Source organism: Dipodomys spectabilis, unplaced genomic scaffold (assembly GCF_019054845.1).
Source record: "Dipodomys spectabilis isolate Male_0828 unplaced genomic scaffold, ASM1905484v1 ptg000144l, whole genome shotgun sequence".
NCBI lineage: Eukaryota > Metazoa > Chordata > Mammalia > Rodentia > Heteromyidae > Dipodomys > Dipodomys spectabilis.
In genome coordinates, this window is record NW_024870821.1 from 2,660,255 (window position 1) to 2,732,343 (window position 72,089).

The following is a 72,089-nucleotide window of genomic DNA, read 5'->3' on the forward strand; positions in this document are numbered from 1 at the left end:
TTCTTTTCTTTTTTTGATAAGATTTGCTAAGATTTGTCAATTTTGTTAATTTTTTCGAAGAACCAACTCTTTCTGTTGTTCATTCTTTCTATAGATTTTTTTGGATTCTAATTCATTTAATTTTAATTATTTCTTTCCTTCTACTGGATTGGGGTTTTCTTGCTGCTCTTTTTCAAGTAGGTTCAGATGGCTCATTAAATTGTTGATTTCCGATCTCTCCAATTTGTTAATGTAGGAGCTCAGAGCTATAAACATGACTCTGAGTACTACCTTTTCAGTTTCCCTGAGGAGCTGGTAATTTATGTGCTCATTTATGTTGAATAGCATGAACATTTGAATTTCCTTTCTAATCTCTTCCTTGACCCACTCATGATTCAGCAGTGTGCTGTTCAGCCTCCATGTTTTATCAGACTTTCTTTGGTGGATTTTGGTTTTGAGTTCTAATTTTATTCCCTTGTGCTCCACGAGAATGCAGGGTATAACCTCAATGTTTCTGAATTTGGACAAGTTTGCTTTGTTTCCTGAAATGTGGTCTATTTTAGAAAATGTTACATGAGGTGCTGAGAAAAACATGTATTCTGATGCTGCTGGGTGAAATATTCGGTAGATGTCTGTTATATCTAGTTGATCTATGCAGTTGTATAGAACAGCGGTTTCTCTGTTGAGTTTTTGCCGAGTTGATCTATCTAGTGCGGAGATCGGTGTGTTAAAATCCCCAACAATTATTGTCTTTGGATCTATGTGTGATTTGTGGGAAAATAGTGTTTCTTGGATAAATTTGGGTGCTCCGTTGTTTGGCGAATATATATTTAGAATTGTAATATCCGCCTGAAGGAGAGATCCCTTAATTAGTATTTAGCCACCTTCTTTATCTCTTCTCACAAATTTTAATTTGAAGTTTATTTTATCTGATACTAGTATTGCAACTCCCGTCTGTTTATGGCTGCTGTTTACTTGGTAGATTTTGTTCCAGCCTTTAACATTGAAAATATGTTTGGTTTTTATGGGCAAGATGTGACTCCTGAAGGCAGCAGATAGAAGGACCTTGTTTTTTAATCCAACTAGACAGTCTATGTCGCTTAATTGGAGAGTTAAGTCCGATAATGTTAAGATACAGGACTGAGAGGCATTTGGTAGTTCCTGCCATGTTATCCACTTTCTTGGGGGTTGCGAAAACTGGGTGCTTCCTATGGTTCTTGGATTCTCAGTTTGGGTGCAATTTCTTGATCTTTATTGTGTTCTTGTTGGTCTTCTATGTGTAGGACGTCTTTAAGAATCTTTTATAGGGCTGTTTTGGTGGAGATGTATTGTTTCAATTTTTCTTTGCTATGGAAGGCTTTTATTTGGCCTTCAGTTATGAAGTAGAGTTTAGCTGGGTACAGAATTCTTGGTTGATAGTTGTTTGTTTTCAAGGCATGGCATACATCATTCCAGGCTCTTCTTGCGTTGATTGTCTCTACTGAGAAATCTGAGGTGATTCTAATTGGTTTCCCTTTATAGGTGATTAATCTTTTATCCTTGACAGCTTTAAGGATCTTTTCCTTGGTCTGAGTTCATCCTGTGTGGATTATAATGTGAGGGTGGTATGTCCTATTCTGGTCTGGTCTATTTGGGGTTCTAAAAGCTTCTTGTACTTGAAAAGGCCTATCTTTTTGCATTTTTGGGAAGTTCTCTGCTAGGATCCTGTTAAACAAATTTCCTAGACCATTAACTTCTGTTTCTAGGTGCTCCTCTACACCCATTATCCTTAGATTAGGCTTTCTGATGGTGTCTTCCAAGTGTTGGATAGATCTCTCATATTTCTTGGATTTCTCTTGGATGGTTGTAAGTTCTTTCTCTACAATGTCTAGGCTGTCTTCAGTACCCGAGATTCGATCTTCTGCCTGGTTTAACCTGCTGTTGAGAATTTCTACTTTGTTTTTTATTTCTTTTCCTTCTAATTGGTCAGCTTTGATGGCTTCAAGTTCTTTGTTGAAGCTTTGCTTTAGATCTTGTTATGAACTTCTTTACTTCCTTAATTTGGTGTTCAGTGTTTATTCTCAGATTGTTTATGGTTTCCTTGGACTCCCATTCCTTCTGTTGGGTTCCATTCAGCATTCCCTTTGTGGTCTCCCTGACTTTCTTCAGCTCTTTGTTAATGGATCCCATGAATGCCTTTAGTGATCTTTGTGTATTCTCATCCTGCTCTCTCAATTCCTATATTACTCTTTGATTAACTTCCTCCCTTTCATGCCATTCTTGTAGTTCTCTTTGAGTGTTCTCAGCTTGCTCACATCATTCCTCCCTTTCTCTTTGAGTATTCTTAAGCTGCTCATGCAAATCCTGTATCAGTTTTTGAGTAGCTTCCTCACACTTATGATATTCCTGTATAGACTTTAGGATTGCCTCCTCTCCTTCCCTATCACGCTCATACAGAGTCCTTTGTATGTTTTCAATCTTTTCATTTATCATGTTTGGCAGCAGTGTTTGTAGAGCTATTTGGGAAATCTCCTCTGGATTATTCATTATCTCTTCTGTCCCCTGATTATCATGAGTGTGAGTTGAGGTACCCGTACTTGCCATTTTTCTTGTGTTTCTCTGGCTTACTCTGCCCATTTGGGATGAAATTAACACCAGTTTTGTGCTAGAACACTCTCTTTAGGCAAGCATTAACCAAAGTCTGTATTTGCACAGTCAATAGTCTGCAGGTACATTCTAGTTCAACAGATACATCTATTCCACATCAAACAACTATATATTAATGGGCTACAAACTGCAAAGAAGAATTTGGTAAACTAGAAATTATTAGGTTTAGGAAGAGATGTGCGTAAAAAATAGGCGTAGAGTGATGTGGGAAGGCACAGGGAGAGTTAACTAAGTCCTAATCTCAAAGCAGGAAATAGGTTGGATAGGATGTAAGTAGAGAGAGAGAAAGAAAAGAAAAGAAAAGGAACAAAAAGAGACCAGAAAAAATAGTAAGGTAAAAATTAGATATATTTTACAGAATTGAAAACAAACTATTCAGAGAACAACATGAATATAATGAGAGAAGGGGAGGGATATAAAGGACATGTGAAAAACTTAAAAACAAAATACTTAAAATATTATAAAGCTATAAAGATGTCGTACTGCTATTAAGGAATTTAAGTCTAAGAGGTTTTGAATTGAGTAATAAATTTGTGGATTAAGTGTGTATACAATTGGGGATAAGGTCTAATAATCGAATACGGGTTTATCTGAGGATGTGCAGAGCAGCAATTAACTCACATAAAGAAGAACGAAAGAGAAGAAAAGGTGAAAAGGATAAAAATGTAAGAAAAAAAATCAGAAGGTCAGTAGAGCTAAACAAAAAACAAAACAAAACAAAAACAGAAACATAAAAAAGAAAGAAAAACGCACACACACTTACACCCCTAAAATAAAATTTTAAGAGGAAAAAAAATTACTAGAAAACAATTTTTTTCTAAAAAGGTAAAAATTAAAGATTAAAAAATTTTTTTAGAAAACAAAATTATAAAAGGTACAAAAAAAAGTTCTTTGATTTTTTTGGGAGCGGTGGGAAAAATCCTGTGTCTCCCTTGTGTCCATAACCAGCCTCTTGTTGTAGTCTCTGGTCTGCTTGTGTTCCTGTGGCTTGGTTGGTTACTTAAGTCAGTTTCTTTGAACAGGCAGAAAAATGCTCTGTGATCCTCCTCCCAGGTTAGTTCAATGGGAGGGAGATCTGCTTTGAGTATCACAAAAGAGGAAGATGGCTTTTTTCTGGAGTTTGGAGATGCTGCGATGAGGCTAGGATCTGGGTAGAGTTGAGGCTTTTCAGCAAACAGTAGCTTTTCCTGGGGGCTGGTTTGTGAGAAACTCACGGATCCCAGCCTGGAGCCACTTTCACGGTTTCTGTTTGCTGAATTTCAATTGATTGTCGATGCTGCTAAAGGGAGGGGCAGCCTCTGGCTCTGATTACCCAGTGAAGAAAGCCGCTCCTGGGGCTGGCGCCCGAGCTGGGTGACTTTTCCCTGGATAGAGCTGAGTCTGGTAGGCCAAGTTAGGCTCTTGTGACCTGCTAGATGACTCTAGATTTATTCCAAGGCCTGAGTTGGAGCTAGCAGTTCTGCCGAGCTTTGTCAGTATCCAAGATGGAGATCTCCATTACTGGGGGTGGTAGAGGGCTGGCCTTCCCTCCTCTGCTCCCTGAGAAGGAGTGAGGACGTTAGGCTTATACTCACGCTGAGTCTTGGTTCCTGGGTCGTCTCTGGTCTGCGAACTGCAGGATGAAGATTTCTTCTTGTTGGTTCTTGCTGATGTTGAGTAGAATCTGCTCACCTGCCGGTTCTGGCTCCTTCGTCCCGGACTCTCTGTGATTCAGGTATGGTGGCTGCAGTTTCTGCCGCCACCCTTGGGATTTCTTTAGATGATGTACGTCAGATGCCTTTTCTTGAGGATACGAAAGTGAGGGATACAATTGTAAGTGTGGGGTTAGAAATGCAGCTAAGTGATAAAGAGCTCGCTCAGCATGCATGAATACCAGGGTTTTAAACCTCAGTGACACATACTCAGAAAAAGCAGAAGCTGTGGTGTGGGTCAAGTGCCTAGCCTTGTGAATAAGAAGCTCAGAGACAGTACCAAGGCCCTAAGATCAAGCCCCAGGACTGTCAAAAACAATAGGCCAGATGCCAGTGCTCACACCTGGAATGCTAGCTTCTCAGGAGGCTGAGAGCTGAAGACCACTGTTCAAAGACAGCCTAGGCAAGGAAAGCCTATTAGACTCTTATATCCAGTGAACCACCAAAAAACCCATGTAGCGCTGTGGCTCAAGTGGTATAGTGTTCACCTTGAGCTGATGGGTTCAGGGACAGTGCCACACTTGAGTTCGAGACACACAATTGGAAAAAAGTGAGGTTTAATCAAAGAAATTTTCCTATTTGCTAATTACGAGAACATTCTTTGGAAAATGAACACTGATGGACACCAGAATAGAACGAGAGCTGCAGGCTCAAGTGTAGCAGATCCATATGCCCAGCCCTTCAGACTCTAGCATTGTAACCTTGTGTCCTACTGGGTTCTGAAAGGTCCGATGTTGAAAGGCTTAATATGTTCCTCAAACCCTTTGTGATAAGCAGTTGACTTGTATTGTCAATGTCATTGCAATTCTGAACCAAGCCGAAAACCAGTAGCTCAGTCCCGTCACCCTAGCTCAGGAGACTGAGGTGCCAGGATCACAGGGTGAAGCCAGCGAGGGCAGAAAAGTCTATGACACTAACATTCCCACTTATGAAAGGTCAGATGTTCAAGAGCTTCCTTAGTTTCCTTTGGTGATGAGAAATACTTGTACTCTAAATGTTCTTAGAGTTCTTGAGCTATAGAAGCAGGAAAGAAACATTATTGACCTATCCTGGGTTTAAATGAAGTTCTCAGGACCTAAACACTAGCCATGTTTGCAGGAAGAACTGCAGTGTAACACTGTAATTGAAGGCAGAAAACAGTTTCAAAGCCAAGCTAGATGCAGAGAGTAGGCCTACAGGATTAGGAGGCAGAATGTACACACTCATCAGGGAAGGGAGCTGCAAAATCACTTCATTCATTCCAGGAACAGCCACCAATGGGGGGAAACCTGAAACAATTGTTAGAGTTAAACTAGAGTAAGGCTTTTCTCTGCCTCTTCAAACAATGACTAATTAACCTTCCTCCCTCAGGTGAAGGGAACCTCAGCCTACCTTTAATTTACCAATAGAGAGCCAGTTTAGTGGGTACGAGGGGAGGAACAGAGTAGAAAAACGCTGCTCTCTGGTCTTAAGGAGTGGGTTTTTCACTCTCCATCTGTCAGATTTGAAGGCCATTCTTCTATCTCTGCCAGTCCTTTCTCCTTCCTTCATTCTCCACGTCATTAATTCAAATCTCCAATCCCTGAGTTAGAACCTAGGTCTGCCTGTTTGACTCTGGGGCCGTTGGCTGCCTGAGAAGTGGAAAAGAGACAGTCTTCCTGCCCTGTGGTCATGTGAAGGCGATGCTGGTGTCCTGGCACACTGCAGAAGGCCTCATGACTGGGAATTGTTCCCTTCTTTCCTCCTGACATCCAAGACCAGATTCATCTATCATCTTTCTATCTATCTATTGAATCTATCTATGGATCTATGTATTTGTGTATGTATTTATGTATGTATGTATGTATGTATGTATGTACCTATGTCTATCTATCTACCCACCTATCTAGATATCTCTTTGCCAGTTCTTGGGTTGAAATAAAAGCCAGGACATTAGTCTCTAGCACTCTACTACTTGAGCCACAGCACCTATTCTGACTTTTTTTGTGTATGTGCTCCCAAGGAATCGTACCCAAGGCTTCTTGCATGCTAGGCAAGCACTCTCTCAGTAATCCACATTCCCAGCGTCCTCATCTTTTCCTTAATGGTAGTTTTACATAAGTATGCTCCCATTTTACGTCCCCAAGTTTAATTTTCTGAATACTGGTTACTTCTATGAAACCTGATCTTCTCTTCCCCTGTCTGATTTGTGACTATTCTTGCATTGGTCCCATAATAAAATGTAAATAAATGCTGCTGAGAGCTTCAGGATGCATCATATAAGGACACATGCCTGGAACCCTGGAAGAGAAAAGCTATGGGCCTGAAATGAAGACAATGATGCGGTATGTGCAAGGAGTATATCTGAAAAATAATACAGTAAATAAAAGGAGAAGAATTGCATATGGTCTGTTTGCACTCAGGGAGGTAATATACACACATAACTGCATCGGGCAGTGATACATAAACTTGGCCTTCTCTTTTTGAAAATTTTTTGTGGCCATCCCAGGGCTTGAAATCAGGGCCCAATGCATTCCAGAGCTGTTTTTCACAAGGCTGAGGCTTTACCACCACCACAGATACACTTCCACGCATCTGGTCATTAATTGGACATAAGCGCCTCCCAGGCTTTCCTGCCTGATCTAGCCTCTGTCTCCTGCTCAGCTTTCTCTCTCAAAGCTGGAGCTCTACCCTCTGGGCCATTGTTCCACTTCTGGTTTTCTGGTGGTTTATTGGAGTTAAGAGTCTCAGAGACTTCCTGCTCAGGCTGACTTTGAACGGCGATCTCCCAAGAGGCTTCAAGGTGCTTTCCTTAGGGATTCACCGAGTAGCCCCTCCACACAAGCCCTTAATCTAAATTTTAAGAGGCACTAGAGAAAAAGAGATACATGAAGATGCTTCTAGTGTGTTCTAGATTCTTAAGGTTAGAGACACACAACACTCATAGTTATTAGATCATTTTATAGGCAAAAGGTGCAATGTAGACAGTATGAGGATTGCTCCAGCTATCGGTCCTCTCATCCTGAGACAGTAAATTCACTGCAGCTCAATGCTAAGTGACAGGGCTATTATGTCCTGTGGACATTTGCTGCCAAATCCTGTGATACTCACTTCTCAATTTTGGCTTCAAACCTGTGACCAGAGAAGGTGAGGAGAGAAAATCCTTCTCAGTGAAAGCAGCTATAAAGAATAATGGGTAGTTTATTTATAAATTCAAGCCATTGGAATGACCCTGTTAAGAAGTCAGATTGTCTAGATTAAAAAATGAAGAAGAAAAGAAAGAAGGTGCCAGCGGGCCGGGCGCCGGTGGCTCACGCCTGTAATCCTAGCTACTCAGGAGGCTGAGATCTGAGGATCGCGGGTCAAAGCCAGCCCGGGCAGGAGAGACCGTGAGACTCCGCTCTCCAATAAACCACCAGAAAACTGGAAGTGGCGCTGTAGCTCAAGTGGTAGAGCACTCCCCTTGAGCTGAAGAGCTGAGGGACAGCGCCCAGGCCCGAGTTCAAGCCCCACGGCCGAAAAAAAAAAAAAAAAAGAAGGTGCCAGCGGCTTCTCACTTTAATACCAGCTCTTCAGCGGCTGAGATGTAGAGAATCTGAGTTTGAATCCAGCCAGCATAGGAAAGTCCATGACACTGTTATTTCTAAGATATCACAGAAAAACCCAGAGGTGGGGCTGTAATTCAAGGTTAATGCACTACCCTTGAGCCAAAGGAGCTCAGGGACAATGCTCGGCTCATAGTTCAATCTCGGACATGCCACCTCAAAAAGAGCCTGTACTTCCATGTGTTTGGGTATGTATGGATGTATTCCTATAGGTGAATTTCCAGAGTAGCTATGATGAACATCACCAAGCTAGGAAATTTTTATTCAAAAAATGATTTCATAACAGAGACTGCTTTCATGTAAGTGCATGTTCCAGGGCTCCCTTCACTGTTCTCAGTGTAGCCTGAGGATTTCTCTGCATCCCAGGCCTGTTGAAAGAAGTCTCTCTCATTGTCTGGACAGGCAGACAAAAGCCTCACTCCTGTACAGCTGTGTAACAAACATCTCTATCCAGGTCAGATAGTGAGAATGATTTTGGGCGGGCTCTAAAAGTCAGGAGAAAAAGGTCTCTTTGTACCCAAAACTATCTCTCTCCCCAGTGCTCTGGTTTGACAGGAAGTCTTCATTTGTGGCAGGCCAAGTTCTGTGCACTTATCCTGCCTTTGGAGACTATATTCCAGTATTTAGATACAGTGCTCAATATAATTCAGGATACGTTCTGGCAGACGACCAGGGCACTGAACCTCACGAAATGTTTCATTGAGGGCGATGATGGGCATATGATGCCTCTCTTAGGTTTCTAGAAGCTTGGAAAATCTAAGCACGTATCTGATATCACAAAGCTTCCTGTCATTTAGGGCTGGTGAATCTCATCAGGTTTTGAAACTTTTGACCTCTCCCAGTTGGTCCTGGGTGGCTAGGTTTGAGGGATGAACACAGGGCTGGGGTGCTGACCATGAGCTCAGTGAAGAAACCCACTGCTTTACCATTTGGTGTAACAGCATCACTTCTAGTCTGTGTGTGTGTGTGTGTGCTTGCACATGTGCTCTGGTTCAAATACCATTCCTGGAAGTTTAATTCAGAACCTGAGCTCTGTACCTGAGCACTGTAACTAGTTTCTCTTGTACAAGGATAGCCCTCTTCCACCCCTCTTCCACTTGAGCCAGAGCCACTTCAGGCTTTTTTTTTTTTTTTTTTTAGTGATGTGGTCCTGAGAAATCAAACCCAGAGTTTTATATATGAAAAGAACTCTACTCCAAAGGCATATTCCCAGCCCTCTACTTCAGGTTTGTTAGTTTGTTTCTGTCTTTTTGTTGTTGTTGTAGGAGTTGAAGTCTGGGCCTGGGTGCTGTCTCTGAGCTCTTCAGCTCAAGTCTTATGCTGTACCATTTGAGCCAAAGCACCATTTCAGTTTTTCTGGTGGTCCATCGTTGCTTAGTGTCTCAAGGACTTTCCTGCTCAGGCTAGCTTTGAACCATGATCCTCAGATCTCATCCTCCTGAGTAGCTAGTATGACATCCATGAGCGACAAGCACCCAGCTTCAACTTCAGGTTACTTAGTGGTGAATTGGAGATGATAGTCTCATGGGACCTTTTGTGTCTGAGATAGTTTGGAACCCAGATCCTCAGATCTCAGCTTCCTGAGCAGGCAGGATGACAACCTCAGCTATCGACCCCTAGGTGGCACTCTGCTGCAAGAGGGTCCTTGGCTCCACGTGGTGGAGTGCTAGCCCAAGTGGTAAGGGGCAGCACTCAGGCCCCTAGTTCAAGGTTCATGACTGAGAAAAAACAAAACAAAAAAATTGAAGAGACAACTCATTACTTTTCAGTAATACATAATTTTTTCTCTGACATGGGGACATATCTGAGCCTCAATATTATTGTCTGCATAATCATCTCAGTTGTGGAGCTCTTACAAGGACCTGATGAAAGAATGCACCCTGTGAAGAACACAGCACATGGCACTCTTTGCATGACTCAGCACACAGCATCCTGTGAAAGACTCAGCACCCAGCACCCAATGCAGGACTCAGCACACTGCACTTTGTGAAGGACTCAGCACACAGCACCATGTGTAGGACTCAGCACAGAGCACCTTATGAAGGACTCAGCACATAGCTCTATTCAACAAGCTGCCATTAAAATTAGGGTGCTCTCATCAGTATCACCATTCTTTGAGGAACATTTCACAAACCACACAAGTTCACATCTAATGGTTGTTGGGGTGTTGTTTTTCTTGTTGGGGGGGTTAGCCATGGCGCTTGAACTCCAAGCATAGGGTACTGTTCTAATACCATTTGCTCAAGGTTAGAACTCTACCACTTCAAGCCATATTTCAAAGAGTCTAGCAGACTTCCTGCCAAGTTTTAAACCCACCGAGTAGCCGGGATGTTGGTGGTAAGCCAGGCTAAACCAGGATGACAGGGCTAACCCATGGAGCTGGGTTGCAACAGTTTACATCTGGCCAAGTCAGGTTAGGTGGCAGCTGTCAGCACCAGACTACTAGCTTTCTCTGTGATGAGGTCCTGTCTTTCTCTAGTTGCAGTTGAACATTCTACCTTTTTGTGGCGTCAGTCCTGGGGCTTGAGTAAGGGCTTTGACACTGTCCCTAAGCATTTGTGCTCCAGGCTAGCACTCAATTGATTGAAAGATATCAGAATGCCACTGACTGGCTCTTTCGGGAAGACGGAGGACACCTAGTGGAGATAACTGGAACAGTTGGGGAGATGGCAAACAGACAACTCACACACAAGAGGAGTGAATGCTGAGTGCGATTTATTGCAGAGGATAACAAGCTTTTATAGATAAAGGTCTCCATGAGAAAGGGCAAAAGGTTACATAATCTTGCTGCAAGGCTTTGTTCTTGGGTGGTTACCTGATCTTGTTTTTTGTATGACAAGCTATGATGATAGGCTTTTCCTCTATTTTTAAGAAATACAATTGGTTTTGAGATGTTTCTCACCTATTAACCATTAACCAGAGCATATGGGCACGGTGCTGGACAGAAAGGCATGAACTCTAGTACTTTATTGTTACTTTTGTTGAGTTTTGTACTTTATGCATTTCAAATCTTTTCTAAGCAATTGTGCTTCTTTGCCATTCTTTTAGAGGGTCCCCAATTTGTGGCCAAAACTCATGATATTCAGTATACTTAGTTAAATCTGGCCATATATCAAATTCAAGCTCATAGTGTCTTCTCTGTAACCCTTTCACATAATCGTTTACTCTTCTCCATAGAGGCCTTAACTGTCTCATAAGATCTTTTTTATTTCTTCTTTGATAGTAAGCACCAAGGAGGCCTAGATCTACCAAGTCTCTCAGTAAATGGAAGAGAGTAATAGGAAGTTTTTTTTCTTAAGTAGTTTACCCAACGGTTGCCATCCTTATCATACACACCTGTAAAAGGCTATGGATCTGGGGGAAGTCTTTAGGGTCCTCTAGATAATGGAGGATCCTACCATTTTCCTCTGAAAAGCCATTTCCACCTTCCATCTACCAACCTTTTAGGAATCTTATTTAGCTTTTGGTCTAAATATCCCTCTACATCGTTCTTATCTACAGGATATCTATATGGGTCTATTGTATATGCTTCAGGATTAAAGGGAAGTCTCCAATAGCCATATACACTTTCTGCTCTAGCCGTGCCTACAGCTTCTTGTAAATCTCTTACAAACAATTCCTTCTGCTGAAGTGACGTCATGAAACCCCCAATACTTTTATATTTACTTATGACTTGTCTAATAGCCTCCATAAGAGGGGCTTTCAGGGTAGCACTTAACTCTGGTGAGTTAGTCATATTCTCAGGACACTCATTGGATGGTGGGGTCGTCATCACTTCCAAGAAAGAGCCCTGAATAAGGGAACGTTGAACATGAGAAAGTAGAACAAGCAGCAGGAAGAGTAAAAGATTAATAGGCACTCCTATACAGCGAAGAAAAGAAAAACAGGACCAGGAACATATCTTTCCCAGGGGCTTGCAAGCCTTTCCAGGAGGTAGGCCTCTTTAAAGCCCCATTCTCTGAGGTAGAATTCTATGAAGTCCCATTCTCAGAGGTAAGCTTCTGTGAGGCCCCATTCTCAGATTTGATAGCAGGTGTTCCATGCTAAGCAGACTCCACTGGAGTAGGCGTGGCAGCAGAACTTCTGAGTTTTCTGTTTATATCACACTGAGGTATCAAACCCAGGGCTTCGTGCTTACTAGGCGAGCACTCAACCACCAGGCCCCAAGAGTGAATGAGGCATAGATAGAGATTGGTGTATATAAATATTATATACATAAAAAGATGTCTGTCTATTACTAATTTATGTATTAATTTATATATTAATTACTACCAATTATTAGGTATTAAATTATGTCTCCATTTAATGATGTGTCCCAGTAAACAATTAATAAAACATTAATTAAAATTACTCAATATCTTATTATTGTTTATCACATATGTACATACATCCATACATATAATCACATATTTTATAGAATGAGACAGATGTCTATATTAGCTGTTATTACTAATAATTAGGTATTTATGTTTCCATGCAATTTTTATTCTGTTAATGCTTAATAAAATATTAAACTTAATGCATATCCTCTAATTATTGTGTCTATTTTATCCTAGAATGATTCACTACTAATTCAATATTTTTTTCATTTATTGTAGTGACAATTCTTCCACTTATGACATTTTTTTCATTTATGACATCCTATTACATAGCTTATAAATTTGCATCTGAATTATACATCCTACATATAACCAAGTACTTTCAAAGAAAAAGAAAACATGTGTCACGCTTGGCTTCTCACTCCACAATTACATTTTTGGCAGTGCTGGGATCTAAACTCAGGGCCTAGAAGGTTCAATTCATGGATGAGTGACTGTCAACACAGCAGCCTCTAGCCAATTCAGCTGCCAGGCCTTTCCTAGACCCTGAGATCGAGCTCCAGATGTTGACTCCATGTGGAGCTTAGTATAGTTATTCATTTTATTTTTGTTTTATTCATTTATTTACCATTTATTTTATTGACTGTTATTACACATGAAATATTTATTACATTTATTACATAGGATATAGATTTGCCTATATATGAAACTTCACACCTGACACTCAGGAGTTTCACAGAAAAGGAAAAAAAATAAGTCACCATGGGCTTCTTAATCCACGATTCAATTTTCGTGGGTGCTGGCAACTGAATTCACAGCCTTCAAGACCCAATTCATGAATGGGTGAGTGTCAACACACCAGCCTGGGGCATATGGAGCTGACAAGCATTTCCATCACCTGAGATCGAGCCCTAGGCATTGACAAAATAAGAACAGATTGATATGAAGATGGTAGTACACAAATAAATACAGATATTTATAGAGTGCCAGAGATGTCTATACATTCTTCAGTTACATAGACCACATTTCTACCAATTCTTGGGTATTTATTATGCCTCCATGTAATTAATATTATTGTTTTCATCCTTAATGAAATATTAATTAATTCAACCACGGTTTGGAAACTATTGCGTCCATGTAATTAATAGTATTCTTTGAATGTGTCAAAAAATACTCATTAAAATCCATTGGCCTCATAAAATCACTCTGTCTAATTGTACGGTAGTATTCAGAATCAACCAAATCCACCTTGCCATTCATAGTCTTCCATCAATATTCCTATGAATAAGAACGAGACTCTTAGGATTTCCCTCCATTTGTAGGGGACAGGAAGGGGCTTCTAACACAGGACCTATGTTGACCTGTTGGCCTATGGCTTTCCAGGTAGCCCGCCAGCCTTCAGCAATGCCAGGTTATCAACATTTTTCTGCCGTGTCATTCAGACACAGGATGGTCATCTTGCAAACCAAACAAATGTAAAACTGGCAGCCATCTGCAAGTTGCCAGTTGGTTTTTTTTTTTTTTTTTCTGTGTCGCATTAATTTATTTTTTCCTGTCAACATTTGGGGCTCAGGAACCCAGGTTCAGCTGTGGGTCCAGGGGCTTCACCCAAGCCTAGAGTGATCAAAGCTGAGGCAGAATTACCATGACCTGAGTTAAAGCCCTGTGCTTGACAAAATAAATAGAAATAAATAAGTACATACATTGATACATTAAAAATATTTAAAATATTATGAGGCTCCTTGTCTTGGAATTCATGCCCATTTATCTGCCAGCCCTAGGATTTGAACTCAGGCTCTGGGTAAATATGCAGCACTGTGGGGGATGGGGAAGTTCACCGTGCTGGAAGACAAAAGGCAGGCCTGTTCCTAGGGCCTGAATTCAAGTCCTAACACTCTAAAGAATAATATGTGTATACATTTTAAATACATGATTTATATTTACATACAAGTTTACTGCATAATGTGATTAGTGTAGTTATTCATATTATTTGTGTGAGAGGGATCTTCTCTGTTCTGCAGGCTGCTGCCCTTGTCAAGCTCTGCCTACCAGCTGGTGTGTGTTCAGAAAGCACAAAGGGGAAAGGTCTGGCTTTTACCACCCAATTTCTGAAGGCTCTGATACACTACCCAGAGACCGGTGCTGTATCACACTTTGGAAGAGAGCACTCAAGGCTCAAGCAGTCTGGGGGCAACACATGGGACCATTTCTTTATGTGGGCTTGAACTGAGGATCTGGGACCTGTCTCTGAATTTTTGTGCTCAATGCTGGTGCTCTATCACTTGAACCACAGCTCCACTTCTAAATTTTTGGTGGTTCCATGGACAGTAGAGCCTCACTGGCTTTCCAGCTTACGGCTGGCTTAGAACTTTGATCCTCAGATCTCTGCCTCCCAAGTAGCCAGGATGTCAGGCACAAGCCTGAGCCAGAGGTGACAGGCACCAGAGCTTTTCTTTTGAGCTTCTGTTTATCTCATGTCAACTAGCAAGCCCTAGTTAAAATAGTCATTTACAGGGGATCAAGTTCCTCTCCTAGGTCAGTTAATCCAAGGAGATAAAGTGTTTTTGGAAAAGGCTACTCTGACTTGGCCTAGGTGAGTGTGTGTGTGAGAGTAAGAGTTTCGGGGATACTTACCCTCATGTCTGCAGTGCCTCACCCTCCCAGTGGTGAGTAAATCCAGGATCCCCATCCCCAGGAGGAAAAGTAGGTGATGGTACTTAAGGTCATATCAAGAGGGATGATCTAAATACTATCCTGCAGCTCAAGCCGGGAGAGATAATAGACAGAAGGAGATGTTTAGAGGAACATCAAGGGAAGCCCCTTACTTTTGGATTAAAGTACCAGAGAGAAGATTGAATCCATACTTTTTGGTAGTAACATAACAGGTGCCCACCATTCATTTATTTTATTTTTTTGTGAGTCCTAGGGCTTGGGTTCAGGGCCTCGGTGTCATCCCTGAGCTTCTTTTACTCAAGGCTGAGGCTCTACCACTTGAGCCACAGCACCACATCTGGCTTTTTTTTTCTGGTGGGGGGAGGTGATTTATGGGAGATAAGAATATCACAGACTCTCCTGCCTGGGCTGGCTCTGAGTCATGACCATCAGACCTCAGCCACCAGCACCTGTTCACCACCATCCATTTATAATCCCCTGGGGCCAGTCCCAAGGCACCCACACTGCACCCTGCATGTTTTGAGAAAGCAGACATAGGCGGGTTTGATACTTCAACAGCCTACCTACCTTTGAGCATTTTTCTGGGTCAGTCTGATAGCGGCTTCTTTCTTATCCACAGCAATGACTTGGCTCTGTCACAAGAACAAATGTCCCCCAGGAGGTGTCAGGCCTGGGGTCTTTCCTCTGCACACTGCCCCCTCTCCCCAAAATGACACAAAGTGAAAGTAGACATAGAGTGAATTCATTTTCTTATCATCAGGGTCTGGCCCAATATGTGGTGGTGAGGATCAGAGGCCCGGGATCGTGCTTTGCAGTTGGAAAACGCGATCCCTCTTCATCCACTTTGGTTAGCGGAGAATAGTGGAGAAGGACTCAGCAGACAGACTGACAATGAATAGCCATCATGGTCTAGCCTGGGCACAGAGGGGCATACTTCAGGGAGCTAGTTCAACAGGCTGAGCAAGGCAGCTCCTGACCCACAGCCCACCTCCTGTGAGAGAGAGAGAGACAGACAGAGAAAGGGAGACAAAGAGAGAGACAGAGACAGAGACAGAGAGAGGAAGTTAAAAGTACACTTAAGCCATGTGCTGGTGGCACAGGCCTATAATGGTAACTACAGAGGAGGCTGAGATATGAGGATCATGGTTCATAGCCAGCACAGGCAGGAACATCTTTGAGACTCTTATCTCCAAAGAACCACCAGAAAACCTGGAGTAGTGCTGTGGTACAAGTGGTAGAATGCTAGACTTGATCTTAGGGGTTCAGGGACAGCACCCAGGCCCAGATTTCAAGCCCCTGACTGACAAGAAGTGTACTTCCTACCACAAGAATTGGACTGATTAGCACCCATAGTCTTAGGGAGCATGGCAGAGAAGTCAGGCCGAGCTTCCTGTAAGCTGGGGGAAATGAGTAGGCCATCCACCTTCTCCGTGCCTCGTTTTCCCCAGCTGCAAAACTGAACACAGTGAAGGATCCCTTTCCTCATGGGGATAGAGTAAGGATGAAAGACAGCCATGTTTAGTTTCATAATCCCATACCTGTTGCACGATAAATAACAGGCCCCTTCTGAGCCCTTTCCAGCTATCTTCTTGTCATATGCTCACAGAATTGCCAAGAACTGAGCATGGCGCAGCATGTCTACCATCCCAACTGCAGATGACCACGCATGGTGGCCCATGCCTGTCACAGGAGAACCGTGATCCAGCCTAGCCTGAGCATATATTGAGTCACTGTCTTGGAAATGATCAAGAAAGAAAAATTTAGCTCCCATGGTAGAAGACCTCACTGGAAAACCTAGGCCTTTAGTTCAAACTCTAATATACCAAAAAGAATCAGAGGCCTGGTGCCAGAGGCTCATGCCTATAATCCTTTCTACTCAGGAGACTGAGATCTGGAAATCACAGGTCAAGATTTAAAATAGGGTTGGCTCTCCCCTCAGACGTCATGATCAGAAGACCCAGAGTCTTACCGATGTCAATACACTCCATACTAACAGGACTCACATCCTTACTAAATGCTGGTCACACTCTCTGTCCCCCTGGGGACCCACCCCCTGTGAGCCCCACCCCCAGGTCCTCCCAAGCTCCCTCTGCCACCACCAGGCCCAAGTGAGTAGACAGTTCCAGGGCACAAAGATCCCTTGGTCTTATAATTTAATGGTGTTGAGTCCCATACAAGCGTCTCACCCTTCCAGGCCCCCAGACTTCAGCCACAAAGCCCATGCACCCCCCAAAGATTGTGTTTAGAAGTTACAAAAGGGCCCAGTGCTCCTTGTTGCAACCCACTTCCACACACACTCACTCACACACAAACATACAAACAAACACACACACACACACAAGGCCAGCACAGGTGGCTCCTGTCTGTCATCCTAGTTACTCAGGAAGGTGAGGTCTGAGCATCACTTTTAAAAGTCAGCCCTTGCAGGAAAGTCTTATCTACAGTGAACTACCAAATAGCCACAGAGGGAGCTGTGGCTACAGTGTCAGAGCACTAGCTTTGACGACAAAAGGTCAGGAAAACCACCTAGGCCTTGAGTTCAAGGCCCAGTTCTTGTACCTTTAAACACACACAGACACAGATACAGACAGACAGACAGACAGACAGACAGACACACACACACACACACACACACACACACACACACAGATAGCCCAAGGGTTCAGCAGTCCCTGAAAACAGAACCATGAACTCATTCAATTAGGATCATATCCCAACCCGAAGAAGGTGGCACTACCGACCTCAGACCCACTGAAGACAAAACATTGAGCCTCTCATATATCTGGAATGTCTCATAGACAAGCATGGCATTTCATACCGTACACACTGCTATGCAGAAAACTTAGCCACCTCTTTTTCTGTTGTTGGTCATGGGGTTTGAACTCTGGGACAGATCACTGTCCCTCAGCTTTTCAGCTGAAGGTGAGCACTCTCCCACTTAAGCCACAGCACCACTTCCTCTTATCTGGTGATCCATTGGACGTCAAGTCTCACAGACTTTTCTGCCCAACCTGGCTCTGAACCATGGTCTTCACATCTCAGCCTTCTGAGTAGCTAGGATGACAGCTGTGAGCCACTGGCGACTTCCGGTTTCAGCCACCTTCACATTCCCAGAGGAAAACCATCTTATAAGGCCACAAACTTCTTGCAACCCTTCACTTCAGATTTTGTCACCAAGCATCCAAATCCATCTTTATTGGAGAGAATACAGACACAGCAATCCCACCTCTGCACCCATTCTCCCACTCCCTGCCTGCCACAAGCCATGTCCTCTTGAAGCTGTGGCTTCAAGCTGGGGTAAACTTGGGGAGTTCTTAGAAATGTCTGTACAGTGGAGCGAGCACCTGGTCTCCCAACCACAGCACCCCCCTCTTCTTCCCTCCCACACCTGAACCATCCTTTGCAGGCCAACATGTTTTACTTTGTTTCTTTTTTCAGTTGTGGGGCTTGAACCCTAGGCCTGGGTGCTGTCCCTGAGCATTTCAGCTCAAGGCAAGCACTCTACTACTTAAGCCATAACACAACACCACTTCTGCTTTTCTGGTGGTTCATTGGAGATAAGAGCTTCAGGGTTTTTCCTGCCCAGGCTGGCTTTGACCCTGATCCTCAGATCTCACCTCTTGAGTACCTAGGATGACAGTCATGAGCTAGTGCCACCCGGCCAAAGATACTTTTCCATGCTTCTCATCCTATCCACTCAGGAGACTGAGATCTGATGACCAGAGTTGGATCCCACCCTTGGCAACAAAGTCCATGAGAACTCTTTATCTCGAATTATAAACACCCAAACCAGTTGGAAGTGGAGCTGTGGCTCAAATGGTAGAGTGCTAGATTAGAGTATAAATGACAAGGGATAGGACCCAGTCCCTAGTTTCAATAAATGACAAGGGATAGGACCCAGTCCCTAGTTTCAAGCTTTGCTAGCAAAGACCCACCCAAGAAAGGGAAGCAGGTGGGCATATGGGAGCTGAAAGCTCACACATAATACTCAAGACTCCCAGAACAGACCCCATCCTGCTCTGATTCTCTAGATTATATGTCCTACATCATGGTAATCTTAGATGGAACTTACCATGCACCAAGTTAGGATATTCAAATACAACCGCATATTCAGGATCCCCTGACCTTATCAAAGACGCAAGATCTCTCACTGTCCTGCCTCTTCACTGGGTAGGGAGGTGAGGTCTAGTTATCCAACCACAGGATGTGGGAATGAAAGGATTTCTTGGCCAAGGCATGCAGATTCAAGGGCTCCAGGTCCCTCCCTCTCAGGAAGGAGAAAAGGGCTGATCTATCCCCGGAATGTTCCTGGGTTGTGAGTATCCTCAAAGAAACAACCCTGCTCAGAGACCAGTGCCTCTGGTTTTCCCACCAGCCTCTATCCAAACCTACCCCACCTTCAGTCTGCCCTCTCTGAATCTCAGATCTGCCACCTAGACTAAAGGCTGAGCCACCAAAGAGACCCATCTCTGCCTCTGAGAAAGGCAATCACGGGGTCCTAGCGCCCCATAGAGCAAGTCTGGGGCAACAAGGGTCCTTACTCCCACCCTCATTCCCTGGCTGTCTTGTGCTAGTGGCCAGCTTACTTCTGTCTCTGGAGGAGGAAAGAACAAGGTGGGTTGTCAACTTCAGATTGAGCCCTGGAAAGTCCCAGTCCCCAAGGATGTACTGCACAGGCATCCTGCAGTGGACGATAGCCAGGTGGTCAATGGAGAACCCAATGTGCCAGGACTCTTAATAGCAGTGTGGCTGGGTCAAAGGCCCTATCACTTTTAGTCTAGGTTGTCAGGCTCCAATGCCCTGACATTCCTGACCTGTGATCGTCTCCCTCTTCATCTTCCTGCTTATCCTGCCCCCCCCCCCAACACTCCCTCACACCAATACCTCCCTAGCCCTTGGACAGCTTGTTCTTATGTGACCAGAAAATAAACTCATTGGCGCCAGGGATGATTGAAACCTGGTGACCCATCCTGAGTCCTAGTGTCCTCCCGAGGCTGCTTCCTTCTGCAGTCGGCTACCACACAGCTCCTGGATGTCAGAAAGTTGCTGAGGTGTCAGTAGCTTGGTCCTACATACTGGCTTTAGGCTCTTAAATTGTCCCCACATAGGTTGTGAATGGTTTGCTCCCTTGATCCAGGGACTCCAAACCAAGGCTCACATGTTCTCCCTTCTTCCTTCCTTTCCTCATTTTCTCCATCCAGCCTTCCCTCCTCTTTCTCTCTTTCCTTCCTTTCTCTCATTCCTGGGCCTTGAACTCAGAGCCTAAGTGCTGTCCCTGAGCCTTTTTACTCAAGGCCAACAGACTACGGCTTGAGCCACACATCCACTTCTGGTTTTACTTTTTGCTAGTTAGTTAGAGATAAGAGTCTTACAGGCTTTCCTGCCTGGGCCTCAAGCATCAATCCTCCCATCACAGCCTCCTATGTAGCTAGGATGACAGGCATGAAGCACCGGCATCCAGCTCAAACCAAGGTTTCTTCATGTGCTGTGGAACCAGCACTGGAAACTCTCATTGTCTATGACCCCTCCAGAGCCTGGCGCACACTGTAATTCTTTGTTGGATAAATAAATGACCATCTGTCTACAAAAATACTACAGAAAAGTCCCATCCCATTCGTGAAAGCATCCTGGTGAATGAGGCAAAGCTTGATGTAGCTCTCCCACAGTTCTCCCTCCTCCCTCTTCCCACTATCCTGGTGCCACCAAACTTAACTGTTTTGGCTCTGAAGACATGATCCAGGGTGTACTCGCTGGATTCCGGAGCCTCTGGGATGCCTATCTTCTCAAAGATCTCTGGCCAGCGGCTGACCAGCTCTGTGGCACTCAATTCCCCACTCAGGTGTGAATGAGGTTGCCATGAGCTGAAGGCCAGCCTCAAGGGGCCTACTCTTCAACCGCTGGGGCCAGTCAGGATGGCCAACCATATCTGAACCCCCAAGTTTCATGTTACAGAGGAAGGATCCTCGAGGCATCTTGGGTTTCTAAATCTCCCAGAGTCCAGTGCAGGTGCTGAGAATCCTGTCTACTCCCAGCTGGCAGGCTAGGGATGGTGAGGTCACAATCTCTGCTCCCCATGACATCCTCAGTGTTATGTCTAGGTCACAGGACCCCCACCAAGAAGACCACCGAGAGTCAGACTCTACTCTGTTTTATTTAAACGGGCTGCAGCTCAGGCCTTGTCCTACACTATGACAGAGCGGAGCCCAGGAGGACAGCCCCAAGCTAAGTATTTACAGGTCTTATGAAGGCACACAACTAGGTGCTTTAGCACCACGTGTTGCTCTGCTCTGAAACAAGGAACAAATGGTCACTGCCTCAAGTATTTTAACCTTCACTCAACTCTGGGGGTCACACTAGAGAGAGTTAGAGGAGAATCAACAGGAGCTGAATAAAAGCATTCAAGGCACGACGTTCATAGCAGGAGACCATCTGGCTTGGGAACTCTGCTTGTGATGCTTTGAATGTCATTGATTGTTGGCTGAAACGGTCTGTCTAATTTGACCCATAATCCCAGGCGTTAGTGGAAATTGCCAGCTTCAAGAAAAAACCCTGGAAAAGGTGACATTTCAGTTGCCCCAATCAAACTTAAAGGGTTCCAAGGTTAGTGGTCCCTTTTCTTTCCAGACAGCCCACAGCAGTTTACAGAAACGCATTCAGCAAGCCCTAGCTAACTGCCATGTCCTGATACCAAGCAGGCTCCAGCAGGGGGAAATGAACTTGCCTACCACTGCCCAGCTGGAAACAGCACAGGCAGGACACAGATTAGAGTCTGCAGGACTCCAGGGAGGACTTCCTACCAGTGCACTCCCCCGGGAGGGAATCCACACCACCAGTGGGGTCCCAGAGCCCCCTGCCCAGATGCCCATGGTCACCGTCAATGCCCTGGGTAAGGTTGTCCTCTCATCCTCGGTAGTAGTGAACCATCTGCAATGTCACACCGTTCACCATTTCCCAGACCCTCCTAGCTTCACAGCCCCTGCCCTACTCCCCCCCTCCATTTCATTCCCTAATTACATTTGGCAGACACATTCCCAACCCTTGAATTAGCTCCAACTATACAAACGAGAGCAGACTGTCTGGCTGGAAGAGTGCGGCTGTGGTCACACTCATCTCACAAGCCTTCAGGCTTAAGGCAGAAGGTGTCCACTTTGGTCTGAGGGTCACACAGGCCTCCTAGGGAAGACCCACGCAGGCCCAGCAGCTACTGTGGGCTATAGAAAAGGGGGAAGAGAGAGGTGGAAAGGAACATCTACTGAAATCTTCCGCAAAGGAGCCATGAAACAGTGAAGGTGAAAACAAAAATTATGGCTGGTCTCACACTTGGCATTGAAAAAAGAACAACAAATACACACACAAATCCAGAACAGTGACTGTAGACTCATCCATGAAGCACCTGCAATTTGCCAACTGATCACTCACCTAAGCACAGTCAGGCTCTCTCTCTCTCTCTCTCTCTCTCTCTCTCTCTCTCTCTCTCTCTCTCTCTCTCTCTCTCCCCCCCCCCTCTCTCTCTCTCTCTCTCATGCACACACACACATATACATAGACTCAGAGTAGTGCCCCTCCTGAGTTTGTTGGTTTCTCATCTGGGACAATGTACAAGCTGGAGCACGGGAGTTTCCTTGTCAGAACCAGGGACTTAACCCAAGGAAGCACCGCTCTAATAATGCTGAACCATCCTCCCTCTCCCTATATCCAGGGCCAGACACTTTCCCTTGGGAATAGCCAGCCTTGACTCCCCATTCACCAGAACCCTAGGCCAGGACTCTAGGTAAAGGAGTCCTAAGACAGGAGGCTCTTCAGAGCCTGGACTGAAAATAAGCAGGAGGTCATGGTGCCCCCAGAGAAGTGTCTGAACCGGGGTAGGGGCAGTGTTGGGGAAATGGATGGGGTCCTAAAGGCTACATACATGGATGAACTTTCTACTTCTAGCTAGATCTTCTGGGTGACTTGGTGGATTCTTGGGGAGGATGAGGAAACCAGATGGACCTGGAGCACCAGCAGATGATGGCAGAGCTGGGAAATGTGATCACCCTGTGAAAGATGTTGACAGCTGGAGTGGAGGGGGACAGGCAGGGTGTATGTGTGTTTGAGGGGCGTGTTCTTCCCAGACATTCACCTTCTATCTGACCCCTAGTGCCCCCACCTCCCTAGTGTGCTCTTCTGGGACTCTCCTCAGGGGAAAGTGTGACCGAGCACAAAAGACAAGGAGTCACACAGAAGGGGGGGCTATCTTCTGCATCCAACACTCCCCACCCCCAGAAAAAAGGAAAAATCTCAAGAAGGCAGGTGTGGAGGTGCTGCTCCCCACCTCTGACTAAAGCCACCAGGTTCCCCCAAAGGAGAGGAAAGGTGCAGATGCATAGCTCTGTGGCTCCCACTGCTCTAGGCAAGGGGCTAAGTGGCGCCTCCTCTTCCCTCATCCCTGCATCGGCCCTTTTCCTGGGACACTGGCCACTAGGGATTGGGGTAGGATCCCAGGATCAACATCCACTCCCCTACCCCCCCACACTCCTGGGGCGCATTTGTGGCAAAGTCAGGGCTGGCCTGCCTGGTGCTGGGGAGGGGCGTTTGGGACACAAGAAGGGAGGCAGGAGTCAGGGGTCTGAGTCCGTGGGGGGTGGGGACTAGGGGGAGGTCGAAAGTTGCAGACCCGCGGGGCTTCAACTGGGGACCGAGACCCGGTCAGGGCAGCAAGGAGGCCAGGGGTGCACCATTGCTGGATGGCAACAAGAGGCGCTATGGGTCCAAGCTGGCAGCAACCTGTTTCAAACGCAGTGTCATAGGTAGGTCAGGAGAAGGGGCCGGGGCAGGGGCAGGCAGGTGGCAGGGCTGAGCTCGCCCCCTCCACAGCTGAGCTCCTGGTGCAGGGGCCTTGGACTCAGGGCCTACCTGGCCTCTGAGCCTCCCTGGGGCTGTGAGAGGTATGTGCCTGCTGTGCTGGCTTTGTGTCCTCTGTGCTCCAGTCCCAGACCTGTGCTCCTACAGCAGTGGAGACCAGTCATGATGCTGCCACCCCTGGTGCATGTACCTGCTCTTCTCTGTTCTCTCTCTGCCCCCACTTCTCACCCAGGCTGCCCAGCCCCTGCTGCGCAAGTATGCCAGCTCCCGTGTGCCACTGGCTGCAGCAACTATGTGCCCCTTCAGCCACGCCCTGTCCTACCCTCAGTCACACCCCTCCCCACCTCGGCCATGCCCCCGCCCTGGCTTTGTGCTTGCTCTGACTCTGCCCTAAGGCTACCAGGCTATGGCAGAAGCAGCCTCACCTCAGATCAGGGTTTCCCCCCATCCTCAGCAGCTGCCTGGGGGAACTGAAGATTCCCCTCAGCCAAACCACTGGGGGAGACTCTTCTCCATCCACCCCACACACCAAGCAGGTGCAAGGTAACGTTCCTTTTGTGTGTGTGTGTGTGTGTGTGTGTGTGTGTGTGTGTGTGCGTGTGTGTGTGTGTGTGTGTGTGTGTGTGATTGTCCTCTCAAGGACTCAGAGCATTTAATCTTTTGGGATGACAGCACACAGCACACTTTTTAAAAATGCACAAGGGACCCTGTGTAATGGATTCAGCACAATGTGCCTTTTGAAGGAGTCAGCACATAGCAACTTTTGGGATCCTCATGGTAATTTAATTACCAATAAGATGACAGGCCATTTTGACATCACTAAACTTAAATATCATAATATTATGACATTATATGTCATAGTGACATTATAGACATATTGCGAATTCCTATTTTGTGATTTCATTCTATTACAAGCTAGCAATATTGGTGGATATCAGAAATCCATTGTGACCTCAAAGTCATTGTGACATGAAAATCCCTTTGTGACATCACAGTGCCATTGTGATATCATTAACCTGTTCTGACATCACAAACCTGACCTGTCCATTGTGACCTCATCACCAATGTGCCATCACAAAGCCATTGTGATATCACATTGCTATTGTGACATTACAATCAGCTTATTGCCTCCCAAACCCATTATGACATCTTTAGCACCTTTGGAAAAACACATGGCCTTTGTGACATCACAGTCCCTTTGTGTATCCATATCCTCATTGTGAAATATCAATTGAGATCAGATAAGCCATTGTGACATCACAAAGCATTTACAATATAATCATTGATGTGATATCACATTGTCATTATGACAACATCAGGTCATTGTGACATCAAAAATCTGTAATGACATCATACCACTATGACATCACATTGTCATTGTGACAACATTTATACATTATGAAGGCCTATTACGTGATTTCGATGTATTTCAAATGTGGGTTCATATCAAAAATACATTTTGACTTCATAACCATTGTGACTTGACAATTCTTTTGTGATATAATATTGCCATTGTGATATCTCTAAACAACTGTGACAACTCAAACATGTCCTATCCTAAGTTTTGTGACATGTTGCCACTGTGTTAGACCCATTGAGAGCTCAATCTATTTTCGACCTCATATTATTTCAGGTATGACATTAAATATTATATATTGTGAAATTATGAATATTGTGACATCAAACTGCTAGATGTAATGACCATTGTGTCACATTGTCACATCACAAATCTGTTCTGACTTCATCACATTTGTGCCAACAAATGACTTTGGAATCCTCAAAATCCCATTCTAAACTCATGTACTCATTATGAGTTAATGACAATTGAGGCCTGGAATGCCATTTTCACATCACCAAACTACTGCGACATCACAAAACTATTTTGAACTCATCACTATTATGACATCACCAACTAATTGTGATATAACAACACTCTTATGACATTATAATTTGACACATATTGCAATTGTGATATTACTGAACCCTCATGCTTTCTTTTTTTTTTTTTTTTGGGTCCGGTCGTGGGGCCTGAACTCTGGGCCTGGGCGCTGTCCCTCAGCTCTTCAGTTCAAGGCTAACACTCTACCACTTGAGCTACAGCGCCACTTCCAGCTTTTTTCTTTTTGCTTATGTGGTGCTGAGGAATCGAACCCAGGGCCTCGAGCGTGCAAGGCACTCTACCACTGAGCCACCTTCCCAGCCCAACCCTCATGCTTTCACGAACCTATTATGATCTCATCACATCTTAGAAAATTATGGCCTTTGAGACATCAAGCTCCTTCCGTGAACTTGTATCATTGTGAACTTGTAGCAATTGAAAATTGAAATAAGATGTGATATTGCAAACTAGTTTTGACATCACTAACCCATTTTTATATCATGAACACTTTGACAACCAGTACCTGTTAGGAAACTTAGCACTTTTGACAAAAAAACATGACCTTTGTTTCATCACAGTTCATTTGTTTATGTCATGGTGACTTCATCCTCATATCCTCACTATAAACTAATGGCAATTAAGATCTGACATGCCATTGTGACATTGTGATATCATAACCAGTGTGACATCAGACTGTCATTATGACACCATCAGCTCATTGTGACATCACCAAGCTATAGTGACATCATAGCATTTTGACATCGCATTGCCATTTTGCTGACATAAACACATTGTGAACGTATATCTGGTGATTTCATTCTATTTCAAATGTGGCATATCAGTTGATATCAGAAACACATTGTGACCTCATAACCATTGTAAGATAATAAACCCTGTGTGACATAATAACCAGTTTGACATTATATTGTTGTTATGACACTTTTAGCTTATGGTGGCATCACAAAATAATGACAGTATAGCATTTGGCATTGTCATTGTGAAATCATTGTCAGATTATGAATGGCAAATCTGTGATTTCATTGTATTTGAAATGTGGTATGTGGGTTGATATGAGAAACTCATGGTGATGTCATAACCATTGTCACATCAAAATCCCTTTTTGACATAAATTTGGCAATGTGACATCACACTGGCATTGTGATGCTAGTAAGGCATCGTGATATCACAATGGTCATGAACTCACAATGGATTTCTGGTATCAACCGACATGCCACATTAGAAATAGAATCAAATAACATAATAGGCAAACACAACGTGTCTATGACATCAGAATGACGATGTGATGTTACAATGCTATGATGTCATTGTAGTTTTACATGCCAAAATGAGCTGATAGTGTCATAATGGCAACATGATGCCACAATTATGATTATGTCAGAAAGGATTTGTTATGTTTCAATGGTATATCTGATGTCAATTTTCATTAGTTCCCCATGAGGATATGGATACAAAAAGGTTCTTTGATGTCTCAGAGGCCATGTGTGTTTTCAAAGGTGGTAAGAGATCATAATAGGTTTGGGATGGCACAATGTGATCCATAATGTCACAATGGAAATGAGATATGCCATTGGGTTTTTGATGTCACAGTGGTGATGAGGTCACAATGGTTTTGCGATGTCACAGTTTGTTTGTAATATCAGAATGATATATCAAATTTCAATGACATAATTCAATATGAGGATACCAGGTGATAGAAGAAGCTCCATAGTATGAGGTCATACTATGTGAAAACCCAATGGGACAGTGATTTCACAATGACAATGTGATATCTCACCATCATGTTATAAGAATGTTTTGATGTCACAATTGGTGATGCAATATTGATGAGGAGATCGCAATAGATTTGAGATGTCCCAAGGGGTTGGTGATGGCACAATAGCATGTGGGATCTCAATTGTCCTTAACACACCATGAGTATATGAGTTTGGGAAAGGATTATGATGTCAGCAAAGCATATGTAGTCAAAAAGCTGAAGAACTAACAGGTCTGAGATGTCACAAAGTGACACAATGGTTATGATGTCCAGCGGTGTGATATCATGATGTTACACTGGATTTTAGATATCTCATGTCATATCTGAAATACGAGGTCGAACTCACTAATATATCACAATGGCATGTCACAAAATTATGAGAACAGGAGAGGTATTTGATGTCACAGTGGGTTAGTGATATAACAAAGGCAATGTGCTGTGACAAAGAGATTTAGATGTTACAAAGGTTATGAGTTCACAATGGTTTCCTGATAACGCAGATGGCACATTTGAGATAGAATGAAATCAAAGAATAGGCATTCAAAATGGGTCTATGACATGAAAATGACAATGTGATGTCAAGGAAGCAATGTTTGACAGTATATGTACTCATTACCTTGCTCATGTAACTGTAATCCTTCTGTACACTGCATTTACAATAAAAAAAAACTCACAGAAGAAAAAAATAAAAATATGGTATGTGTCATTGGGGTTTGGTGATGTCACAATGAATGGTGGTGTCATGATGACAATGTGATTTCACGGTGATAATTATTGCAAAAAGTATTTGTGATGATACAATGCTACGAGTGATAAGAATTTTCATTACTTCACTATGAAGATATGAGTACACAAAGGGTCTATGATGCCACAGAGGTCATGTTTTCTTTTTTCTTTTTTTCATGTTTTTTTTTTATTGTGAAAAATACTGTACAGAGGGGTTAAAATTACATGGGCAAGATAATGAGTATATTTCTTATCAAGCATTGTAGCTTCCTCCTTTGTTTCACTTTCCCATCCTCCCATTGCCCCCCCCCACCCAATCCTCCCCACTCCCCCCTCCCCCCTCACACGAAAGTTGAAAAGTTCGTTTTCGACATAACGACTTGTACATCTCAAGAGTTCACAATAGCTTTGTGATATTACAATGTGATTGTGAAGGCACAACAGCAATGTGATATCACAATGGTTTTGTGATGTCCCAGTGGTGATAAGGTCACAATGAGTTTGTGATGTCACTATGACTTTGTAATATCACAATGACATGTCCAATTTGAATTTCTACTAGTTCACAATGAGGATACAATTTCAAAGAAAGAATCTTAAGCTCCAAAGACCATGAGTTTTTAGTTATAACTTGTGCGATATGCTGCCATTAGGATATTTTAGGTCTTTAGTAAGCTTATAATCTGTTTTCAAACTCATAATAATCCAGGCATGAAATATGATCTCAGAAAATAACTCTGACATGAACATTGTGACGTCACATTGATAGACATCAAGACCATGGTGTTACATTGTGAACTCACAAATTTGTTAGGGCTTCATCACATTTGTGCCAACACATGACTTTGGAGACAACACAGTCCCTTTGTGAACTCATATCTTCATTGTGAATTAATGACATTTGAGATCCTGCATGCCATTGTGACATTTCCAACCAATTGTGACAGCACAAACCTATTATAGTAGAAACACATTGTAATATCATAGCCATTGTGGTAGCACAATCCCTTCATGACCGCACATTTCCATAGTGATATCACTAACCCAATGTGAAATTGCAATCCTCTCATACCCAATCCAGGTATGAAATGTGATAACCGAATCCAGTGTGACATCTTGATCATGGTGACATCACACTGATAGGTGTTATTAGCATTTGGTCACATTCTGACAACACACACCTGTTAGGACTTCATCACTTTTGTGACAATGCATGCCTCTGGAGACATCAGAGTCCCTTTGTGAGCTTATATACTCATTGTGGTTAATGACAATTGAAATCACATGTGTCATTTTGATATCACCAACCCATGGTGACATCACACACCTAATGTAAACTCATCACGTGTGGCATCACCAATTGTGATATCAAGACATTATTAAGTCATCATATTGCAACATCATATTGCCATTGTGATGTCACTGTTCCACTGTGTTTTCAAAAACCTACTGTGTCTTCATAGCTTTTTAGAAAATTCATAGCCTTTTATACTTCAGTCTTCTTCTGTGAACTCATATCCTCATTGTGAAATAGTAGCAACTGAAATTGGACATGTGATTATGAGATGTGACTTCACAAAATTATTTAACTTCATCACCAATGTGACATCACAAACCCATTGTGAGCTTTCATTGCCATTTGACATTACTATAACATTGTGACATCGCAAAACTATTAGGAACTCTTAGCACCTTTGAAGAAACACATGGCCTTTGTGACATCACAGTCCCTTTGTGTAACTATCCCCTCTTTATGAACTGACAATTGATATCAAGCATGCCATTGTAACATCACGAACCCTTTGTGACATCATCAGTGTGGCATAGTATTGTCATTATGGCAGCATCAACTACTTTTGACATCACAAATCTACAATAACAAAATAGCATTATGAGATCACATTGCCATTGTGATGTTATAAAAATATTATGAATGCCTGTTTTTAATCTTTTATTTTTTCGGTCGTGGGGCTTGAACTCTGGGCTTGGGTGCTGTCCCTGTTCTTCAGCTCAAGGAGAGCACTCTATAACTTGAGCCACAGAACAACTTCTGGTTTTCTACTGGTTTTCATTGGAGATAAGAGTCTCATAGACTTTCCTTCCTGAGCTGGCTTTGAACTGCGATCCTCAGATCTTAGACTCCTGAGTAGCTAGGTTTACAGGCATGAGCCACCGGCACCTGGCTTTTTCATTCTATTTCAAATTTGACATGTGTGTTGATATCAGAAAAATAATGTGACCTCATAACCATTGTAACATCATAAATCAAAAGTGACATCAAATTGTCATTATGACACCATCAGGTCATTGTGACATCACCAAACAACAATGGCATCATAGAATTATAAATCACAGTGACATTGTTATGACTTAACAGTGTGAAGGCCTATTCTGTGAATTCACTCTGTTTCAGAAACCCCTTTTGACCATATAACCATTGTGATATCACAATCCTTTGTGACATCACATTGCCATTGTGATATCATTAACCTGCTGTGCTGTCACAACCAGTCCTGTCCTTGTAAGTTTTGTGACATGCTGCCATCATCATAAAGTAGGGCTTTGTGAGCTCATAATCTGTTTTCAATCTCATATTTCTGGTATGACATGTGATATCAGAAATCCTTTATGACATCATACTGCCAGATGTCATGACCATTGTGTCATATTGTGACATCACAAAGCTGTTAGACGGCATCACATTTGTGACAACACATGCCTTTGAGACATTACAGTCTCTTTTGAAATCATATATTCATTGTCAATTAATACAACTGAGATATCCCATGCCACTCTGACATCATGAACATATTGTGACATCACAAACTTATTGTGACCTCATCACGAGAATGGTATTAACAACTAATTGTGGTATCAAAGCATTATTTTGACATGATATTGTGGTATGGGCATTGTTATTTCACTGTCCCATTGTGTTTTTACAAACCTATTATATCCACATCATATCTTAAAAGATTCACGGCCTTTGAGACTTCAAGCTCTTTCTGTGAACTCATGTACTTATTACCTCTAAGGCAAGGAGACAAACCATTGAGTCACATTTAATATAATAAACCAATTTACACTAGAAAGGAGAGTGTGATTTCCTTATCCTGGACTGGATAACTAGGTCCAAGAGCAGCCTTGACCATCAAACCTCAGACCTCCAATGGGCAGCCCCGCCCTATCTTAATTGGTCTGCAAACCACCAGCCAAAAATTTATGATCTTCAAAGCTCCAAACCTCAATGGGCAAGGCTTTTAACTTTTCCATTACTCCCTCCTTCACTACAGACCTGTCATTCCTTTCTGGTCTTTCTCTTTTTCCCTTCCACCACTTTCTTCTTCTCTTCAGGCCTCTCCAGTCTCCATAGGCCTGCACTACTCTGCCCTAATGACCACTTTTCTGCTTCCTCTCTTCTCAGGTTTTTCCCTTCGTGCTGTATTACCACTTTCTTCCATCCGGTTAGCTCTCATTTTTATCTCCTCTTCCAGTGCTCTGAAAATGCAACTTATATATAGGTTGTACCCCTCCTCACTCCAACGGGTCTTCTGCCTAACAGTTTTCAACCATCACTTTCCAAACTGCCCAATATTCAATCACTTCTTTTTTTTTTTTGGATTTGGTCATGAGGCCTGAACTCTGGGCCTGGGCGCTGTCCCTCAGCTCTTCAGCTCAAGGCTAGCGCTCTACCACTTGAGCCACAGAGCCACTTCCGGCTTTTTGCTTTTTGCTTATGTGGTGCTGAGGAATCGAACCAAGGGCCTCTGGCTTGCAAGGCAAGCACTCTACCACTGAGCCACCTTCCCAGCCCTTCAATCACTTCTTGACAGCTCACCATGTGAGGCTTGACATCTCCACCTTTGGTGGATTTCCCCACACTCTCTGGTCGGCCAGGCCAAGAATTTAGAAAGATTAATGGCTCCCACAGATAATTCTGGCTCCACTGGTTATTACAGTATCCTCATAGTGAATTAGAAGAAATTGAAATTGTATATGTCGTTGTTATATTACAAACTTGATGAGACATCACTAACCCATTGTGACCTCATCAGTGCGGTGACATCACAAACTCATTGTGATATCACATTGCCATTGTGCCAATATGATAACATTGTAACAACCCAAACCTATTATAACCTCAGAAGCTTTGATAGAAAGCATGGCCTTTGTGACATCACAGGCCATTTGTGTACCCATACCCTCATTTTGAGGTAATGACAATTAAGGTCATACATGCCATTTTAACATCGCAAAAACTTTGTGACATCATTACCAGTGTAACATCACATTGTCATTATGACAACATCAGCCAATTGTGACATCATAAAACAATGACATCATAGCATTATGGCATCACATGGTCATTGTGATGTTACAGACACATTGGAATGCCTATTCTGTGATTCCATTCTATTTCGAATGTGGCAGGTAGGTTGATATCAGAAATATATTGTGACCACATAATTATTATGACATCACAATACCTTGATGACACCACATTGCCATTATGATATCACTAACCCACTGTTACATCACAAAACTGTCCTATTCTCATGAATTTTTTGACATGCTGCCAGTGTGATCTCTTTGGCATCACTGAGTTCATAAATTGTTTAACTCATACTTCAGGTACGACATGTGATATTAGAAATCCACTGTGACATCACACTGCCAGATGTCATGACCACTGAGTCACATTGTGAATCACAAACCTGTTAAGACCCGTTACACTTGTGCGAACATATGCCTTTGGATACATCATTATCCCTTATGAACTTACATATTCATTGTCAATTAGAGATCTGGCATGAGATTGTGAGATCACCATCCCATTGTGAAATCACAAACCTATGTGACCGCATCACCTGTATGGATCACCATTTCTGACTTCAAAACAATACTATCTCATTTAATGGTAACATCACATTGCCAATGGGATATCTCTGTCCCATTGCATTTTCACCAACCTATTATGTCCTCATAATATTTTTCAAAATTTATGGCCTTTCTGACTTCTAGCTCCTTATGTTAATTTGTATCTTCATTGTGATCTAGTAGAATAAAATTGGACTTATAGTGGTGATATTACAATTTCATTGTGACATCACTATCCAAGTGTGACCTTATCACCACTGTGACATCACAAACCCATTGTGACATCATATTGCCACAGTGATATCACGATCACCTTGTGATATCCCAAACCTGTTGTGATCTCCCAAACCTGTTGTGATCTCTTAGCACCTTTGAAAAAGCACATGGTGTTTGTAACAACACAGTCCCTTTGGGTAACCATATTCTCATTGTGAACAAAAGACAACTGACATCAGACATGCCATTGTACCATTACAAACGCTTTGTGACATCATCTACAGAGTGAGATCACATTGTTGTTAGGATACCATCAGCCCATTGTGACATCCCAAAATGACAATGACATCATAGCATTATGACATCACATTTACATTGTGAGGTCATAGAGACAATGTGATTGCCTATTCTGTGATTTCATTCTATCTCAAATGTGGCATATAGGTTGATTTCAGAAACCCATTGTGACGACATCACCATTGCGACATTGCAATCCCTTTGTGACCTCATATTGATATTGTGATATCATTAATGCAATGTAACATCACAAACCTGTCTTGTCTTCATAAATTTCGCAACAAGCGACTACCTTGACATGGGCTGGAGCCCCAGAGTTAATTGCAGCCTCAACTATGAACCCTCATACCTCTAAAGAGCAGCCCAGCCATTTGTTAACTGGTCTTCAAACAACCAACCCCCAAAATAATAATCTCCAAAGCTCCACACTTCAAAGGACAAGGCTTTTTCCTTTCTTTTCATCCTCCTTCTCTACAGACCTGTCCTACCTTTCAGGTCTTTTCATTTTTTCCTTCCACCATTCCCTTCTTCTCTTCAGGTTGCTGTACTCTTGACAGGCCTTCCCTGCCCTGTCCAGGTGGCCAGTTGCCATCCTTCACCTCCTGCTCTTCCTCAATTTCCTCTCCTCCCAGGTCTTTATCTTCCTGCAGTCTCATCACTTCTTTCCTTCCAGGCCTTTCCCCTTTTTCTTCCCCCTTCTGCTGCTCTGAACATGCAACCTACATATAGGCTGTACCCTGCCCCCACTAAAATATGTTTCCTGCATTACAGTTTTCAATCATCACTTCCCAAATGTCCATGCCCAATAACTTCTTGGCAGCTAACCATGTGGGGCTTCACATCCTATCTCTTCAGCAGCATGTCCTGCCCACTCCAGCAGCATGCACCCCCCTCTCTGGTGGTCCAGACCAGGAGTTCATGATGATTATCTGTTCACGTGGATTATAGGGGTACTGCTGGTTATAACAGTGTCCTCATGGGGAACTAATAGCGACTAAAATTGGACAAATAATTGTGATATTAGAAACACATGACCTACCTAACCCATTGTGACCTCAAAACCACTGTGACATCATGAACCCATTGTGACATCACATTGTTGTTTAGACACCAGGATCACATTGTGACATCTCAAATCTATTATGACCTCTTATAACCTTTGAAAAAATACATATCTTTGTGACATAACAGTGCCTTTGTGTACCCAAACCCCACTGTGAAATATTGATAATTGAGAATCAGACATGACATTTTAACATCAAAAAGTTTGTGAGGTCATCACAACTGTGACATCACATTGTCGTTGTGATACCATCTGCTCATTGTGAAATCACAAAACTAAAATATGATAAAATTATAATTTCACACTGTCATTGTGATATCATCGACACATTATGAATGCCTTTTCTGTGATTTCATTCGACTTCAAATGTGGCATATAGGTGGATATCATAAACAAATCATGAACTCATAAGCATTATGACATCAAAACCCCTTTGCACATCACATTGCCATTGTGATATCACTAACAGACCATGACATCACAAACCTATCCTGTCATCATAAATTTTGTGACATGCCTTTTTTTCCCCTCATAATCTTTTGGTGACCTCATTAGATTTCACATATGACATTTGATATCACAAATTCCCAGTGACATCATGATCATGGTGACACCACACTGCCAGATGTCATAACCATTGTATCAAATTCTGACATCACAAACCTTTTAGGATTTCAATATGTGACAACACAAACTTTTGGAGAAACCACAGTCCCTTTGTGAACTCATATACTCATTGTAAGTTAAAGACAATTGAGAACCATCATGTCATTGTGACATGGCCAGCACATTGTGACACCACCAATCTTTTGTGACTTCATCACCCATGTGGCATCATCAACTATTTGTGACACCAAAACAATATTCTGACATGATGTATGAGTTGACATTGCCATGGTGATATCACTGTCCCACTGTGTTTTCAAAAACCTAATATGACCTCACAACATTTAAAAAGATTCATGTCACTTAGGACTTCACGCTCCTTCTGTGAACTTGTATGCACATTGTGAAATAGTAGCAATTCAAATTGGACATGTGTTTGAGATATTACAAAATCATTATAGCATCAAAAACCCATTGTGACCTCATCACAACTGTGAATCATAAAGCTATCATGACCCCTAAGTACATTTGAAAACACATAAGGCATTTGTGACATCACAGTCCCTTTGTGTACCCATATCCTCAATTTGAACACATGACAATTGAATTCATATATGCCACTGTAACTGTGACCCCATCAGAAGTGTGACAACACATATTCATTATGACAGCATCACCTCCTTGCAACATCACCCATTTACAATGACCTCATAGCATTATGACATTATACTGTCATTGTGATGTTATAGACACATTGTAAATGCCTATTCTCTTATTTCATTCTATTTTAAATGTGGCATGTGGGTTGATATCAGAAAATCATTGTGATCTCATAGATATATGGCATCACAATCACTTTGTGACATCACAGTGCCATGGTGATATCACTAACACACTGTGACATCATAAACATGCCCTGTCCTCATTAGTCTTGTGACGTGCTACAACTGTGATGTCTTAGGCTCTTTATGAGCTCGTAATCTGTTTTCAAACATAATATTTCAGTTATGATATGTAATATCAGACATCCACTGTGACATCATGACCATTGTGACATCATACTGACAGATATCATGACCATTGTGTCACACTATGACATCACAATCCTCCTAGGACTTCATCACATTTGTGACAACCATGCCTTTGGAGATACCACAGTCCATTTGTGAACTCATACTCTCTGTGATTTCATGACAATTGAGAAACTTTATGCCATTTGGATATCACCAACCAATTGTGACATCATAGACCTACTGTGACCCCTTACCTGTATGGCATCACCAAATAATTGTAACATCAAAACTTTTTGTGAAGTCACAATGTGACACGATGTTCATGACATCTGTCAGTTTGATGTCACAATGGTGATGATGTCACAGTGGATTTCTGGTATCTCATGTCACACATGAAATATGAGGGTGGAAACAAATTATGAGGGCAAAAAGTTCTAAGATATCACAATGTCAGCATTTCACAGAAGTTATGAGGATAGGAGAGGTTTGTGATGTTACATGGTATTATTTATATCACAATGGCACTGTGATGTCACAACGTGATTATGATGTCAAAATGGTTATGTAGGCACAAAAATGTGTTTCTGATATCAACTCTCATGCCACATTTGAAATACAACGAAATCACAGAATAGGCATTCACAATGTGTTTATGAGGTCACAATGACAATTGTTGTTATAATGCGATTATGTCATTGAGTTTGGTGATGTCACAATGAGCTGATGCTCTCATAATGAAAATGTGATGTCACACTGTTGAGGATGTCACAAACAATTTTTGATGTTATAATGGCATGTCTGATCTCAGTTGTCATTACTTAACAACAAGGATATGGGGACACAAAGGGACTGTAATGTTGAAAAGGCCATGTGAGTTTTCAAAGGATCTAAGAGGTCATAATAGATTTGAGATATCACAATGAAATCATGATGTCACAATAACAATATTGTCACAATGGGTTTTTGATGTCATGCTAATGATGATGTCAAAATGGGTTTGGGTTGTCACAATGAGTTTGTAATATCACAATCAAATTTCCAATTTCAATTGCTACTAGTTCACAAGGAGGATACTGTAATAATCAGCAGGGCCCCAGTAATCTAGAGGGTCTGATAATCAGTGTGGTCCCAACTCCTGGCCAGCTTGAAAAGACAGGGTATTCTGGGGGAAGGGCTGATACATTAATCACCAAGTGTTGAGCAGTTAAGAAGTGATTGGGCTGTGGGGAGTTTGGGATGTGACAGTTGAAAACTGTTAGCAGTTGGAGTGGAGAAAGGGTACAGACTTTATATATGCTGCTTGTTCAGAGCAATGGAAGGGGAGTTAAAAATTGAAAAGTCCTGGAAGGAAGGAAGTGGTGTGATAGCAGAAGGGGAAAGACCTGGGAGGAGAGGAAGTTGAGGGAGAGCAGGAGGTGAAGGATGGCAACTGACGACCCAGGCAAAGCAGTTCAGGCCTGTGGAGAGTAGAGAGGCCTGAACAGAAGAAGGAATTGGTAGAAGAGAAAATGGGAAAGACTTCAAAGGAAGTATAGGTCTGTAGCGAAGAACAGACAAAGGCAAAGGGAAAATAGGCTTGCCCTTTGATGTTTGGAGCTTTGGATATCATAATTTTGGGGGTTGGTGGTTTGGAGAACATTTATTATATTAAATGTATCCCGATGGATTCTCTTGAACAATAGAGGTCCGAATTTTTGGAGACCCCATGGAGATTAATCCGTTTGGGTGGCATCAGGCCTTGGCCCCAGGGGAAAATTCCCATAGTTGAGAGTGTCAGCTTTCAGGGCCTTGAGTGATTGTCTCCAGAGGACCAACATGGACAAAAGTCATATAGGTACCTCTAGGGGTGCGTCTGGGCAAGCTTGCCAGCCTGTTTTTGGGACCCCCTCTAGAGGTCATTTGTGGCTTTCTTGGAAAGCCATCTGGAACCTCCTTGAGAGGTTATGTAGAGCTTCCTTGGGAAGCCATCTGGAACTTCATCAAGAGTGCATCTGCAACTTCCTTGAGAAGCTATCTGAGACCTATCCTGGAGGTCATCTTGGGACTTCTCCAGTGGCCATCTTGGACTTTCTTCAGAGGTCATCTGGGGCTTCCTCAGGAGGCCACCTGAGACCTATTCAAAAGTATTCATTGGGGATTCCTTAAGCGGCAATTTAGGACGACCTCCTGAGGTCATGTGGAGCTTCTGTGGGAGGTCATCTCGGGTTACCTTGATGAAAAATATGACTGTCTTCGGATGTCATCTGGGACTTCCCAGAGAAGCTATATGGGACCTTCTCTGGAGGTCATCTGTTGCGCTCTCAAGAGGGTTATCTGGTACCTCCTCTGGAGTCCATATGTGGCCTCCTTGAGTGGCCATCTGGGAGCTACTCAAGAGGTAATCTCATCCTCATTGAAAAGACATCTGGAAACTCCTTTGGAGGTCAACTGACACTTCCTTGGGAAGCCATTTGGAACCTCCATGAGAGGTCATCTAGGGCCTTCTAGAGAGGATATATGAGACATCCTCCAGAGGTCATCTGCAGCATCCTCAAGAGGCAATCTGGGATGTTCTCTCTGTCAACTGGGATCTCTGTAGAGGTCAAAATTGAGTGGTGTGGGACATGTGTGTTAAGTGTCTGTGGTTCTTGGTCTGTGTGTGTATGCTGATAGTTCCATCTGTGTCCTGTATGCACCTCTGTTTACTCCTTTTCTCAGGATGGCAGAACAAGCCTAAAGTTGTCATATCCAAACACTATTCTCCCCCAGGGTTACAGAATCCTTCAGAGGAAGATGCACTGATGTACTCTCTCCTATTCTTTGCCATCAATACCTCTAATCTAAAGTCCTCCCATAACAAAAGTGGTTACTTGTACCAGCCTGAGGTGGTACAATGTGGTATGTTACCCTTATTACCTTTGAGACAGGAACATGGAGGAGATGGTGGGCAGGCCTCCTTTCTAATATATTTTCCCTTTACAACTAGTATCCTGTATAACTGGAAACATCAAAACCCATCCTTTTCAGAAAAAATAAAACCAGGGGCTCATTACCTCATTAGAGACAGCAATTTTCACACACAAGCACATCTGGGATGAGTGCCTCCAAATTTTACAGGTGTGTTTCACCTGGTAGAAAAGGGAGTGAATCCTGCTCAGTGACTCAAAGCTGGTCCTTGGACCACACAGTAGCCCCACTACTGAACCAGACTATTTGGATTTTTCTTTTTGGTAGTTAGTTGGAGATATGAGCCTTAAAGTCTTTCCTGCCTTGGCCTTAAGCCTCTATCTTTTTAACTCAGCCTCCTTAATAGCTAGGATGACAAGAGTGATGCTCCAGCATCCAGCTCAAGCCAAGGTTTCTTCATGTGCTGTGGAACCAGCACTGGAACCTTTCATCGTCTATAACCTCCCCACACACTGGAACTTGGCACACTGTAACTCCTGGTTGGATAAATAAATGAGCATCTGCCTATGACAATACTACAGAAATGTCCCATCCCATACAGGTAAGCATCCTGGGTCGGGGGGAACCTGATGTACCTCTCCCAGTTCTCCTTCTTCCCTCTTTCCACCCTCCTGGTGCCACCGCACTTAACTGTTTTGGCTCCAAGGATGTGAGCCACGATGTACTCGCTGGATTCTGGGGCCTCTGGGATGCCTGTCTTCTCAAAGATCTCTGGCCAATGGCTGACGAGCTCTGTGGCACTCAATTCCCTACTCAAGTGTGAACAAGGTTGCCATGAGGTGAAGGCCTGGCTCAAGGGGCCTCCTCTTCTCCCCCCAGGGCCAGCCAGGATGTTCTACCACATCCAGCCCCCAAGTTTCATGTTGAAGAGAAAGCATCCTTGAGGTGTCCCGGGTTTCTGAATCTCCCAGAGTCCAGTGCAGATGCTGGGAATCATCTCTATTCACAACTGGCAGGCTAGGGATGGCGAGGTCACAATCTCTGCTCCCCACGGCATCCTCGACTGTGGTGGTCACCCTAGAGAGAGCCAGAGGAGAATCAACAGCTGCTGCATAAAGGCCGTCAAAGCACGAAATTCATAGCAGGAGACCATCTGGCTGGGGAACTCTGCCTGTGCTGCTTTGAATGTCCTTGTTTGGTGGCTGAAGTGGTCTATCTAATTTGACCCATAATCCCAGGTGTTAGTGGAAATTGCCAGCTTCAAGAAAAAACCCTGGAAAAGGTGGCATTTCAGTTGTCCCAATCAAACATAAAGGGTTCCAAAGTCAGTGGTCCCCTTTTCCTTCCAGACAGCCTACAGCAAGTTATAGAAACTGGCACTCAGAGAGCCTTAGCTAACTGCCACGGCCTGATACCTAGCAAGCTCCAGGAGGGGAAACACACTTGCTTACCACTGCCCAGCTGGAAACGGCCTTAAAGGGATGCAGATTGGAGTGTGAAGGACTCCAGGGAGGACTGCCCACCGGTGCACCTCCCCAGGAGGGAACACGCCACCACTGGGGGCCTGAAGCACCCTGCCCAGATGCCCATGAACACCGTCAATGCCCTGGGTAAGGTTGCCCCCTCATCCTTGGTCATGGTGAACCGTCTAATATGTAACAACGTTCACCACTCCCCAGTCCCTCCTAGCTTCACAGCCCCTGCCCTACTCCCCCACATCTCAGTCCCTAATTATGTTTTGTAGACACATTTTCAATCCTTGAATTAGCTCCAACTATACACACGAGAGCCAACGGTCTGGCTGGAAGAGTGCAGCTGTCGTCACACTGGTCTCACAAGCATTCAGGCTGAAGACAGAAGCACAGGTGTCCACTCTGGTCTGCGGTTCACATAGGCCTCTTAGGGTAGACCCAGCAGCTACTGTGGGATACAGGACAGAGGGAGGAGATAGGTGGAAAGGAACATCTACTGAAATCTTCCCCCAAAGGAGCCATGAAACGGTGAAGGAGAAAAAAAATTATGGCTAGACTCATACTTGGCATTGATGAAAAAAGAACAACAAACACACACACACAAATAAAAGGCTTTTGCTCCTTTTAGACATGATGACTTAAATATATTTTCATTTTTTCTCATCTCCCTGCTCTCCCAACACACACACATACAGACTGTGACAGAAGACTAATCCATGCAGTACCTGCAATTTGCCAACTGATCACTCACCTGAGCACAGTCTACTTGTATAAGGGAAAGATGATCTCTCTCTCTCTCTCTCCTCTCTCTCTCTCTCTCTCTCTTGCACACTCACATGCACAAACACACACACAAACAGACTCAGAGCAGTGCCTCTCCTGAGATTGCTTGTTCCTCCTCTGGGACAAGGTGCAAGCTGGAGCACGGGGGTTCCATTGTCAGAACAAGGGGCTTGACCCAAGGAAGCACCACTCTAATAATGTTGAACCACCCTGCCTCTCCCTTTCTCCAGGGCCAGACCCTTTCCCTTGGGAACAACCAGCTTTGACTCCCCATTCACCAAAACCTTAGGTCAGGATGCTGGGTGTTGTCCTGAGATTGGTGGCTCCTCAGAGCCAGGACTGAAAACAAGCAGGGGGTCATAGTGCCCCAGAGGTGTGTCTGACCTGGGGTGGGGGCAGTGTTGGGGAAATGGATGGGATCCTAAAGGCTACATACATGGATGGACTCCCTATTTCCAGCCTAGATGAGTCTGGGTGACTTGGTGGATTCTTGGGGAGGACTAGGAGACCAGATGGACCTGGAGAACCAGCAGATTCTGGCAGAGCTAGGAAATGTGATCACCCTGTGAGGACTGTTGACAGCTGGGACGGGGGGAACAGGCCGAGTGTATGTGTGTCGGAAGGGGTGTGTTCCTCCCAGATATTCACCTTCTATCTGACTCCCAATGCCCTCACCTCCCTAGTGGGCTCTTCTGGGACCCTCCTCAAGTGAAAGGGTGACCGAGCACAAAAGACAAGGGCTCACACAGCAAGGAGGGCCTATATTCTCCATCCAACATCCACCACCCTCAGCAAAAAGGAAAAGAACCAGGAAGGCAGGTGAGGTGCTGCTCCCTACCTCTGACTAAAGCCACCAGGTTCCCACAAGGGAGAAGAAGGGTGCAGATGCACAGCTGTGTTTCTCCCACTGCTCCAGGCCAGGGGCTCTATGGCGCCCCCTTCTCACTCTTTCCTGCATCTTCCCATTTCCTGGGACACTGGCCACTAGGGACGGGGGTGGGATCCCTGGGTCGACACCCACCCCCACCCTCCACCCCTTGGGCACATATGTGGCAGGGCCATGGCGGACTGTGGGGTACGTCGCAGGCGAGAGAAGGATGGGAGAGGGGAGGCAAGAGGCATGGGTCCATGTCAGCGGGGGAAGAAGTTGGGCGGGAGTGTTCACAGGTTGTGGGCCCTTGGCAGCCACTCAACTTTGCTGCTGGGAGAAGCTGTAGGCAGTGGCTTTGTGTGCATGTGGGCCTGGAGTCCAAGGACTGAGAGCTGGGACCGGGTTGGGGCTGAAAACCGGCCAGGGGTGTGCCATGTCTGTTGGGCGACTGTGAGAGACAATGCTGGTCCAAGATGAAAGTGCTATGTTTGACATGCCATGCTGCTGGGAGGAGGCAGGTGTATCTGTGGAAACATAGAGGGGCTGCACGAGGCCTCTGCTCGTCCTCCTCTTCCAAGGCCGACCCTGCCACCATCACCTCCATGCTCACTACACCGGGACCTCAGTCTCAGGGCTGCCATGGCCACCGCGCTTCCTCGTGGCTGCCCGTGGCAGTGTGCCTGCTGTGCCAGCTCCATATGCTCTGTGCTCCCCATCAGGACCTGTGCAATGTTTGGGGAGGCTGCCAGATGATGAAACTGCTTGCCCTTATGCATGTGCTTGCTCTTTCTCTCCACTCTCTCTCTGCCCCCACTCTTCTCCTGGGCCACCTTGTGCCTGCCCCTCCCCCAGTGCTTTCCCCCATGCCCCTGTGCACTGCTGCCATCTCAGTGAGCCCTGGCCCCTGCCCCCTCCTTCCCTTGGCCATATCCACTCTTCTGCTAGGACCCTCCCCCCCACCCTTGGCTACAAGCCCAGCCCTGATTGGGCCCTAAGGCTTCCAGGCCATGGCAATTGCAGCCTCACCACAGCTCAGCACTCCCCCACAACCCCAGTCCCTTCCCACGAAATTGATTCTCCCCTAGCCCCGCTGGTGGAGGAGACTCTCCTCCATCTCCCTCCACTCCACACAGCAACCAGGTACACAGTGACCCTCGTGTATGTGTGTGTGATTGTGATTGTGTGTGTGTGTGTGTGTGTGTGTGTGTGTGAGACTGTTGGGGATAACAACCTCTCAAGGACTCAGAACATAGCACCCTTTGAGATGACTCAGCACACAGCACACTTCAAAAAACAGCATAAAGCACCCTGTGTAAAAGATTCAGCACATACAGGTGGACCTGTTGCAACAATGAGATATACAAGTTGTCACGTATAAAACGAGCTTTACAACGTCGGTGCGCGGGGGGGGGGGGGGGGGGGTTGGGGGCGGGGGAGGGGAAGTATAGGGATTGGGGCGGGAGGGAGGAGGCTGGGAAGGGATGTGAAAGGTAAACAAAGGAGGAGGCTGCAATGCTTGGCAAGAAATGTATGCATTATCCTGCCCATGTAATTGTAACCCATCTGTACAGTATGTTCACAAATAAAATAAAATAAAATTTAAAAAAAAGGATTCAGTATACAGCTCCCTTTGAAGGACTCAGCATATAGTATCTTGTGTAGAGTACTCAGCACACAGCACAGCACATAGCACAATTTTGAAGTACTCAGCACATACCACCCTGTGGAAGGACTCGGCACATACCACACTGACAAAGGATTCACCACACAGCACCATTTGAAGGACAGTACAGAGCACCCTGTGTAAAGGACTTGGCACACAGTACTTGAAAATTTCACCTCATCCCTCTCTTCTCAAGGGCACAGCACATAGCAGCAGCCTTTGGGATGAATTAGCACACCACACCTTTTGAAGGACTCAGCATATAGTACGTTATGTAATGGACTCAGCACATAGCACCCTTTGGGATGACTCAGCAAACAGAACCTTTTTGAGGACTCAGCACAAAACCCCAATGTGGAAAAGCCCCAGCAAACAGCACCCTGTGAACGACTCAGCACATAGCTGTATGTCACAAGTTCAGCTGTCATTAGAATTAGGGTGCTTTCTTCAGCATCACCATTCTTCAGAAACACTTCAAAAATCCTACTAGTTTACGTTAGCCAACCTGTGTTTTATGGGGGAGAGTCAACTGGGGTCTTGAATGCAAAGCTTGGGGTCCCTTTCCCTGAGCTTTTTGGTTCAATGCTAGAGCTCTTCCACTTGGAGCCATAGCTTCAATTTTGTTTTTTTGGGTTGTTCTTTGACAGGTCTTATGGTGATCAGGAAGGGAAGGCCAAGTTGGGGTGTCTGTGGGCAAAGACTCTTAGCTCGGCCTGGAACTGACCTCTCCTTTCCTTGTACCCCTGGGTGCTGGGCCTCCTGGAGCTCTTATGGCCTAGGGGGAACAGACCTGCTCTGGCATCAGCACTCAGGGTGAATTAAATTCAGCTTGGCCCTGGTCTCTTCCCAAAATTGAAGTCTAGAGAACAATGGCATGCGGATGCATATCCTGCATCTGGCCACCAGGGGGCAGGGGTTGCCCACCAGAGTTGTGTTTTCTCTTCCTTCCCTGGGGCCCCCACCAAAGTCCTTGAGACTCTTACTTACAATTAACCATCAAAAGGCAAGTGGGGCTGTAGCTCAGGTCGCAGAACATTAGCCTTGAGCAAGAAAACTCAGGGACACAATAACCTCCCAAAAAATAAAATATTTAGGAATTAACTTAACCAAAGATGTAAAAGAACTATTTAATGAAAACTATAAAAAGTTAAAGAAAGAAATTGCAGAAGACACTAGGAAATGGAAAGGCCTCCCATGCTCTTGGATAGGCCGACTTAATATAGTAAAGATGGTAATACTTCCAAAACTAATATACAAATTCAATGCAATTCTTATTAAAATACCAATGACGTACATCACTGAAAAACAGAAAACAGTCCAAAAATTCATATGGAACAACAAAAGACCTAGAAAAAAGAACCTCGGGGAAGGTAGGGAGAGAAGGGATGGTAGGGGGAAAACAATGGAGGGGGTAACAATGTTCAAGAGGAAATGTACTCATTACCTCACTCATGTAACTGTAACCCTCTGTATAGCATCTTTACAATAAAAAAATAAATAAATAAAAGTAAAATGACATACATTGAAAAAAAATAGAAAACTCAGGGATAGAGCCTAGGTATCGCGTTGAATTTGTAGATAGCCTTGGGAAGTATTGCCATTTTCACGATGTTAATCTTTCCAATCCAGGAGCATGGGAGGTTTTGCCATTTTCTAAGTTCTGTTTTGATTTCATTTTTCAATATTTTAAAGTTTTCATCATAGAGGTCCTTCACTTCTATAGTTAAGTTAATTCCTAGGTATTTTATTTTTTGGGGGGAGATTACAAATGGAGTTGCTTTCCTAATTTCAGCCACACTTTTCTCATTGTTGGCATACAGAAAAGCCATTGATTTTGGGGGGTTAATTTTATACCCTGATACTTTGTCAAAGTTTTGAATCAGCTTGAGTAATTTGGGAGTGGAGTCTATGTGATTCTTTAAATACAAGTCATGTCATCTGCAAAGAGGGAGAGTTTTATTTCTTCTTTCCTTATTTGGATCCCCTTTATTTTTGCATCTTGTCTTATTGCTGTAGCTAGGCATTCTAATACTAGATTGAAGAGAAGTGGAGAGAGTGGATATCTTTGTCTTGTTCCTGTGCTAAGAGGAAATGGCTTTAGTTTTTTACATTTAAGTATAATGCTGGCTGTAGGTTTGTCATATACAGCCTTTATTGTATTGAGGAATGTTCCATGGATTCCTAATTTTTCCAAAACCTTCATCATAAAGCGGTGTTGGATCTTGTCGAATGCTTTTTCTGGATCTATTGAGATAACCATGTGGTTCTTATTCTTGCTCCTGTTGATGTGATGAATAATATTAATTGATTTGCGTATATTGAACCAGCTTTGCGTCCCTGAAATGAATCCTGTTTGATCTCACACCCTGGCCTTGGCCATGGTTTGGGTTAGCATGGCTCTGGCTTGATGGGAGGGCTCCAAGGAGGAAGATCCCAGAGCAATCACCCTGCCTCCTTCCACCCTTCTCACCCTGCTGCTTCTGCTCTTTGCCATAGACCTTCTTCCTGGAATCCATCCATGGGTCATCACTGCCAACATTGTGATGAGTGGTGGGTCCAGCCTAACTCTGGGAAGTCAGTCTGGGATTAGGAGCTTCTACCCTGTGTGTGGGCTGAAGTCATGGCTGGCCTTTATTTCATCCTGAGCCTTGAAGTGGTGGAGAGATAGTGTAGACTCCAAATTGAATCAGGTAAGTTCAGAATCTAGAGGACCACTTGTGTGAGGTAGGCTGTGGGGCTCACAGGGCCACTGCTCATGGTACTCCTCTCTCAGGACTCACCTCTCCCTCTCTCATCCCTAAATGTTAGAATAGAAAGTTCAACTAAGTGGATCAAAGAGGGGGCAGAGGAGTATTTCTGTGTGAACAATACTTGTGCTTCATATTCGTCCTAGCCCCTACTTCCTATTTACCTGAGGAATGGCCATATGTGTTGGGGGGGGGGGGGAGGAATCATCCTAGCTGTGAATGTGGCTCAGTGGTAGATGGTTGCCTAGAATGACTGATACCCTGGGTTCAATTCCATACAGAAAAAGCTTGAAGGGGAGGTGGGGCTCAACTGGTAGAGTGCCAGCCTTGACCATAAGAGCTCAAGGACAGTGGCCAGGCCCTGAGTTCAACACCCAGGACTGGAAGAACGAATCTTTGTTGGAGGCTTTTCTTCCCTTTGAAAACAATTTATTGTTTGTGATAAGCATAACATGGGTCTCTTCCCTGGCCACCAATGTGCCATTAGATGTCCCTTGAATTTGGGTCGCAACCCAGCAGCCTTTGCCCTACCTGACCCACAGTTTATCCATCCCATCTCGTGGCAGATAAAGGCCTGAGAGAAGGCCATCTGGCCATCTACTTCTGGTGGCTGCCTAGGCTTTTGAAAGTCAGTATGTCATATAGAGAGTCATCATCCAGATCAGTCTACGGAAGAAAGGGAGAGAGCACTCCTTGCCCGAGCCCACGAGCTGCAGGCCACTCTTGATGTGGGGCATCTGCTGCAGGACGTGCTCCATGGGGGAGTTATCTACGGTGTCGGGAACTCCGACCTCTTCTCTGGCAGTTTCCAAGGTGTCTTGAAGTTGCAAATCTTCAAAATCTTTCTGCTCCTCCCTCCTTTCGCTCACCACAGAGCCTGAGGTATTTGAAGCAGTGGTGATGGCAGGGGGCTGGAGCCTGCTGTCCGTGCTTTCCCCTGCAAGGAGCGACAGCAGCTTCTGCAGCTCTCTGTTCTCCATCTTCTCCTGGGAGAGCCAGCACATGTGCTTAGCTTTCTCCCAACACAGCTCATCCCGGACGAATGTCTGCTCTTTACACCCCATGAGGGACTCCTCCACAGTGCGGTTATGTGCAACAGCTCGCTGCATCGATGGTGGAGCTTATCTGCTGGACTATGGAAGTCCACCTCATCATGCAGGTCATGGACATAGCAGATTTTCTTCTTGGATGCCCACGTGTCCCACTTCCTATCCCTACGCCTGCTGTGGTGGGAGCTCATGGTGCGGGGGTCCTGTGGCTCCAGCTCTGTCTGGCACTGTGCTGCTGGGTGGGCTTGTCACCTGCAGCAGGGCCACCGCTCGTGTAGCAGGAGTTTCCCCCTGTGGATCTCAGCCTCCGAGAGCGCTTGCAGAGCCAAATCCCTCTCTGTCTGGGGGATGTCTCCAGCCTCTGCTTGGTCACGTCTGGGGGAGTTACCTCCTCACCTTTTGCTTCTCCAGGGCTCATGGCTTTCCCTTCCCTAGGGAAAGCCAGGAAGCCCAGCTGGGCCTGCAGGCACTCCTCCTGTGCTCTGGTTGCTTCCCAGCACTTGAGCATGTCCTGCCACTTTGGGCGCACCACCTGGCCCCCCTAGTTGGTTTGGCCTTGCACTTGCTTCAGCTGATCCATCAGCTTGGTCTGCTTCTGCAGGTGCTGCTACAGGGCCTCCTTCTCAGAGTTCAGCCGCTTATTGGAGGCAATGTGCTGCTGACAGGTGGCTCTGAGCTCCTGCAGCTGGGCCAGGGATTGCTCCTGCTGCTCCTGCAGCTCCCAAGCCACATGGCTCTCTCTCTTGGACACCTCTTTCCATTCCTCTATCTTCTCCTCTAAGTGATCTAGCTGTTCCCACAGATGTTTCTTCACCTGATGCTCTGAGTTCAGGATTCTGGTGAGCTCCTCCATCTCTCCGATCACCCTGTGGAGAGCACCCCACAGCAGGGCCAGCTATTCCTCTGGCTATGGGTCACACACACATGCCCATCATGGGGGTCTCAGGGATCTCCTGTCGACCGTGGGCCTTATCCTCCAGTCTCCATAGTTGTTCCACTGCTCCGCATTCTAGAGACAGAGCTTCTGGTTTTCCTTGACCTGGATATGACCTAGTTCCTCCAGGTTTTTCAACTCCATCTGCGTGTGGAAGGCCTGGGCCTGCAACTGTTGCTCAGCCTGAGATGGCTCTATCAGCTTCCTTCTCAGTTTCCCCAGCTCATTCTCTAGATCCAGCACCTGCCTCTCCCTTCTCTCCTTCTCCTCTGTCAGTTGGTTCACCTGGTCAGTCAGCCACTGAGCCGCCGCCTTCCATGAGGAACTCTCAATGCACAGGTTCTCTGTGAAGGTGTCTCTCTCCAGATTTTCTGAGGTCACCATACAGCTCAGGTTATCCAGTAGTCTCTTCAGTACCTCCCGCCCCACCAGCACTTGTTGGAACTTGCAGATTCTGTTCTTCCTGTTACTCTTCTGTGTCCAGAGTGCTTCCAGTTTCTCCTGCAACACTGTGTTCATTTGCTCCAGGTCATTGAAGCTTCTGGTCTTTTCCTCGAGCTGAAGTGTCACATCATTCAGCTGTTCAAAGAACATTTCAATCTCCTTCTGTGCAGCAGTGACGGCAGAAGCGGCCATCTCGAACTCCACCATGCGCCACTCTGCGGCCTGCAGGTGGCAGGTGAGAACTTCTTGCTCCATTTCTCTGTCATTGGCCCACCTGCTTCACTTAGGCCGTTGCAGATTGTAAATCACTTTCTGCAGAAACCAACCTCTGTATGGGTGGCTTGTGGATCTCTAGCTCTGTTTTTGGTTCTTTGTGCACCTCAGCTATCTTGTCCCTCTCTTTCTCCAGTCGATCCTGCAGGTCTGTCTTTTCCTGCTTCAGTGGTTGGATCTTGGCACAGAGTGCCTGGTTTTCCTCTTTTGCTGCAGTCCAGGGTGGGCACCATGTGTCGCTAGCGCCTCTGCAGATCCTTGGTGGTATCGCAACCCTTGATATTCTTGTCCCTGTTGGCTGTGACTGTGTCCAAAGGCAGGGGAGACCCCCAGTCAGCATCACCTTTGGCTGGACCCTCCAATAAATCACCCTCCCCAGTTGCGTTTGTTTTGGGGATCCCTCCCTTTTTCATGTTCGGTGTTTTTTTGAATGTTGCAAGTCTAAGGGGAGGATTCTTCTGCCAGTGTTCTGGCAGTAGTTTCTTGCCCGCAGCTCTCTCATGGAGTCTTGTTGTTTCAGACATCTGAGCACTGGAATGGGAAAGGTGGGCTGGCCACATTCCTAGGCTCTGGGAAATCCTCTATTCTCCCACTCACTGACAAGGACGTCAATTTCCTACTCTACTCCAAAGTTGCCTCATGTCTCTAGCTCACCACTCAGCCACCTCTACCTTCCTCAACTGCTGGTGGTGGTTTCAACCAACAGAGGGAATCTTGATGCTTGGCAACATGGAATGTGGGGTGGCCACCATTCTTGTAGCCCATTGGTCAGAAAGAGCAATGAAAGAATGAAGTGTGGCTGGAATCCTGTGATGTAGGCAGCATGGTCAGTGTCAAGATGACAGATGCTCCCCCAGCCCCTTTCCCAGGGAACTCTTTCCAATTCTGTTGGGGACAAGAGGATGACCTGCTTTAGCTGGATGGCTGCACAGATTGTTGTGTATGTCTGTTTGTTGCCAGTCCCGGACCTTGAACTCAGGATCTGGGCACAGTCTGTGAGCTGCTTTTGCTCAAGGCTAGCCCTCTACCACAAGAGCTACACTGCTCTACTTCTGTCTTTGTTGGCACTGAAGTTGGACAGGGGTCTCAAGGACTTTCCTGTCTAGGGTGGATTTGACCATGATCCTCCCATCACAGACTTGTAAGTATCAAGGAGGACTGCTGAGAGCCACTGGTGCCTGCCTAATCATTAATCTTGCTGTTCTTGGACAGACAAGTGAGTTCCCTATCCACAGGTTAAAATGGTGGGAACTGGAGCCCACAGTTCAAATCCTGGTCCTGCCACCTACAAATGGCAGGAGAGCCTTAGAAACTCATTACTATCTATATGAATACCAATGGAATGTGATGTATGTTATGACTGAATGGACAGTTCTTGAATGATTCTAGGATAAAATTATACACAATTTTAGTAAAGGATATTGATCGATTTTAATCAATACTTTATGTAGCATTTAAACAAACACATTTATTAAATGTAGGCAGAAATCTGGGCCTGAATTCTGTCCTTCAGCTCTTCAGCTCAAGGCTAGTGCTCTACCACTTGAGCTACAGAGATATTTCCAGTTGTCTGGTGGTTTATTGGAGATCAGAATTTCAGCATCTTTCATGCCCGGGCTGGCTTTGAATCACGATCCTCAAGTCTCAGCCTTCAGAGTAGTTAGGATTACAAGCGTGAGCCACTGGTGCCCGGCTCCAAATAACCCTCTTTACAGGACTCATCATGCAGCACCCTGTGAAAGACACAGCACCCAGCACCCAATACAGAGCTAAGCACCCTGCACCCTTCGAAGGACTCAGCACATAGCATCCTGTGCAGGACTCAGCACACAGCACCCCGTGAGGGCCCCAACACCCCAGGACATACTAATCACATAGATGTATCCCACAAGCTGTCATCAGTATTAGGATGCTTTCATCAGTATCACCATTCTTTCAGAAACACATCACAAACTGCACAAAGTTCACATCTAATGGTTCAGAGGAGTATTTTGGGGGGGAGGGGAGTCAGCCACAGGGATTACACTAAAATGTTGGGGGTACTGTCCAAAGATCTTTTCCTCAAGGCTAGATATCTATCACTTTGATCCACAATCAGAGTTTCACACAAATCCTGCCAGGGCTGTTTTTTAAACCCACCAGTGTCAGATCTCAGTCCCCGAGAATCTTGGATTACAGGAGTGAGCAAGCCAGCAGCATCTGGTTCTGTGGGGCTGAGTTGCAGTCATATACCTCTGACTAAGTCAGGTTAGATGGCAGCTGTCAGCACCACTACTGGCTTGCTCTTTGATTAGGTATTTGAAGTCCTATCCTTATAGAGTTGCAGTCACAACATTCAATCTTTTTTTCATGCCCATCCTGGACCTTGAGGAAGAGTCTAGACACAGTCCCTAAGCTTTTATGCTCAAAGCTAATGCTCAACTGCTTGAGCGAGAGCACAACTTCTGGATTTTTATGTGCATGTGGTAATGAGGAATCGAATCCAGGGCTTTGTGTGTACTAGCCATCATTATACCACTGAGCCCCAGGAGTGACAAATGTATGAACAGATAAATGTGTAGATTGGCATATATGTATATATGTGTGTGTGTGTGTGTGTGTGTGTGTGTGTGTGTGTGTGTGTATGTGTGTGTGTTTATGTATATACACACACACACATATATATACATATATGCATATACATACACACACACATATATATATATACATATATATGTATAAAACAAGAGAAAGGTGTCTGTATAGTATGAAATTACATATATTATATTACTACCCATTATTGACATTCAAATTATTCCTTCCACTTTTAAGTATCATGGTTGAATACATAATAAAGTATTAACTGACAATTAGTCAATGTAATATAATTGTTGTGTATAATTTTATAGTATACTCATACACTAATTACTAATTTGTTACTTTTATAAAATTCCATTCATATGTATGTACATGGGCATGGGTTTCTTAGAATCTCATGTCAATACTTAGTGGCAGTCCAGGGATTCGACCTCCAGGCCTAAGTTAGGTTTTGGCTATGGCTTCCCTAATAGCCAGCCAAATATCAACATGCAATGTCATGTACACTTTCAGGGACTTGTTATTTACACGCAGAATGGTCACAACGCAAAGGAAAAAAAATGTAAAACCACCTTGTTGAATTTCTCCATTTTATCCTTCTCCTTTTTATTTTAGTTCTTGAAAACCCCGACATTTGAACTTGGGTCCTAGGATCCCAGGGTAGCTGTGGCAGAGATGTCAAGACCTGAGTTTAAGCCCCGTGTTTAGCAAAAATAAAATAAAATAAAATAAGGCCCTGGCTTGGAATTTGCACCATTTTTCTGGCAGGCCTGGGATTTGAACTCAGCATCTGGGTATCTCTGTGGCTCTGTGGGTGAAGGGTAAGCTCACCCTCCTTGAAGATAAGAAATTCTGACGAGTTCCCAGGGCCCGAATTGAAGCCCCAGCACTGGAAAAATTCATACATTAGTTTAGTGAGTATGACGTTTATTACACTTATTCATTTAGTATTATTATACATATAACATTTCATTTATTATATCATATCACACAGGATATATTTGCATATGAAGTATACATCATTATGAGACCCAGGACATTTTTTCAGAAAATAATGTGTCTAAAGTGGCTTCTTAATACATGAATAAATTTTGGCAATGCTAGGATTTCAACTCACAGCCTACAATGCTCAATCCATAACTGTGGTCACAGTCTTAGCACACCAACCTCTGCCATGGAAGATATAAATCCAATACTTTTTGTGTGGCTTTCTAAAATAGAATCATGAATTAATTGCAAATTTAATTCTTTTTATAACTTTGCACTAGGATTCACATAAATAGGAATGAGTTTGTCAAGGTCTCCCTCCATTTGTGTGTGGCAGTCCTGACATTCGTACTCCAGGCCTAGGAAGTTTATTTGCATGCAAACCATTGGAATGACACTGAAGATTTCAGATTGTCACGATTAAAAAAAGAACAACAAGAAGAAAAGAAAGTCAGGTGGCAGTGGCTCCTGTATGTAATCCTAGCTCCTCAGGAGGCTGAGATGTAGAGAATGCCAATTTAAATTCAGCTAGGGCAGGAAAGTCCACAACACTCTTATTTCTAAGAGATCACAGGAAAATATCCTCATGGGTTGTGGCTGTGGCTCAAGGGCTGAGAGCTACCCTTGAGAAAGAGGAGATCAGTGATAGGGCCTAGGCTCATATTTCAACCTCAGTCTTGCCAAAGGGAAAAAAAAAAGAAGGCAGTAACTCCATGTCTCTCTGTATTTATGGATTATGTATGATGGGCATTCAGCAGATTGCCCATGAACAGACCCCCAACCTGGGCAAGCTGGGACAAGCCCTCAGAGAGTACTAAGCATGAGCCAGTAGCGTGAACAAAGCATCCTTCTCTGCCATTTAATAACTGAAGCCCAGAAGGCTTGCCTTGGCTGGGGTATGCAATGGGTACATTATGTTCTGGCAGAGGTGTCTCATTGGGACATCTAGCAGCCACCCGCTGCCTCCAGGGAGACCATTGTTCCTAGGCTGTAGCAGTTGTGAAAAGTTCTTGCTCCATATTCCCTATCCCTCTGTAGGACGTGAGCCTAGATCTCTGAGCCCTAGTGGCTATCACTCATTCATCATTCCTCATTGCCGAGTCTCACACAGGTCCCAAATTCTGGCAAAGATATGAAATGGCCAGCGATTTCTGTGCTGAAAAAAGTATGCCAATGAATTCCACCCTCATAGTTCCTGTTAGAAGTAATCCCTTATCTGTGAATGTGGCTTAGTGGTGGAGTGCTTACCAAGCAAGCATGAAGCTCTGGGTTGGATTCCTCAGTACCACATAAACAGAAAAAGCCAAAAGTGGCACTGTGGCTTAAGTGATAGAATGTAGCCTTGAGCAAAAGCAGCTCAGGAACATGCCCAGACTCTGAGTTCAAGCCACATCACTGGCAAAAAAAATATGAGTTTGGTGAGACATACACTTCTGGAACTCAGAGGAAGGCCGAGATTATAGCTAAGAGGTAGAGGGCAGGTGGTGGTGGCTCACCCTTGTAATATTAGCACTCAGGATGCTGAGATCTGAAGATTATAACTGCAAGCAAGTGCAGGCAGGAGTCTATATGAGACTCTTTTCTCCAATTAAGCACCAAAAAAAAAACAGAGCTGTGGTTCAAGTAGTAGAATGCTAGCCTTGAGCATAAAAACATAGGGATAGCATCCAGGCCATGAATTCATACCCCAGGACTGGCACACACACACACACACACACACACACACACACACTGGAAATTCTACTTACTCATCAAAAAGACTATAGTACCATTTTTATCTCTCATTTCTCATGTCATCTGCCTGGTATCTCATTGGCATCTTATTGTCCCTGTTCTGCACTAACTGACACATGCAGACTGGTGTAAAAGATCTTCAGGGTTATGGGATAACCATAGATTACTGAGTATGAGTTCTCTGCTTATTCTCTTTGTCTATTCATGCCTTTGAGTAGTGATTGTACAGATTCATTTGTACCATTTGCTACACAGAAAAGAGATGAACCATACATATATATGTATGTATATATATGATTATATACATACACACATTTATGCATACATGGATATATGCACACATATGGATATATATTAAATACTTGAGTACATTTTATGTTTTCAAAAATTATGGAGCTAACAAAAATCACATGCATTTTCCTTCCTTTTCAATTTTTTCAAAACATAAAGAATTTTCTCTCTTTTGAATACCTAATTTTTAATAAAATATCACCATCTTGATTTGTCAGTGGCCTTGAAATTAGATGTTCAAATAGGACAAAATTATTTAGGCTTTTTGGTGGAAGAAAGGAATATTACTAGGATTCTATTCAGGGATTCTCTGTTTGCTAGATAGGATTTTGTCTATATAGCACCAAGCAGCTCAACTACTTCTGTCATACTTCTAGTCCATTTTATTTATTTGAGGTCTTGAACTTTTTGCCCTAACCCTCCCCTCCCACCTCTACAACTACACTCCCCTCTCCTCCCTTCCCCTCTTCCCTGCATATATTGTAAAGATCCTTTTTCAACATAGAGTCTTGTGCATCTCATTGTTACAATGTGTCAGCCTGTGTCACTATTTAACTATTTTGTTTTTCCCTTCCCCTCCCCAAGCTAGAGAATAGTGTATACAAGATGCAGGGCACAGATATTAAATACAGTGAAAACAGGGGTTACACCATGCGGGAGGAACATAAAAAGAAAAAAAAAAACACATGGTAGATTATAAACCCTATCTTTGGGTTCATTTCGTTTAACAACATCTTATCTGGTCTTATGTACATAGCTTTTGAACTTTTATGCTTGTCTGAGACATATAATAGTTATTGCAAATAAAGGAAACCATAGGAACTATGTTTCTTTGGGTTTGGCTTACTCCACTTGATATAATTTTTTCCAAGACTCCACTTAGAGCTCCCATATGATCCAGCAATCCAATTATTGGCATTTGCCCAAATGTTCACAAACAAGACCATACTAAGCTACTGGCAAACTATGTTTATTGCAGCATTATTTACCATAGCTAAGATATGGAACCAACCCAGATGCCCCTCAGTAGATGAATGGATCAAGAAAATGTGACACACACACACACACACACACACACACACACACACACACACACACACACACACACACAATGGAATTCTATGCCTCCATCAGGGAGAATGACATCGCCTTATTTGCTAGGAAATGGAAAGACACAGAAAAAATTGTATTAAGTGAAATAAGCCAGGCTCATATAACCATAGGTCCTATGGTTAATCTTACTTGAAGTAACTAGTACATGGTACCATATGACCATATAAGAAGATGTTATGTGAAATGAACCCCAAGATAGAGACACAAATTATTTTTATTCCATGAGATTCTTATCTCTATATAATCCCACAAGTAAAGTTGGAAAGGGAGCTGTCGTTCAAATACAGAGCACCACCCTTGAGGTAAAATGACTAAGTAACAAGGTAAGGTCCTGAGTTTAAACCATAATATCAGCACTCAAAAAAGTTGATTTCTTTTCCTTGAGGTTTTTATTAAATTGCTCAGAAAATAATCAACGTTGTATTTATGTTTAGCATTACTTTTGAAATCATGTTATATTTATTTCTGCTATTCATTATTTTCTTAAAATTTACTTACACATTAATATCCAGTAATGATAAGAGATGATTACTGGTTCACAAGTTTTTATGGCAGTTGAATATATGGATGAGAGGTGCATACAAGGAGTTTGGACTGAAAATAGATATTCCAAGCTTTCACATAAAGAACATGGTTGAAGGAGCTGTGGGCATTTATGAGATAAACTAAAGAAACCAGCAAGGAAAGATAAGGTATGATTTTGGAAGCACACAATTTTGGAAGAAAAAAAAACAAGGAAAATATGTGGCTTTTGGTAAGAACTTTTTAACCCACCTACACATTTGATTCCTTATTTCTAGCGGAAGCATTTCAGTTAACTTAATTTTACAAAGTTAAACATGATTGACATTTAATACTAACTGGTCTCTGTCTCAGGTAAGCAATTATTCTAGCCAGGTGCCAGGGGTCATGACTATCATCTTAGTTACTCAGCGATCTGAGACCTCTAGATCCTAGTATAAAGCAGTCTGGAGAGGAAAATTGGTGAGACTTTTTTGTTCAATTAACCATGAGAAAATTGGAAGTGGCACTGTGGCTCAAAGTGGCAACACTAATCTTGAGTAATAAATCTCAGAGTCAGAACCCAGGCCCTGAGTTCAAGCTCTCTGAAATTATTCTTAAAATACATATTCTCAGTAATTCTTTAACTTGTCTAGAAGACTGTTTTAAACTTAGAGATTTTTTATTTCATGTTCTCAGAATTTATTTTTAAGATGTTCAGAGAAAAATTATTTATAGTAAGAACTGGTTTGTATTGCTTTGTATTACGTATTGTTTCTACATCAATAGATAAGCTGGAAAGTAGATGGCTAAACCCCTCCTCCCCCCACCAAAGTTGTAAAGTTCATTTTTCGACATAATGATTTGTACATCTCAATGATGCAATGGGTTCACCTGTATTCCTAGTTAAAAGATTTGTTTTTGCCCTTCCTCTCCACAAATTATACAAACATCAAATACAGTGAAAGCAGGGGTTATACCATGGGGGAGGGACATACAAAGCAAAATAGAAATCATCTTATAAATATGTTAGAAACAACTGCATGAAAGAAAAAAAACTTATCTTGGGGTTCATTCAACTAACATCAACTTCATTTGACCTTTTCTGCTTGACTTAGACATGTACTAGTTATTGCAAATAAGGGAAACCGTGGGACCTATGTTTCGTTGGGTCTGGCATACTTCACTTAATATAATTTTTTCCAAGTCTTTCCATTTCGTAACAAATGGGCAATGTCATTCTTTCTGATGGAGACATAGAATTCCATTGTGTATATATACCACATTTTCTTGATCCATTCATCTACTGAGGGGCATCTGGGTTGGTTCCATATCATAGCTATGGTAAATAATTCTGCAATAAACAGGTGTGCTGGTAGCTTTACTATGGTCTTGTTTGTGATCATGTGGGTTAGTGCCCCAAAGTGGGATTGCTAGGTCATAGGGGAGCTCTATGTGGAGTCTTTTGAGGAACCTCCATACTGCTTTCCACAGTGGTTGAACAAGTTTACACTCCCACCAAAAATGTAGTAAGGTTCCCTTCTGTCTACATCCCCTCCAGCATCTGTTGTGATTAGTTCTTGATTATAGCCATTCTAACTGGTGTGAGGTGGTACCTCAATGTTTTTATTTGCAAATCTTTTATGGCTAGAGAGGTTGAGCATTTCTTCATGTGTTTATTGGCCATCCTTCTTTCCTCTTCAGAGAAGTTTCTCTTTAAATCTTTAGCCCACTTATTAATTGGGCATTTGTTTCTTGGAAGATTTGTTGTTGGGGGATTTAATTTTTTGAGGTTCAGGTATATTTTAGGTATATTTTAGATATATTTTAGATATTTTAGATATGAGTTGCAGGTATATTTTAGATTTGTCCATTGTATGGCTAGTGCAGATCTTCTCCCAATCCGTCGGCTTTCTAGTAATTTTGCTAGCTATGTCCTTTGCCATGAAGAAGCTCTGCTATTTCATGCAATCCCATTTGTCCCATTAGTCTTTGATTTTTTTTTTTATTTCTGGGTCTCTATTAAGAAAATTTTGGCCTGTGCCAAGGAGAAGTTGGGTGTCTCCTATTCTGTCCTGTAATGTTTTCAGAGTAAGACTTGAAACTGAGAGTTTCAGATATTACAGGAAGATCTTTGATTCACGTTGAACTGATGTGAGTAGATTGAGCTGTTGCATATATTTGTGTGTGTGTGTGTGTGTGTGTGTGTGTAAGGCGAGTAATATTTATCATTGAAATCAAGGGTAATGAACTTGGTTACTTTTTCTGAGATATACATTATGGTGTTTCTTTGTTGGAGGTAGGCTTGCCTTTGCCTGATGTGTACATTCCAGCTCAATTTTTCAATTAAAGTTTCTTAATTATTATTGAACATATAGTGCTCTGATATTGCTTTGCCTTTAGTCTGCCACCTAGGATCTTCTTTTCCTCTTAAATATTAACATTCAATATAAATTTTACCTCCTGACTGATTTTCCCCTTTAATTTGCATTTTGAAATAACTATGATAATATCTTTGATCTCTGTATTCATGAAGAAAAACCATTTTGAATTCTCTGTTTAATGTAATAACTCTTGGACAAATTTTTTTGCACCAAGACCTTAAATTTTCTTTTGTAGTTTTATTTTAAAATAGCCCTCCTCCATGTTTTTAGCATGGGTAGACAAAGAATTCCCACAATGTCTCACAAATTTTATCTTTCACTTTCTCTATGCTTGTTTGTCCCTGCTAAATTTTTCTGGATGCCTGTATTAGCTACCCCAAACCCTGCAAAACTGTTGCTGCTACCCAATTTCCTGCCACTACAACTCAGCAATTACAGTCACAATTACCCTTTCCCTGGTACTCCCTTTCTATGCTACTCATTTTGCTACCCATAATTCTTAACACTATGGTTCCAGCCACCTGATCCCTGACAACCCTGTCTCTGCCACCACATTCCTAAACAAAGCAAGGCAAGAGTAGGCACAGATAGTCGACTTGGGTACTCATCTTGCACGCAAAATTGGATGTTATTCCTCAGGTATTTTTTGAGGGACTAACTAGTGGTGGAAAGAAAAGAGGTTACTCAAAGGAGACTAAAATCCAAGTATATCAACTTATAAATTTTGCTAAGAAAAGAAGGCCCTAAAGTGAAAGTTAATGAGAAAAGAAAATTTGACAAAAATATTGGGGATGATATAAAAGTTTAGCTTAGTCTCTTGTGCCAGTGATCTTAACTAATTTATGATATAGATATGTAACTAGTTTGCGTTTTAAAAAGTATACGAAGATGCACATTTATGTGGTACTTATATTAATTTATGAAACAGTTGCATATGATCATGTTAATGATATTCAGTAGTTTATGCTTTATTATATGCTCATTACTCTGCCTTTGGCAATATGAATTGAGCTCTCTAAAAAGAAATGGAATTTCATTGTCAAATACTACAAGGAGATTACTGAGGCTAATACCAAAACGAAAGCTGGTACAAGAAAACTGAACAAAGCTACAAGTTCGAAGGGAAGGGTTCAGTGGTAAGGGCTATGATAAAAGAGAAATTCTTCAACATAGACTCTTGGAAGAATAGAATGTGTCTTGTTGAATTACTAGCCTTTTAAACATTCTTAGAAAGCAGAACATGATTTTTGATTCTTGCTTTTTGGAACCTCTTTAATGAGTGGTTAAACAAAAAATTATCGAAATGACTGAAAATCCACTGACATGAATTATTAGATTGATATTATACTCAAAGTTGCCTTGAGATACAAGCAGGATGGATTCCTTTTCTATTAAATTAATGGAATAAGTTTCCTTTTGAATGGTTGTACAGTCCATGACACTTGTTCCAAAACAAGAAAAGATACTGTAGAGATAAAAAGAGGAATGAGAGGCAAGGCTGCTGAAATTAGCATATTTCCCATTTGGACTTTACTGGGTTGTTACTACAAAGAATTAGAATTTCACCTTAAGATAATTTCAAAATGGATATGCTAAAGGATAACTGAAATGTAATATTTAATGCTGTTGGATTACTTGAAGACAAAGGTTTACAGAAAACTGTAATGTACCAATAAACACCTAGAAAAAATATAATTTAAAAATTCACCTGTTCAAAGAAAACCCTGGCAGGAAAGTCTATGAGTCACTTATCTCCAAATAAGAAGTGGCCCTGTGGCTCAATTGGGAGAGGGCTCCCCTTGAGCTCAAGAATTCAGGGATATGTTAGAGAGTTCCGGGAAGATGGCGGAGGAGAAGCTGGAATCTGAACAAGCTCTTGCATAGAAAACAGTTTCAGAGTTCCAGTGAACAGTCCCAAGCCAGAGAATCACACCAAGTGTGCCATCACAGAACAGAGAGTTAGTCAAGAGAGGGGAAGCCAAGCAGACACATCTGAGCAGCTGCCGCTGCGGCGGCAGGGTCGCAGCGGCGACCACCGCCGCGGAGGCATACCTGAGACGCAGTCCGGGACAAAGGAGCCAGACGCAGCGGTCGAGCGGATTCTACTCAACACCAGCAAGAACGGACAAGGAGCGGACAACTTCATCCTGCACTTTGCAGACCAGAGACGACCCGGGATCCAAGACTCCCCGTGAGTAGAAGCCCCGCTTCCTCACTCCTTCTCTGGGAGCAGAGGAGGGAAGGCCACCCCTCCCCCCCCCAGCACCGGTGATCTCCATCTTGGATACCGACAAAGCTCGGAGGAGCGGCTAGCTCCAGCTCAGGCCTTGGAATAGAGCTAGTCATTTGGCAGTTCACGGGAACAGACTCAGTTCCATCCAGGGAGGGGTCGCCCAGCTCAGGCACCAGCCATTGGAGTGGCTCTCCTCGCTGGGTGGCCAGAGCCAGAGGCTGCCCCTCCCTCTAGCAGCCACCACAATCAATTGAAAAACAGAAACCCTGAGAATGGCTCCAGGCTGGGTGCTGTGAGTTTTTTTTTTCACAAAATAGCCCCAGGGAAAAGCTACTGTTCCTTGAAAGACCTCAACTCTACCCAGAACCTAGCCTCATCACTGCATCCCCCTCTTTTGTGATTCTCAAAGCAGATCACCCTCCCAGTAAACTAACCTGGGAGGGGGATCTCAAAATCTTGGGTAAAGCAGAGCATTTTTTCTGCCTGTTCCAACAAACTGACTTAAGAAACCAATCAAGCCACAGGACCTCAAGCTGACCAGAGACTCCAACCAGACTCTGGTTACAGACAAAAGGGAGATACAGGACTCTTCCCACCCCTCCCAAAAAAAAAAAAAAAAAAAAAAATCAAAGAACTTTTTTTTTTTTCTTCTTCTTCTTTTCTTTTTTTCTTTTTCTTGTTTTGTTTTTTTTTCGTTTTTTGTTACCTTATATATATATAAAAACATTTTTTTTTTGCTTTTCTAAAACTTTTATTAATCTTTAATTTTTGCCTCTTCTGAAAAAATAATTGTTTTCCATTAATTTTTTTTTTCTCCTCTTATAATTTTTATTTTAGGAATACATGAATGTGTGTTTTCTTTTCTTTTCTTGTCTTCTTTCTCTTTTTCATTCATTCTTAATTATCTTTTTGTTTTTGTTTTTTTTCTAGCTCTACTGAACTTCTGATCTTTTCTTCTCACTTTCCTATCCTTTCCAACTTTTCCTCTTTGTTCACCTTTATGTGACTTAACTCTTGTCCTGCACATCCTCAGATAAACCCGTAGTTAACCAGTAGACCCTATCCCCCATTGAGTACACACTTAATCCACAAACTTATTACTCAATTCAAAACCTCTGAGACTTAAATTCATTAATAACAGTACTACCTCTTTATACCTATATAATATTTTAAGCATTTTTTAAAAGTTTTTCTCATCTCCTCTATGTCCCTCCCTTTCTCTCAACATATTCATATCCCTCTATAAATAGATGGTCTTTTAATCTCTAAAATAACATTAATTTTTACGTCTCTATTTTTTTTCTGGTCTCTTTTCATTCCCCTTTCCCTTTCTTCCCTTTTCTCTCTCTCTCTACTTACATCCTACCCAACCTATTTCCTGCATTGTGGTTAGGACATAGTTAACTCTCCCTGTGCCTTCCCACACCAATCTATTCCTATTTTTTACCCACATCTCTCCCTAACCCTAATAATTTCTGGTTTTCCAAATTCTTCTCTGCGGTTCAAAGTCCTTTAACATATAGTTGTTTGATGTCGAATAGATGTATCTGTTGAACTAGATTGTATCTGTAGACTATTGACTGTACAAATGCAAACTTTGGTTGATGGTTGCCTTAAGATAGTGTTCTAGCACAAAACTGGTGCTATCTTCATCTCAAATGGGCAGAGTAAGCCGGAAAAACACAAGAAAAATGGCAAATTCGGGTATCTCAATTCCCAATCCTGATAATCAGGGGTTAGAACAGATAATGAATAATCCAGAGGAGAGTTCCCAAACAGCTCTACAAACACTGCTGGCAAACATGATAAATGAAAAGTTTGACAACGTACAAAGGACTCTGTATGAGCGTGATAGGGAGAGAGAGGAGGCATCCCAGAAGTTTATACAGGAATATCATAAGCGTGAGGAAGCTACTCAAAAACTGATACAGGATTTGCGTGAACAACTTGAGAATACTCAAAGAGAAAGGGAGGAATGGCGTGAGCAGGCTGAGAACACTCAAAGAGATCTGCAGGAATCCCACGAACGGGAGGAAGCTAATCAAAGAGTAATACAGGAATTGAGAGACCAGGTAGAGAACACACAAAGATCACTAAAGGCATTCATGGAATCCATTAACAAAGAGATGAAGGAAGTCAGGGAGACCACAAAGGGAATGCTGAAGGGAACCCAACAGAAGGAATGGGAGCCCAAAGAAACCATAACCAATCAACTAAGTGATTTGAGGACAAACACTGAACACCAAATTAAGGAAGTAAAGAAATTCATACAAGACCTAAAACAGAGCTTCAACAAAGAACTTGAAGCCATCAAAGCTGACCAACTAGAAGGAAAAGAGATAAAAAACAAAGTAGAGAGTCTTGACAGCAGGTTAGACCATGCAGAAGATCGAATCTCAGGGATTGAAGACAGCCTAGATATTATAGAGAAAGAACATACAACCATCCAAGACAAGTCCAAGAAATATGATAGATCTATCCAACACCTGGAAGACACCATCAGAAGGCCAAATCTAAGGATAATGGGTGTAGAGGAGCACCTAGAAACAGAAGTTAATGGTCTAGGAAATCTGTTTAACAGGATCCTAGCAGAGAACTTCCCAAACATGCAAAAAGATAGGCCAGTCCAGATACAAGAAGCCTTTAGAACCCCAAATAGACCAGACCAGAATAGGACATCCCACCGTCACATAATAATCCACACAGGATCAACTCAGAACAAGGAAAAGATCCTTAAAGCTGTCAGAGAGAAAAGGGTAATCACTTATAAAGGGAAACCAATTAGAATCACCTCAGATTTCTCAGCAGAGACAATCAAAGCAAGAAGAGCCTGGAATGATGTATGCCATGCCCTAAAAACAAACAACTATCAACCAAGAATACTGTACCCAGCTAAACTCTCCTTCATAACTGAAGGCCAAATAAAAACCTTCCATAGCAAAGAAAAATTGAAACAATACATCTCCACCAAACCAGCCCTACAAAAGATTCTTAAAGATGTCCTACACATAGAAAACCAACAAGACCGCAATAAAGGCCAAGAAACTGCACCCAAACTGAGAATCCAAGAACCATAGGAAGAACCCAGTTTTCGCAGCCCCCAAGAAGGTAGATAACATGGCAGGAACTCCCAAATACCTCTCAGTCCTATCTCTTAATGTTAACGGACTGAACTCTCCAATTAAGCGACATAGACTGTCTAGTTGGATTAAAAAACAAGACCCTTCTATCTGCTGCCTGCAGGAGTCACATCTTGCCCGTAAAAACCAACACATTTTCAATGTTAAAGGCTGGAAAAAAATCTACCAAGCAAACGGACCGCATAAACAGGCGGGAGTTGCAATCCTAATATCAGATAAAATAGACTTCAAATTAAAATTCGTGAAAAGAGATAAAGAAGGTCGCTACATACTAATTAAAGGATCTCTCCTTCAGGAGGATATTACAATTCTAAATATCTATTCGCCAAACAATGGAGCACCCAAATTTATCAAAGAAACACTACTTTCCCTCAAATCCCATATAGATCCAAAGACATTAATCGTTGGGGATTTTAACACACCACTCTCCCCACTAGATAGATCAACTCGGCAAAAACTCAACAGAGAAACCGCAGATCTAAACAGCTGCATAGATCAACTAGACTTAACAGACATCTACCGAACATTTCACCCAGCAGCATCAGAATACACGTTTTTCTCAGCAGCACATGGAACGTTTTCTAAAATAGACCACATTTTAGGCCACAAAGCAAACTTGTCTAAATTCAGAAACATTGAAGTTATACCTTGCATTCTCTCTGACCACAAGGGAATAAAGTTAGAACTCAACACCAAAAGCCACCAAAGAAAGTCCGGTATCACATGGAGGCTGAACAACACACTGCTGAATCATGAGTGGGTCATGGAAGAGATTAGAAAGGAAATTCAAATGTTCATGCTATTCAACAAAAATGAACACACAAAATACCAGCTCCTCTGGGACACAGCAAAGGCAGTACTCAGAGGCAAGTTTATAGCTCTGAGCTCCTACATCAACAAATTGGAAAGATCTGAAACTAACAATTTAATGACACATCTAAACCTCCTTGAAAAAGAGCAGCAAGATAAACCCCAATCCAGTAGACGGAAAGAAATAATCAAAATTAAATCAGAATTAAATGAATTAGAATCCAAAAAAACTATAGAAAGAATCAACAAAACAAAGAGTTGGTTCTTCGAAAAACTCAACAAAATTGACAGACCCTTAGCAAATCTTATCAGAAAAAGAAGAGAACACACCCAAATTAATAAACTCAGAGATGAGAATGGAAACATCACCACGGAAACAAGCAAGATTCAGAACATTATAAGGGAATACTTCTCAAAACTTTATGCTAATAAGTTTGAGAACTTGACAGAAATGGACCTCTTCCTAGCAAATATTGACATGCCAAAACTAAACCAAGATGAGGTAAACTATCTTAACAGGCCCATATCAAGCATTGAAATAGAAACAGCAATAAGAGACCTCCCAGCTAAGAAAAGTCCAGGACCAGATGGTTTTACAGCGGAATTTTACAAGGCCTTCAAAGCAGAGCTCACACCAATTCTCCTCCAACTCTTCAATGAAATTGAAAGAGAAAGCTCACTACCGAACACATTCTATGAAGCCATCATAACCCTCATCCCAAAACCAGGCAGGGACTCATCAAAGAAAGAGAACTATAGACCCATTTCTTTGATGAACATTGATGCAAAACTTCTCAACAAAATTTTGGCCAACCGACTTCAACAATTCATCCAAAAAATCATACACCACGATCAAACAGGATTCATTTCAGGGATGCAAAGCTGGTTCAATATACGCAAATCAATTAATATTATTCATCACATCAACAGGAGCAAGAATAAGAACCACATGGTTATCTCAATAGACGCAGAAAAAGCATTCGACAAGATCCAACACCCCTTTATGATGAAGGTTTTGGAAAAAGTAGGAATCCATGGAACATTCCTCAATACAATAAAGGCTGTATATGACAAACCTACAGCCAGCATTATACTCAATGGTGAAAAACTAAAGCTATTTCCTCTTAACTCAGGAACAAGACAAGGATGCCCACTCTCTCCACTTCTCTTCAATCTAGTATTAGAATGCCTAGCTACAGCAATAAGACAAGATGCAGACATAAAGGGGATCCAAATAGGGAAAGAAGAAATAAAACTCTCCCTCTTTGCAGATGACATGATCTTGTATTTAAAGAATCCCATAGACTCCACTCCCAAATTACTCAAGCTGATTCAAAACTTTGGCAAAGTAGCAGGTTATAAAATTAACCCACAAAAATCAATGGCTTTTCTGTATGCCAACAATGAGAAAAGTGTGGCTGAAATTAGGAAAGCAACTCCATTTGTAATAGCCCCACAAAAAATAAAATACCTAGGAATTAACTTAACTAAAGAAGTGAAGGACCTATATGATGAAAACTTTAAAATCTTGAAAAAGGAAATCAACACAGAACTTAAAAAATGGCAAAACCTCCCATGCTCCTGGATTGGAAAGATTAACATCGTGAAAATGGCAATACTTCCCAAGGCTATCTACAAATTCAACGCAATACCTATCAAAATTCCACCCTCATTCTTCAAGGAAATAGAAGAGGCAATCCAAAAATTCATATGGAACAATAAAAGACCCCGAATAGCAAAAACGCTCCTCAACGGAAAGAACACTGCTGGAGGAATATCAGTACCAAATTTCAAACTCTACTATAAAGCCATAGTAATCAAAACAGCTTGGTATTGGCATAAGAACAGACCTCAGGACCAATGGAATAGAATTGAAAACCCAGAAATGAACCTACAGACCTATAGCCATCTAATCTTCGATAAGGGAGCTAAAACAATAGAATGGAAGACAGACAGCCTCTTCAGTAAATGGTGCTGGCAAAACTGGTTAACTACATGTAGAAAACTAAAGCTAGATCCTTATATATCACCCTGCACCAGAATCAACTCCAAATGGATCAAAGACCTTGAACTCAAAGCAGACACTCTGAAAACATTACAGGATGGAATAGGAGAAACCCTGGGTCTCCTTGGCACAGGCCGAAATTTTCTGAATAAAGACCCGGAAACACAACAAATCAAAGAAAGGCTGGACAAATGGGATTGTATAAGGTTGCAGAGCTTCTGCAGGGCAAATGACATAGCTAGCAAGATCAATAGAAAGCCCACGGACTGGGAGAAGATCTTTACTAGCCATACAACGGACAAGGGTCTCATATCTAAAATATACTTGGAACTCAAAAAATTAAACCACCCAACAACAAATCCTCAAAGAAACAACTGCCCAATAAGTAAGTGGGCGAAAGACTTAAAGAGAAGCTTCTCTGAAGAAGAAAGAAGGATGGCCAATAGACACATGAAGAAATGTTCAACATCCCTAGCCATAAAAGAAATGCAAATCAAAACAACATTGAGATATCACCTCACTCCAGTTAGAACAGCAAAAATCAAGAACTCTAACAACAACAGATGCTGGAGGGGATGTGGACAGAAAGGAACCTTACTTCATTGTTGGTGGGAATGTAAACTTGTTCAACCACTTTGGAAAGCAGTATGGAGGTTCCTCAAAAGACTCCACATAGAGCTCCCCAATGACCCAGCAATCCCACTTTTGGGCATTTACCCAAATGATCACAAACAAGGCCACACTAAAGCTACCAGCACAACTATGTTTATTGCAGCATTATTTACCATAGCTAAGACATGGAACCAACCCAGATGCCCCTCAGTAGATGAATGGATCAAGAAGATGTGGTATATATACACAATGGAATTCTATGCCTCCATCAGAAAGAATGACATTTCCCCATTTGTTAGGAAATGGAAAGGCTTGGAAAAAATTATATTAAGTGAAGTAAGCCAGGCCCAAAGAAACATAGGTCCCATGGTTTCCCTTATTTGCAATATCTAGTATAGGTATGAGTCAAGCGGAAAAAGTCAAATAATGTGATGTTAGGAAAACGAAACCTCAAATATGTATTTTAATGTTTTTGTTTCTTTCATGCATGTGTTTCTAACGCATTTATAAGATTATCTCTTTGTTGCTTTGTATGTCCCTCCCCCACAGTGTAACCCCCGCTTTCACTATATTTGATGTCAGTATAACATGTGGAGGAGATGGGGACAAACAAGTCGTTTAAGGATTCAGGTGGACCTGTTGCAACAATGAGAAGTACAAAATGTCATGTCAAAACCAGCTTTACAATGTCGGAGTGGGGGGGGAGGGGGGGTATGATTGGGTGGGAGGGAGGGGGGAGGCTGGGAAGGGAGGTGAAGGGTAAACAAAGGAGGAGGCTGCAATGCTTGGTAAGAAATGTATGCATTATCCTGCCCATGTAATTGTAACCCCTCTGTACAGTATGTTCTCAAATAAAATAAAATTAAATTAAATTAAAAAAAAAAAAAAAAAAAAAAAAAAAAAAGAATTCAGGGATATGTTAATACCCAGGCCCTGAGTTCAAGCCCCATGACTGACAAGAAGAAATTTTAAAGAATTAAACCATTAGGGCTGGAAAGAGACTCAGTGATAGAATGTTTGTCTTGCATGCATGAAGTCCTGGGTTCAATTCCTCAGCACCACATAAGCAGAAAAAAATGGAAGTGGCACTGTGTCTGAAGAGTAGTTCACTAGCCTTCAGATGAACAGCTCAGGGACAGCACCCAGACATAGAGGTCAGGCCCCCCTACCAACAACAACAACAACAATAAAAATTAAAGCATTGAACAGCCTGAAGATGTTGTCCAGAATTATGAATGCAGCATTATCCGTTTACATGACTTAGTGAATTAAAACCTAGTTTACCAGGGGAGATGGTGTGCATTTTTTGTGTGTGCCAAAGCCTTCAAAATTATTTTGTACTTTCCCAGGGAGGGAGAAAGGAGGAAATGGGGGGGGGCGGAGGGAGGTTTTTGGTGGACATGCCTTTTGATTCACTGATTGTTTTCTGGAGCCCAATTCAGAGAAATTCTGCTTGCAATACTAGTTGCATGGGGAATCAAGAAGCCATGTCCTGGATGTGGTTTTGTCCTGTCCTTGGCCTGGTTCTAACCACCACTGGATAATCCAAGTCGCACTTCTGGACCAAGATGGCTTGAAGAATACTGATACATTGGGCAGGTGGACCTAACCACAGCCAGAATAGGCAGAAAATGCAATTCCGAGGGCAGCACTGGAAATCTACACCAGGCAGAGATTTTTTAATATATATTTTAACGTAAAAATACGAGATACAGGACCAGGTAATGAGTACATATCTTTTAAAGCATTGTTATCTCCTCCTTTGTTTTTCCCCTGCCATGTTTTCCCTCCCCACATCTCCAACTCCTCCCTCATCGACCCCTGCCTGACATTATAAATTCATTTTCGACACAGTGTCCTGTACATCGCATTGTCACAATGGGTCAATCTGCATCCCCATTTAAGTATGCTGCTATTTCCCTTCCACTCTCCAAATTTTATATATATATATATATACACACATATATATATATATATATTTGCTATATATGCTATATAGCTATCTATATCTATCTATATCTATATATATTTGCTATATATGCTATATAGCTATATATATCTATCTATATCTATATATCTATCTATTTATGATCCAGAACACTTGAATCAAATACAGTGAAAACAGGGGAATTCCGTGGGGGGATGAACCTACAAAAGAATCACATAGTGCATTATAAGCATATTAAAAACCAAAGAAAGAAAGGAAAACCACTTGTGATTCTGACTTGGGGTAAATTTCGCTTGTATGTTCATATGTTCTTAGCCTTTGATCTTCTCTGCTTGTCCTAGTCATGTTCTAATCCTTGCAAACAAAGGTAAAACAAGGTAAACCATGGGTCCTATATTTCTTTGGGTCTGGCTTACTTCACTTAATATAATGTTTTTGCCAAGACTTTCCATTTCCTAACATATGGAACAATGTCATTCTTTCTGATGGAAGCATAGAATTCCAGTGTGTGTGTGTGTGTGTGTGTGTGTGTGTGTGTGTGTGTGTGTGTGTGTGTGTGTGTGTGTGTACACCACATTTTCTTGATCCATTCATCTGCTGAGGTGCATTGGGGTTGGTTCCATATCATAGCTATGGTGAATAATACTGCAATAAACATGGTTGTGTTGGTAGCTTTGTGATCATTTGGGTAAGTGCCCAAAAGTGGGCTTGCTGGGTCATTGGGAAGCTCTACAAGGAGTCTTTTGAAAAAATTCCTTACTGGTTTCCAAAGTGGTTAAACAAGTTTACACTCCTACCAATAATGCAGTAGGGTTTCCTTTTAGCCACATCCCCACTAGCATCTGTCATTATTACATTTCTTGATTATAGCCATTCTAACTGGAGTGAAGTAAAATTTCAATGTTTTGATTTGCATTTCTTTTATGACTAGAAAAGTTGAGTATATCTTCAAGGGTCTAATGGACATTTTTTATTTCATCTTCAGAGAAGTCTCTCCTTAAGTCTTCAGCCTACTTAATTATTGGGCAGTTGTTCCTTTGAGGATTTGTTGTTGGAGGATTTATGATTTTGTGTTCTAACTATATTTTAGATATAAGACTTTGTCTGTTTTATGACCCATGAAGAACTTCTCCCAGTAAGTGGGCTTTCTATCGATCTTTCTATCTATGAGCTTTACCTTGCAGAAGCTCTGCTGTTTCATGCAATCCCATTTCTCCAACGTTTCTTTGATTTGTTTTGTTTCTGGTTCTCTATTAAGAACATTTTGGCCTGTGCTATAGAGCCCGAGAGTTTCTCTTATCTTTCATGTAATGTTTTCACGGTGTCTGCTGATCCATTTGGACTTGATTCTCATGCAGACTGATATATATATATATATATATAGATAGATAGATATAGATATAGATATAGATATAGATATAGATATAGATATATGGATCTAGCTTTAGTTTTCCACAGGTGTTTAACCAATTTTGCCAACACCATTTACTGAAAAGGCTGTCTTTCTTCCATTCTATTTTTTAGGTCCTTTGTAAAAGACTAAGAGGCTATAGGTCACTTGGTTCTTTTCTGAGTCTTCTGTCCTATTCCATTGGTCCTCAGGACTGTTCTTGTGCCAGTACCCAGATGTTCTTATTACTATGGCTTTTCCCTTTAGTTTGAAATTTGGATATTGCTCCAGTACTGTTCTTTTGGCTAAGGATTGACGAACCTACAGCCAGCATTATACTTAATGGTGAAAAGTTAAAGTCATTTCTCATAAATTAAGGAAAGAGATAAGGATGTCTGCTCTCTCCACTCCTCTTGAACTTAGTATAAGAATGCTAGCTGGGATAATAAGACAAGATGCAAACTTAAAGGAAATCCAAACAGGTAAAGATGAAGTAAAACATACAAGATGACCAATGGAATAGAATTGAAAACCCAGAAATGAACTTACAGTCCCATAGGCATCTAATTTTCAATAAGGGAGCTAAAAAAATAGAATGGAAGAAAGACAGGCACTTCAGCCAATGGTGCTGGCAAAATTGGTTAACTACTTGTAGAAAACTAAAACTAAATCCTTATTTATCACCCTGCAGCAGAATCAACTCTAAATGGATCAAAGACCTCAGAGTCAAAGCAGACACTCTGAAAATATTACAGGATGGAATAGCAGAAACTCTGGGTCTCCTTGGCACAGTCTGAAATTTTCTTAATAGAGATCCAGAAACACAAAAAAATCAAAGCCAAATGGGACAAATGGGATTGCATGCAATTGCAAAGCTTCTGCATGACAAAGGACATAGCTAGCAAGATCACTAGAAAGCCCATGGATTGGGAGAACATTTTCACTAGCCATACAATGGACAAGAGACTCATATCTAAAATATACCTGGAACTCAAAAAATTAAATCCCCCAACAACAAATCTTCAAAGAAACAACTGCCCAATAAATAAGTGGTCTAAATACTTAACGAGAAATTTCA